The sequence below is a fragment of the Oreochromis aureus genome, linkage group 2 (genome assembly GCF_013358895.1).
Source record: "Oreochromis aureus strain Israel breed Guangdong linkage group 2, ZZ_aureus, whole genome shotgun sequence".
NCBI lineage: Eukaryota > Metazoa > Chordata > Actinopteri > Cichliformes > Cichlidae > Oreochromis > Oreochromis aureus.
The window spans coordinates 9,165,883-9,227,486 of NC_052943.1; the positions used below are offsets into that span (position 1 = coordinate 9,165,883).

Genomic DNA, 61,604 nt, shown 5'->3' on the forward strand with positions numbered 1-61,604 from the left:
AGCTTTCTACTGAAAGAACTCCCTTTGTTTTACAGCAAATCTGCCAAAATGTATAACAATGTGTTGCGTAATTATTTTGTTTTTTTGATCCCCATGATTGCACTCAATGAACCTGAGCTATGAAAACATGCCAATCCCTTTAAAATGTTGCTTTATAGCTCTATAATTTATTATTTTTTTAAGATAAAAACAGTTCTCCTAATGACAAAGCTGGCTTATGGCTGTCTATACAGCATAAGCACATACTGACAAAACAACTAGCATCTCATTTAATAACCACAGGTGTACCTGATCCATTGCATTAGACATTCCATCTTATAATTTGCTCGCTCCCTTATCTGCTACGGGTGACTAAAGAACAAAAACAATGCTAATACCAGCTGACAATTTTGGAGACATACATCACAGGATCTGTTTATGGTCTCAGACTGCATCTCCAGCTCCAATTAAGCATGCCAGAATGAGTTGCAGTGTGGACCACAGCAGCCCAGCTCAGAGTTATGGATGAGCAGTCACTCTAGCAATGCCTGACCCTGAGTGCTAATTAGATATGACATTAAAATAACATGAGCCAAAGCCAGACTTGTGCAGAAATTAAAACGACTTTCGTCTAAGAATCCTCCAATATAACAACCAGGGAAAGACTAATTGGAATTATTAAGGTTGTTTTTACACTTACACGTTTTGTGGCACGAACAAACTGAATGGAATTGATAATATTTATCCACATTACTGTTATTTTAGTAGTATCAGAGAGAAAGGTGGAATATTTACTTAGCAGAGATGCTACGTTGCCTTTACTCTTGACATCTTCATGTAGTGTCTGCAATATTAGTTTTATTTTCCACAATACTCCACATCACAACCTTTACTAATTGTGTTTTGAATGGAGTGAAGCTGTTTGCAGATATGCTGGTAGAGTGAAGATTTGTAAATGTACTCCAGCGTGATAGTAGTTCCTGGTTAAAGCAATGGATGGGTATTATATTCAAATCAGCTTTAAATAAGCTACTAGAGTGAAGCTAAGCTAGTAGAAGCTAGGAGAGAAGCTATTAGAGATTTGTAAATTTACTTTAATGTGATGTAGTTCCTTTTGAAAGCAATGGGTAGGTGGTAAAAAACAAAAAACAAAACAAAAGACAGCCCAACTCTCAAAAAAATACTGTTTTAAGTTATACATTGAAATTTTATTTAAATTAAATTAAAAGCTAGTAGAGTGAAGATAATCTACAGATGCTATTAGAAGCTAACAGAGAAGCCAGCAGAGTCAAAATTACTACTACTTTATTACTATAATGTAATGTAGTTCCTGGTTAAAGCGATGGGTGGGTGGTAAAAAACACAACCCAACTGTCTTTAGAAAGCAGCATTCAAAATCTTACTTTCAATTAAAATAAGATTTAAATAAACTACTGGAGTGAAGAGTAGCTAGTGAAGCTAGTAAAACCTAGCAAATAAGCTAGAGAAGCTAACAGAGAATTGTAAATTTACTCCAATGTAATGTAGCTCCTTTTTAAAAGCAATAAGTGGGTGTTAAAAAACACAACCCAACTCTCTTCAGAAAGCAGCATTCAAAATCTTATTTTAATTTGTATATTTACTCCATAAACATTATTACAAAACTCAGCAAGTTACCAATATTACATTATCACCATACAGGCTTGATCACAAATATTTAAAACCTTTGCAACAGTTACAACAAAACAAAAAAAACAAAATAATACTCAAATAATTTACATGAAAATCTATAAAACAGCAAATTGTTCACAAATTATATTTTTTTCCAAGTTTTCATTTTTTTCTTTGCTTATTTGTGTTTTGCACAGTAACACAACACTCTCACAACAAGATCATGGTCTTATTACAAAACTCCCAACAAAATGTAAATATTTCTAGTTTTCTGTTGATACTTTCATATTTTGGTTTTTAAAACCAGAAACTTGTCATTGTATATCCTTTCCACTGCCCATAGAGGCGCATAAAAGGTTACTCACACACACAAATACTTCACAGCACTTTCTAAGAAAAATATACACTTACAAAATATGTTACAAATTGGCACACAAAAAATATACAAGATTTTGTAGTGTCAAGAGTTCATTAAGATTCCTTCTGGTAACAACTCTAGACAGTATATATAAAGCTCGGTAATCTTTTAATGAAAAGAGCAAAAGTAATTCCAATCAGTGTCAAAGAATCATGAAGTGAATACATCAAACATAACATTATAATATACATTCATAAAGAGGGTTAGGAACCTAATCTATTTTGCATTTCTTTTTTTTTTTTCGTTAACACTGGTGAAATGAAACATACCGAAAAATGAAAATAAAAAAATCGAAACTGAACGGTAAAGAAAAGAAAACAATTGTCAGCTTTCTTAGCACCATTAACATGAGGCAGCTCAACAGTGGCACATTTTAAAAACAAACCGAAAAAAAAGAAAGAAAGAAAATTATGAACTCAGAGAAGTACATTCAATTTGACAATAGGCAGAAATGAGAGAAGGCAGACTAAATGGGCTTGCAGCCCATGTGGAGCTTCCCATCAGCAGCTTGTCTTGGTCCTAACCCTGATACACTATAGAAAAGAAACAAAGGATCATGGCAGAGAGGAGAGAGAGAGAAAAAAAGAGACACAGAAAGATTGATTACGATTCTTGCCGTATGCAAGCGATCAATTAATATAACCTGTGTGTCAGAACTGCCATATCCACTGTGACAAGGCCTGCTTTAAAATCAATCAATCAGTCAATCAGTTTGTCCGCACATCTCCATGCAGTCTCATGTAATTACTGCTAAAAATGATAACGTTGTTTAAAAGACAGTGAAAATAATTTCACATATTTCTACACAATATACTAAGTGTTTGATTGGATCTGCATTTCTCCTGAAATTCGTTTAGTGTATAAAATCAAAGTGATTTTATTACTGATTAAGCGTGATTGTAATGTTCATTTTTAAGTGGCTTTCTAGATATTTATTTCAGAGCTGTGAGGTAGTGAATGAGCCCAAATTAAAAGAAATGGCCTGTGAATACGCTGGATCAGACAGACGCAATATATATATATATATATATATATATATAAAGAATATATTTCTTTTCAATTTGTGCCTGTATTTAGCCTTAAATTTCTGGTCACAATATTTTCTGCCAGAAGTCTGACCCATTAAACAGGACAATCAAAGATGTAAAATGAAGTAGAATGAAAAGAAAGAAACATTATGGACATTATGTGAAATATGAGCTAAATAATCAGACTGAAAAACGGCAGCGCCATGAAATAAATTACATGAGAATGTCAAGAAAAGTTACTGTTTAAATTACCATTTTTTTCAGGTAAGATAGAAGTAAAAATTCCACATGGAGTGAATGCAAAGACATGCTTTCCTTCATTTACAAGATTACTGTTTCTATTTGTACTGAAAACTGCTTTCACGTTCACGCTGACTGCAATAATGTCCATTCGTGACTGATGTGCGCATCAGAATCTCTACTGCCTTAAATTTCCAGTACAAACAGCTTTTCGGTGAGGCACAGCCCCAAATGACAAATCATCTTCTTGCTTACCCTCAGACATCTGCGCTACACTCTTCTTGGTCCAGAGAAAGCTCATTTGAACATCTCTCTCTTTTTTTTTCATCTCCTTCCTCTACAGTAGCCTTCAGAGCAGATCTCCCCTTTGCCTCTCTTTTGTTGCTTCTCAGTGCCAGGCGATGTTGAGGTAAATTGAATTTGGCAAACAAAGTGGGGGAAACGAGGAGAATTCAGAGTCTTTCTGATTTGGTTTAGTGAGTGGTGGTGTACCACTGCCAGCTGTTGGTGCCTTTCATCAGAGAAGAGAGAGAAAAGTCTCAAATAAAGAATTCCTGTAGTTGCAAGTCTCTGTAAGGAGTCTCCAACCCGAGCAGCCAATATTCCAATGGATAGAAAAGAGGAACAGCCAATATTCACACATATATAAGAGGTCATTTACACAGCATTGTTACTTTTGGCACAATGATTTTAAGATTATAATTATCTTTTTTTCTTTTTTTTCTTTTTTTTTTTTGCAAATATTGCATGTCCCTGTACAACAACATTGACAAAAATACTCTGAGGGTGGAGCTTTTATGAATTTGCAAGGCGTAAAAATGTTAATTTAGATAACCAGTTCCTCTAAACTCCAGAAGAAGAAAACAAAAACTTGACAAAAGGAAAGGGGGAGCCATTCCAACTTTGAGGGGGGGGGGGGGAAAGACAATGTCTGATATGTCATCAATACAAAATGGTCCCATCTCGTGTTTAAGATGTCTCGGGCTTAAATTGGGCTCATTTATTGAAGGTTTCCCTCTTGAAATGAGCCAGGCAGTGTATGACGGACAGCAACAACAGGACATCCATATTCTGCATACAAAAACAGATGAGGAGGAGGGGTGCGTAGATGTCACTCAATGCATTTATGTATATAGCTACATCTTTAGGGAAAAGGGAAATAAATATGTAATTCAGGGAAGCTAGTTCTGCTGAGAAAATACAAAAACAAAGTTCCTCAAAAAGGCGACAGAACTTTTTTCAAGGCTTATTTCTCTTTTTCAGACAAAAATCAAACAAAAAAGGAAAGAAAAAAAACGACTATAAGAAGAACAAACAAAGCAGAAACAACAAAAGCAAGAAAAATGCAGCCATGGTCGTTTCAAATCTCAATCAAGCTTGACACAATCACTCAATAGGTAGTTTGCAAAGTACAAGAAGTTTCTCATGCAGATATTAATTTCCTCTTCAGGGGGTTAAAAGGAAGTGGGAGTAGTCAGGGGGAAACGTAGAACTCATGCAGCTCTGGCATAGCGTCAGTGTAGGTATGTTTGGGAGGGAGGGCTGAGCAGGTAGTGGGGGAAAGTGAGAAGGGGAGGGGAGGGGGTACAACAGCAGCTGATAACAAAATATTACCTCAGTTTCTCAAAAGAGGTCATCAGTGCTATGTCCTTATTTGGGTCTCTCTCAGCTCGCTTCCCCTTCAGTGTCTCAATCCGAGGGAACTTTGCACTCGTCTTGTGGCGGTACAGCTTTTTGTGAGCAGGCCCGGGGTTAATAAAGTTGGGTTTATCAAACATGTTACAGCCTAGAGCAAGTTGAGGGAATAAAGGATGAGAGGGGTTGAATTTGGCCTGGTTTTTGCCTCCTTTCCCCCCTGCCTTTCTGCCTCTCCCAGCCCCTGTGAGCACAGCTCCTTTTTTCTTCAGGTCAGCCTCAGTTCCTGCCAAGATTTTGAGGGTCTTTAGGTTGAGACTGTTGGCCTCAGAGGGCATGCAGGCCTCCGACATGGGGTTCCACAGTGGCTCAATGGAGGCCATCATGAACCTTTGGACCTCGGCCATGCCAGAGACAATGTTGGACAGAATATTGGAGGGCTCCTCAAATTCTCTCTGGTCATCCCCCACCAGGCTGTTACTCTCCGACCATCCGGTGCCAGGCCAGTCCCCAGTGCTGCTACTGTCAGTCAGGCCTGTGCCACCTGCCTGGTTCTTTGCTGCCTTACCCTCTAACATGGCCTTTATCTTTTTGGTGGAACGAGAGTTCTGTTTGGGAGTCTTGACCTTCTCTGACTTGGGGGCTCTCGGCGCCCGGACCTTCTTCGGGCTCTGTCCTCCTGCTGTTTGTTTGCAGCTGCCTTTCCTTTTTGACTTTATGCTTTTCGCACCATTCTGTTCATCAAATTCTGTAGCTGCCATCTCCTTTTTATCTAAACCTAAGACATCTTGATTGTTGAAGTTGTGCAGCGGAAACTGGTTGTCCTCCACCGGGTATGCGCTTGCCGTGCGCTCCTGTTGCTGTATGATGTCACAGTTCCACTTTACCTCCCTATTGCAGTCCATGCTTATATCATTCACATCCTGGTATTCTCCAACATTCCCTGCCATCTTCATCTCACGCCCAACAACCTGAGGGGACAGATTTGGGGTCTCAGGAGGGGAAAGCTCTGACAGTGATGAGTGCCTAAACTTGTCAGGGGTGAAGTTAGAGATATCCAGCAGGTCTGAGGACTCCCTGAGTGGGGTAAGGGCATCCACACTCTGCTGAATCACCACTTTAGGACTGCAATGAGCTAAGAAGCTGTCTCGGCCCTCCTCCTCACCCTCTCGCTCACAAGACTTGAGGCTGAGTGAGCTGTAATTGCTGGAGGAGGCTGACAGAGAGCCCACTGAGTCATAGCTGATGAGCCTGCCATTGTCTGTGCACAGGGACCCTCGCTGGTATTGCACCTGGCCCTCCACGCAGGCAGACTGACACACTTGCAGATCTGCCCCGGGCTGCAGCCCAGACTCACTCAGGTAGCTCTTCTCATAAAGCAGCCTGTCAGCCTCAGGGCTCAGCTGGCTGTAGTTAGACACTGGCAGGCTGTCATTCAGGGGAACAGCAGCTGGGAAGTTGTTGGGTAAGATGGGAGTCTCGGGGGTCTCAGGCCCAAAGCTCTGGCTGTGACTTGCACAGAGCTGTGGGTGCCACATCTGGGGGAAGCTGGGGCAGTTCTGAGGAGACTGCTGGAGCTCGGACTCAGAGGGAGGCGAGAGGACGCAGCTCTGAGCGAGCTGCAGAGAAGAAAACTGTTTCTCCTCCAGGGACAGCCCCAGAGAATACTGCTGCCTAGAGGACTGCTGGGGGAAATAAGAGATAGCCGCTCCACCTGAGGAGTCTGTGGCATCTAACAGGGTCTGCAGGTAGCCCCCCGGGATGACAGGGACACCCGTCTCCACCTCCTCTGAGGAGGAGGCAGCTTTGTCAGGAGAGCAGGTGGATGAAACAAAGGGGAATTTCTCCTCAGCGGCTTGAGCGGTGGCGGTATTGTCAGAGAAATGCGGTTTGACTGTAGTTGAGCTAATGCCTGCCTCTTCTAACCCAGCAGTGGGGTCCTCAATCTGTGCCGCAGTGGCACAGGCATCCGTTTCATTTGTCACGCTCCTCCCCTCCTCTCCTTCTGCCTCTTTTATTTTCTTGCTCCTCAGCCTGGCTTCACTTTTGAATTTCCTTATCCTGACTGTTTTATTTCCTCCCAATCTCCTCCCCTCCCTCTCCTCCCTCTCCTGGGAGCGGCTCTTGGCTGTGACTGTGTGTGTGATGGAGTTTGTGTCTAATGTGACTGGGAGGCCTGGGGCTGCTATTATTCCTCCTACCGTGGGGGTGGCCTCTTCTTTAGTGACACCTCCCTGGCCCCGATCAGAGAGAGGGGAGGACTGTGCTGTTGCTGATTGCTCCACAGTGTGAATCCTCTGAACCTTAAGCCGGTTTGCAATCTTGTATTTCCTTTTGGGATGACTAGAATTAAAAGGGCGATGGTGGCGTCCGTTTAGATGAAAACCGCGTTGTTGTTTATCTCTGGCAGCCAGCTTAAGCTGTTCCTGTCTCTCTCTTTGCTTCTCCTGCCAGAAATGCTTCAGAGGAGCCAGTGTCTCATATTTGCTTACTGTGTCGGCATTTAAGCTCACAGTCGCATCCACAGGGTCCAGCTTGCCCAGTTTCACTGACATGAGTCTCTCTCCTTTAAACCTGTTGATGATGATGTACTTGATGACCACGGGTGGCTCTTTGCGGCAGGATTTCCGGCGTTTTTTGGGGCACCAGTCTACATCCTCCTCTTCTTTCTGACCAGCGGGGGCTTTCTCCTTTTTCTCCGCATTTTTCTCACTCTCAAGCGAGTCAACATCATATAAGTAATCATCGCTGTATCGAACCTTTCTTTTGGAACGCAAGCCATAGTTGAGAGGGTTCGAGGGACTGAGGAATCTCTTTGAGTGGCTCTTTTTAAACTTTCCCTCCTGCAGGGTGTCTGAGGACGAGCCAGTGCAGGAGCTGTCATCACTGAACTCCCCTGACTCCTCTGTGGAATTGAAGTCCATTAGGTAGCTGACTTTGGGAGTGGACATAGGCGAGCCGTGGGAACCATCAAGTGGACTCCTAGCACTGCAGTCCCCGGCCTTTCCTTCCTGTGCTCCCTCCAGGATGAGTTCATCAGTTTTGGGCTGAAGATCCTCTGCGGTTCTCCTCAAGACTGCTGCTCCTTCCTCTTTCTTGGCACAGTTGGCCAGGACGCTGGGGAAGAAGTTGAACTGCGTCTCCTCCTGCAGAACATTTGTTTTTTCCCTCATGTTGTCCTGGAAAGACTCATAGCGAATCTTGAGCGAACAGACATCACTGCTTAATGTCGAATCGTCGTCTTCGTCGTCAAACAGATTGTCGACGTCTTCCTCTGAGAAGAGGTTGACCGACAGTTCATTCTTAGAACAAAGGTCCAGCAGTTCCATCTTACTCTCACTGATAAAAGACTCAAAGTAGCCCCAGTCCTGGCTGGCATTAGCCAGCAGAACTTCTTCTCCACTAACCTTGTCTAGTAACAGTCCTTCATACAAATTCTTAGCTGTTGCATCATCTTCGGGGTCATCGCAGTCCCCTGTTGTTTTGTTTGCATCCCCTCTCTTGCCCTCACCTGGGGCTTTTGGCAGAGGAAAGCTAAGTAGCTGGTCAGAGAGGAGCTGTTCTCCATAGTGACTCACTGCCTCCCCCGCGTGGCTCAGGCACTGAATGCTGATGTTGTTGATGTCAGAGAAGTCCTCTCGGCTCACATCCCCTATCCTTACACTTAGACCAGTCTCCGTGTCAGGGTTGGCGGTGGGGTCGTGGGGTGTGTTCTGGATGGCGTTAGGGTCAGTGGCATCACGTGTTTCAATGAAGCAGCCGAGGCAGGTTCGGTTAGGCTGAAGAAGACACTCTTCCGTCAGGCCAGACACGGTGCCAGGCTCCATCATTGTCGCTGATAGAGGGAGGGCAACAGGTAATGGAAGTGACGTTTTCTGGTTGTCTCCTGTCGGCGCCCAGGAGCTTACAGCTGGGCTAGAGAGTGATGAGGGAGCGGGCGTGTGGTGAAGATGGGGGACCACAGTTGGAGGGTCATTGGAGGAAGGGGATACTGTTAGGCCCAGAGAGGGCTCAGTCCCAAGGGGCAAGGGGAGGGCTGGCGATGTAGGAGTGGTCCTCTGATGCGCTGGGCAGGCCTGTTGTGAAGTCTCTGCGTCAGGAGGAGGCGAGGACGGAGGGAGAGCAGCATCGACGAGCCCGCACAGACTCAGATCGCTACTCTGCTCACATAGCCCTGCAGGGGGAAAAAAGAGAAAAGATTTCAGCTCTTTGAAATGTAAGTGTGGAGTTAAATTACATTGTTTTTGTTCTTTTAGTTACCCCGACATTCTTCTAAGCTGCTCAGACGCAATTAGTGTCAATTAACCCCCTAGAGCTCAAAATGTCATTTCATGATGCCAGCCTTAAACATTAATAATTCAGTTTTGGTTCCAGATTCAATAAGAGGTATTAGCAATGTCAAGTTGGACAATTCCTTACTCATTACTTGCTTGATGTTCAAATGTGAAAGCCGAGACTCGGCGAGAAGCAACACAGCCGTAAAGAAATCCCACCAAACTCTGAGAGCACTTAAAACACAAAGAAGATCAAAGATAAAATGGAGTCACCTTTATGTAATGTTAGCATGCTGGCAAAAGTGGAAGTGATACAGAGCTGCAAGAATTTTAATTGGCTTATTTGACAGAACAAAACGAGCAATTGTATCACATGCTTGCAGGTGACAATGCAAAGAGCCTGTTGTCGTTCCTGCCCGAGCAGTATATACGAGATCAAATTAATGCAGCCACCTTGCTTCATGTCCCCCACCCTGCAGTGTTTCTGTGCAGACACAGAACCACTAGCTTTTAAGTAACAAGATACCATTAAATTACACAGACCGACCGAAACAATGACTCAAATGAAAGTAGATTTCGGTGATTTTCCACAGGTCACTTGTGACAATGTCTTAATCAGTTGAAGACATCCATCTGATGAGTAACAATCAAAACTCGCAGAAGTGGCTTGCAGCAGCAGGCAGATCGCTGTGTTTGCTCTGCATAATTAGATGACAGCAGCGGAGGCAGGTATGTACACATGGGACACGACAGGCCCATATGTTGGAGACTGTATAACCAATACCATCCACACCTGCCTCCCTCTACAATCCCAAGCTGCTGCCTTCCAGATATTCTTTAAAACGATGCCAGGGAGAGAAAAAAATAAATAAAATTGAAAACCCTAGCACAGCAATTAATGTGTTCACAGAGGTTAACTAGCAACAACCCCCATTTTAGAATGGATGCGCCTAATCATTATTGAGGTAGTGATAAATGCTTGAGGGGAAGACTGCTTAGCAAACCGTATTCAGCGTTGCTGTATTGGCGGTGAGTAAATCTTTGAATATGGATATGATTTGAGAGTGATTTAATGAGGTAATGAAATTTCTGAGAGCTGGTCTCTACGGGTCTGCGGCCTGCAGACACACCGGAGCAGCCACAGTGCTTACTAAAAGCATGCGACTGCGGTACTGTCACTCTTAATGAAGAAAACCTCTAGAGAAATATCCATCCTCTCTTTCCCTCTCGTCGTCAGAGAACTGTTATAGCAGCAACTCGTCAGAGGCTGCAGAAGCATCACAGCGAGGCGTTCGCCATCAGGTCCTCTCAATCTGTGAGCCAAAATGACCTCAGAGCTAAAGCATGGGACTGACACATGTTCTCTGCGGAGAGTCATGACAGATACCCTTTTTCTACATTTAAGATTGAATACTAGCAAATTTACATGGTTCCTTACTGTAAAGAGGAGGACTACAAAAGGAAACGCTTTCCATTCGTGAGCACACTTCATCTTGAATTACATGTAAACAGAGCAGATTTCCAGCAAGCGGAGACAAGACAAATATAAAGCAGAGATTAGTTATCGCTCGCCCTACAAAGGTGCGAAGCCACCGAAATGAGGAAGTTACACGAAAAGGGAAAGAGGTTATTAACTTCCTTCATCCCTCTGTGCTCACGTGTAACTTAAGCTGCCACCAAATATCGCCGAAAGATTGGTCAAAATTGCCGTGAAACATTAAACTCATATTGAGAAATGTGTTTCCTCTGGGTTTATAATGGATTAACAATCTATCCTGTCCAATGTGTGTGTGTATTGTATGTGCTGAGCGGGGCAGAAAGTGTGTGTGTGTGTATGAGAGGGAGAGTGATAGAGTGTGAGTATTGGCTTGGGGGTATAGTGTTATCGAGAGGCCATCTGTCTCCAGCTGGACCATTAGCTCTTCAGCTGTTCAGAATGTGCCACAGATCAGTCAGTCAGACAGGTATACAAACACACACACACACACACACACACACACACACACACACACACACTGGGTCTTACAGTGATGACTGTAGCTGACAAATCGAGTTTGACATTTGAGGTCAAAGGGGGGATCGGCAGCTTCCTGTTCACTGATATGGTGCAGCATAATGTTACTACAATATCTGAGCTGGCAAATGTAAACAAGATACACATCCAAAATAGTCGCTGCTGCCAGAATTCAATATTTAGCTTACAGAAAGAGTAGCAAAAAAAGAAAAAAAACCAAGCTTTATACACTCTGAGATCCTCCAAGCACGGCTGTACTTTTCTAATGGTGTTATCGGGAGAGGAGCTCTTCGGATAGAAACTGAGGCTGGATGTGACATGGCTCATGCAATCTGGCGTGGACATTCACCACTGAGCATATGGAAGGACCCCGGCTGCTGGCAGGTGGTGGTGATCTTCTGATTCCCAACACTGCCAAGCCCAGCCATGCTAGACAGCCCGATCACTGCCAAACTAGACCAGACCAGACCAGACCAGTTAGCACTCGGAGCTCTCCGAGACACATCTCTTTTTCTAGCCATAACATTCGGGGCTTCGTCCACCTGAGGTAGGCCCAGGCTGCTTTGTGCCAGGCAGCTCTGCACGGTAACAAGCCCATGCCGAGGGACACGGTCACGGACATGAGGGGAGAGACTAGTTGGCGCCTGTGGGCCTGTCTATTAGTGTGTCAGATGCCACACGTGCGCATACACATGTATGCTTTTTTTCTCTTTAATTACATTCCAATTAGAGCTACATTATAAAGCAAAGAAAAACAGAAAAGCCTAAGAATAACAGGAACATCTGTCACTGATATTAAATTAAATTCATGCATCTTCTCCAAAGGAATGGCCAAAGGAACACATTTTTCAGCTATCACAATACGACACACAATGCAAATGAAAACAGCTGACATGGCCTTTTCCCCTTTTGCGATGGCTTTTAGAAAGCATTCCTTTTCCCATCCCCCTTTTCATCCCTTCTTCCACCCTTTTTCCTTCCAACTTCCTGCTTCTTATCCCCATTACATGGAGGCTTTTACAATCGTAAAATGCAGAGCTAGCCATTCTGCAGCTCAGCCACCCGGGGCGTTCAGTCATCCAGCTGGTAGGCCAGCCACAGAAGCCGTTTGCTCCATCTTCACTATATGACATTTTGTGAATGGTGGTGGCGGTTGTGGTAGTGGTGGGGGGGGAATCAATCCGGCCAGTACAGGATGTTCATAATAAGTGGTGAGTAACTGCGGCATGATTCATGGCCATCCTCCTCAAAGAACTGCCCTATTCCTGCTCAATGGAGCTGCTTTCACTCTCTCCTGTATTTTTTTAATGCTCTCATTCCACCTCTCCTCGTCTCTCTTGCTCTCTTTTCCTCTTGCTGCCTCTCAAGGAGTAGGCAAGTGCTGGGGATAATCTGTCTCAGTTCCAACTGAGGCTGACCAGAGCTGAAACACCGAGATAAACCTCATCGAAGGATCAGTGGTGCTTGGTAGATAGAAACTATGGGGAGAAGTAGGTGGTGGGTGAATGACTGAAAATGCACAGCATCAGTAGGGCTTATTGTCCAGTAAAAAGGAAGAGATTACACTGCTAGCTGATTTCTTTTGAGTTAGATTTGGTTTTAAAAACCATTTATACAGCTAACAGAAACGTGGCCCCATATTGTAATGGTTTACACATTCGCCTAGCACTGAAAGCTCTCCAGTTTGATCCAGGAAAGAGACGCAGATCCCTTTGGGTTCTGTCAAAAAAGGCATCTGGTGTAAAACAAAAATAAAAATTCTGCCAAATCAAACATGTGGAGCTAGCAACTGTGGAGACCCCTTGTGAATAAAGCAGCAGCCAAAAGTAGCTCATATACCTTTTAGAAGAAAACATTTGTAAACCCTTTGGAGATACCAGGATTTCTAAATTGATATGTGGTTGCAAAAAGTAAAAAAACAAAATCCAACTGGACTAATTCATAAATAATTGTGTGTGTTTTTCATAGTGGACAGGGAACAAGTGAATTTAGCAAATTGTATAACTTTCCGAAGGTGTTTTGCTGTCTCTCTTCTGGTGCTCTTGGTATGATCTTTGCAAGGAAAGCTACAAAAGTCCTGAAATTCCTCGACTTGGACACAGTTATGTCCATCTTCATAACACTCCTCCTAAAGTCCTCTTAAAGTCCTGTGAAAGTTGGTTCTTTCTTCATGAGGGTAGAATTTGGCACTAACCAGATGTTTGTCTTTATTTGGGGACAGGCTCGATTCCATCTCGCACTCCAACGTCAAATTGCAGACGGTCTTTGGAGTCAGGTGTTCCTTAATCACAACATCTGACTCTGCTGGAGCCTATCCCCCATAAGGGCGAGAAGTGCACTTTGCACAGTTTGTACTTTTTGAAATTCCCTTACTTTCATTAATAAAAAATGCATGAAAAATGCATGTTTTTGTGTGTTACTGATTAACCGTTTTCTACATTAGACAACGTCTAATGTTGACTTTTGACACTTCAGTTTATATCAATAAAGATGTGTTTTTTTTCATGGGTAGCTGCATAGGCAGGGACCACCTTCACTAACTTCTTAGGAACCAACAAGTCATTGCGTTATATAAGCAGGCCTGAAATATGACAGAAACCACTCAGGTCAGACAGGAACTTCAAGAGTTACTCCTCATAGGCTTTCAAGGGGTAAAGAGTTAAGTGAAACTGTGTAGAGTAAATGAAGCTCAGACAACAATGTGCAATGTAGAAATCTTAGCAGTTTCAAAGCATTTGCAACCTTTTTCCTGCAAATATATAATTACTAATCAAGGTTTCGGTTTCTGAGATTTTGCAGAGAAAAAAAAAACAGGAGCCCAAAACTGAACTATAACAAGAAAATAAAATAACAATACAGTTATTATTAAAACAATGATGCAGACCTTTTTTCACTATGCTAATAAATGTGTATGAGAGAATTAATGGCTCCACCCACTTTTATATTTGCAGCTTTTTATGAGAAAAGATAGATTTATATTTCTGAGTTGTGGAAGCATAAGCAGAGAGGATTAACAACAGCTTAAAAAGCTTCAATTAATAATTCTTTTCCACTTTTCATTTAAAAAAAAACACACAGGATGTGTTTCACGCTCCCCATATCTTGTAAAAGAGCTTAAAACTGAGGGTGAAAAGCTAATTCAAGAAAAGCTAATTCTGTGCTATGTGCTAATACTAATTGTCTTTTCAAAGTTTTAAATGTGTTGTGAGAGAAACTGTTGTTAATAAGCTTTCATTTATTTTAATGAGTGCTTAAATATTCTTGGGCAAATTAAAAAAAACTCCTCTCTTCTGCAACCAAGTTTCTCTAAATGTTTAAAGCTGAGAAATAAAGAGCAAAATTAGCGTTCATGTGAGCTACTTAAAAAAACACAAAAAAACACGGTGTTAACGAGCTATACCTGAATAGTTACCTGTGCTCTCCACTGCATTTGGATTCTCGGGTTCTGAAGTCTTCACAATCAATGTGAGACTGCTGTCTGTTAACACATCCATCAATACGGCTCAACGCTGCACCACCCACGCATCATTTTGACTGTCCCACCTGTTGAAAGACAAAGAGAAATAGAAAGAGACGTGAGTAAGAAGGCAATCGGTAAAAAAGGGCGACCGCCATGCGTATGAGGCAGAAAGGCATTAACGGCAGTGCATTAGATTTCATTACAACAAAAGACCGACGCTAAGCACAGACAAACAAAGTTGCGGCGGTTCAAGAAAAAGCTCCAAACGTGATCGAGGCATCAAACAGGCCCTTGGGGCATCAAACAATCACTCATTTCTTCTCCGTATCACAGATTCGTGTCTAAGATTAATTTAAACTTTGCCAACCACGAAAGTACACAAAGAATCGCAGCTTGGATCGCTATGGCAACTGTATGCCATACGATCCTATTTTAAGCTTCATTTAACATTTATAGCAGAGTTGTTAACCTATGCCAACCTTACATAGGCGGCTCTGAGCATATTTGTTTATTGTAATTAGCTGACTCCCTCCCTCCCGTGCGCCTCAGCAGCAAGAAATCTGAAGGAGCTCAAAGAGGAGAGATTAAAGAGATGTGACTGAGGCGGTGACAGCAAACTGTGAACACTGACAATACTTTTTATTGTAGCAAGTGATGGTGAAAAGTGGGGGTGGGGGATGATTGAGAGTACACGCGTGCGAGGGCCGGGTACGGCGTAATACAAAATAACATGTTAAAGGGTAGAGGAGAGAAGAGAGGTTGAAGTTTGTCGGCCTTTTAAAAATAGACACAGTAAGAGGGGCAACAAAAAGAAAGCATATTAATCTGCTGTGATTGTGAAAGAATAATGGCGATAAGAGAGACTCTGGGCTGGTAAATGATGAACATTTGATGTTGTGGCCTCCTGCCTGCTTATATTGTTTTCTTTTTTCCTCTCCTGCAGTCCTCCTCTAGAGGAGTGGTGCTGCAGGATGACAAATGAGCCCAGGGAGGGGATCTAATAACACGATCTCCTTGTGGTGTGAAAAGGGTGGCTCGGAGATTAAGACAGACGGCAGACAATAAGACAAAGGTAGTGTGTGGCTGACTACAACCAACTGCCACCTCTTTCATCCTATTTCTTCTAAATGTCATTAGCTGTTCACTGACCTGAGCGAGAGCGCTACCTGAAGGGAACCCCTGCTTCAGCTTACAGTTGCATACACACCAGCTCAGTGGGTAATTACCTCATGAGCCATCACATCTACTCATGTGTGCAGCAGGTACAGGGACCCTGTAGGTAGACTCAGTTAGATCCTGTTCTTCTCTTCAAAGAGAAGCACTGTTACACCCAAAGCCTGGGCTTAAGTGTACATTTACAGAGCTATGAAATGGTTTTGAGGCCATCTCCTATCAATTCGCCTCACCGAGGAGCTGAAATTCGACATCTGGCAATAAACGTGTCACCTGCAACAATGCGCGAGTTGGAACTGGATATCGCCACCAAACTGGATGACCCGGTTGAGCTGGGCTCAGCTTTTTGGGCATCACCAATGCAACGATCCCGAGGTGAATAGCGAAGCCACAACGGCAACCTATTAAATATAGGCTGTGGCCACCGAGCAATGTGTCTCCAGCATGGCTGTGACACAACACACAGCTGGGATGCTGGTCAAGCCACAGAGGTGCTGCTAGAGTTCAGCACTGAGAGTTGCTTGTGGGTGTGTGTCTGTGTTTATGCTCAGTTGCATGTGTGTTAGATAAAGCCCCAAGGCTGAGGATCCACAGCATCAACATCCACTGGCAGAGGCTGCACATACAATCACATGGAGAGAGGGAGAGAGGAGCAGAGAGAAAATGAAAGCCAGGCATTTAACAACACTCCCAACACCCCTTCTGCCAGCCAGCGCCAGTGCTTCAAATGTGTTTATTTTCCACATTATTCATGATTCTTCTGTATGTCCCCCCCTCACCACACGCGCACTCCACCCTTTACCATCTCCACCACTCTGTCAAGACCTGACGAGAGGCCATTTCAATAATGAAGATGGACTAACTGCAATAGAGAGTGCACATAAATTGGAGCTACAGCCAACAAGCATGTCCAATTTGCCAAGCGGTTAAGCCTGATGTCTGGGTGCAGCTTTAAGAGAGCGCCACGGCTGCCGTCAACAGGTTTGTGCCGACCTGATTCATCCATCCACATCATTAATACTTCACAGAGGGCACCACCATTTAACTCTGCTGCGGGAAACCACTCTTTAAACACCACACATTAGGGCACATAATCACTGTGCACTCATTTCTGTAGCATTCAGCAGGTGTAGGAAAATAGCTAGCACTTCTGACCCCCCTCCATTGTTCTTGCATGTGGGCTGGGGTCCTTTGCACGATGAGAAACTGAAATAGAGACAAAGAGCAGCGAGCGGAAAAAGCCAAACAGAATGATTAGAATTTGATTTATCCTTTTAAACCCTCCTCCACACGCGCCATGTGTTAATATGTAAGCTGGATAACAAGATAAGAACATGTTTACTTGCTCTATATGGAACTTATCAGCGCCACAATCTAATTCCTGCAAGCCTCTTCCCGGGTCTCCGTTTCACCGCATTTCTCCTCGATCCAATTGCATTTCTCGTCAATGAAGCGGCAACGAGAGGGATAGATGGAGTGGGATTGTGTATAATTGCCAAAAACTACAAGGCAAGGTCCCACAGCAGTAGTATATGTAGGTACAAAGGGGCCATTGTGCCAACAGAGGGATAGAGTCAGGGGCTAAGGAATAGATCCCCAACAGAGGAGCTCTCAAAGAGGGCATAGCGCCACAGGGAACACTGATCCAAACAGACAGCGCTGAAATGGCGAGTCCTGTTTTCAGCGCAGGTATACGGTTTCAGAGCAGGTTCACTGGTTGCAGACAGCCTGAGTAACCTGCCTCACACGCAACTCACGGTAATACTCCCGAGCTTGTGAGCTTGCAGCACTACGTGGTAGGACTACAGAGAAGCAGAAATCCAACACACACACACGCAATTGTACACACATCATGAATTTTAAAAATATCACATACTGTATTCACAGACCCACACAGTAAAAGCAGTTTGGACTCGTCTTTCAGGTTTTCTAAATTTGGGAAGAAAACCTTAGTGCTTAGAGCCACACCGTGAACGACACTGAGAATTTAGGTAGCTTTTTTAAAACACACGTGGAAACTCTTCTGCACGCTAGGGTACGACCTGCCCTGCTCCCCTCCAACCCTTCCTTCCGTTTCTCTGTCACAAACGCGAGCTTTGTTCTGTCAAATGGTCAACGGGCCTCCTCGCAGCTCATATGTCAGAGCTCTCCTCTTTCGAGGGCCAAGTGAACCTCAGAAAACCCTTTTTCATTGAACCATTTGCATCAACTCGTGTTGCCACGTCTTCTGATAAATGCTCCAAATGAACACATTGCAAAGACTGCTGCAGATGACCGCCTGCTGAATGCCAACATGTTAAACGAGTGAGCCATCGGTGTTTGCAATTATAGCTGGTCGATATGGCGGCACAGTATTAATCTTTCTTTTAATGCCGTGCTGTAACAAAGGCCATTATGCAAAACCTCATACAATTAGACCAGGAAATACAAGACTGACGTCGAATACGGCGAACACATTAGCAGTGTTGCTAATTTGCACCTGCAGTAACAGTGTTCAGCAGCATTTATGTTTTTGACAGCAACAACTGCTGCATCGCTAGCACCATATGCTTCCCGTGTTGTGCCGCTGTTTTTGTTTCAGCTGCCTCTTCAACACAAAGCTCACACCGGCTAACTCGTGTCATGAGCGTGCTCTGCAGGTTTGGCCTGTGCTGCTGTTGCTGCTGCTGCTGCTGAGGAGAAATCTCAATGATTTTGTCTCTGACACATGGAGAGGGAGGGAAAAAAAAGATTCCTTATCTGCAAATCTTAATTCAATGGTGTTTCCTACACGCGCCTCTGCTACTGTGCACCTTCCTTGTCAGCTGTTTGCTGCTGTATTTGATCCAACATCCTCACCTAAAACCCCCCTGACACGGCCACGGTGATGGCAGAGATACGGCCTGCGCTTGAGATAATCACTGTCAATCATGGGCTGCTGGAGAGCCCAGGAAGCATCTGATAGGTAAAGATTCACTATGAATCAGGATTATAGAGTTGGATCTTTATCAGCGCAGCACAACCTGCAGAGACAGATCTGGACAATTGTAGCTACTGTTACCCCCTCAGGCCTTTGCATGCTCCAAAATAAAGGTGCAGGCCCAGGAGTGTATGGCAGGAGAATGCTCAAGCCATTAATGCTATCTTCCTATTAAAATGACTGCAAGCCTGCTGAAATATAGTATGAGTGACACTGATGACGGGATTTAATCCAAGCTTGCGTGGCCTTAGCGTGCACCGTCACCGTTTTAAATATCTTTGATTACAGTTAATGTTTACTTATTTAGATATTAAGGTAATAAGGGCTTAGACTTCCAAACCTGTGCTTTTAATCTTTCTTTAGCTAAACCTGGATAAAACGCTTTCCGTGTCTTCAGGAATAACTAAGTAAGATCTCTGGTCTCTTGTTGGAAAAGCCGCCGAAATATAATTCAATGCAGCATAATACCGCTTTAATTTCTGTTAAAGTCGCAGCTCGATAAATTGTTTAAGTAAGCGTTCATTCACTTCTAGCCGCTGTGGACACAATACAGAAGCATTAAGGCCTTATTGTTTTACTGTTGTTACTATTGCATTTCATTTCAAGTTGTTTGCTGCCCTGTTTTCACAAATGCAGTAATAATCACACGCAGTAACTACTCCATTAAATGACTTGAGCGAATTGTGCGTGTTATTGCAACATTAATCCCCCATGTCAGGTTTCAGGGTGGGTTTTTTTAATATTAAACAGATAGAAACATAATTTCTTTTATATCATCGCGTGTTCTCGAGGATTTATTTAAAATAATTGCAGGTTATTTTAATACAAGCTCCTGACAATGGGATCATTTAAATGTGCGGAAATGATCGATACACAGGAAATTGCTGCAGATTAAAGGAGGTGTTCTACCCTGGACGCAGCAAAGTGATTCTTCCTATTTAAAATGATTATGGAAACGTATACACTTTGTAACAGGCGGAGATTGCAGATAAGTGGACTATTAAATGACTTAGATACGCAGCATTTAACAATAAAAAAAAACACATTTAGTTTGTTTTCCTATAAAGTGCAGAAACAGGAATGGACTGAGGCTACTTTTCAAATGCAAAATATTACAGACTGCATAGAGCTGCTACACTGTAAAAAATACAACTTGTAATCTTGCAGTTTTGAAGACTTTGACAGAGTTATGCAACTGTTAACAAACTGCAAATGTTTAAACAGAGCAGCAAAGCTGAAAAAGTTCTCTGCAAGCTGTCGATGATTCCCAGGTTTAAGCATTTTGATGCTGAAAGCATTTCACCTCTATTAGCACGCTTTACTCTGCAGTACCCACAGAGCAGGGATGTCAAGCTCAGTTTACATCATGCCCCACATGGAGCCCACTTTCATCTTAAGTGGGCCAGACCAGTGAAACCCATCCTTTCTCTCAGTGTAAAGGAGTTTAACTGTTTACACATTCAACATTTAATCCGTAAAATATCTCAATATGAGAAAAAGTCCAATTTCAACATTACATCTCAGTTTTCCTACATGATATAGAATCTCTGCTGTATTAAAGAAAGAAATCTGTCAGCATGAGTCTTTGACTGTAAAAGTCTGTAAAATTATATTAAATTTTCAGGTAGCACATTGACCAGATTGTCCTGTAATTATAATGCAGGACATTTTTTGTTCATTCACAGAAAATACTCTTTCTTTAAATTTTGCACCCATTGTAAAAAAAAACAAAACAAAACAAGACTTTTAATGTCATTTCATTGTTGATCTATTACTTAATTACTTTGGTGTAATATGAAATACCATGGGTGAGGCTTTTATCAGGAGGAAAGCTGCAAAACTTGTGAAAATACAGTTTAAAGTCCATCCTTTATAACCTTATCTGCATTTTCCAAAGCCTTCCAGTGGACCGGATTGGAGTCTGTGTCAGGCCCATTCTGGTCCCTGGGGCTTATGTTTGACACCCTGCCATTTCCTGATTCCTGAAAGAAAATACTGTTGACTTTTCAGCACTGAAAGGTGTTCTCGTCTGATGACATGACCGCCTGCCGTGTGGTCGACTGGTTACAGGCATGGCAGGCTGCTTGCTTTCAAAAACAAAACTCAAACTCTAAGAGCATGCTGCCAGATAAATGGAGCGTGTCTAGACGTAAAGCCATCTCCTTATAAGCTATCCTGCCCCTTGATGGCGTCGACCCGCTTTGTTCACAAGCATTAACAAAAAATGCACAGTGAAAAATATGTATATACGCATGTATAATCATCATTTTCACTCATAGCTGTAATTTCATTTTTCTGAGTAACTGTAACAGATTGTAATTACCTCTCCTTTGTAGTTTAATTACGCGACACAGTTAACTACCTACCACATGGTACATTAATTTTGCATGGTTTGATATTTACTTATACTGTTTCTCTTTTATCTTCTATACATCCCGAGCTCTCCAACAGTGGGGTGAAGAAGACAGTAAGAGATAAGGAAAGGAGAAAAATAAGTAGAGGGAAGGTCAAGAGTGAGGAGGGAGACAGCCTATTACAATAAATCCCTCCGTGCCTCCAGAGACTGCAGCAGCATGTGTTTACAATACTGCTTCATTCATACATGGACCGCTGATCAGTCAAAACAAGGTTACTGCTTACCAAAAAAAAGAAGAAGAAGAAATATGGGATGGGGCAGCGCCCGGTGAATGGCAGAGAGAAGAATGGCAATAAGGCAGGCAGTAGGCGAGGTGTTAAAAGTTGATTAGGTTGTTAAAGGTCATATAGTCAGGCCTCATCAGCTGTCCCAATGGAGCACAAGAAGCAGCTCAGGGCCTCAGCACTGCTGCTAATGAGACAGAAGCGATGGCATCCTCACTAACATATGGATATATCCTGCTTCCATGTACAGCAGTCTCCTTATGGTATATAAGCGCATAGCAGTACCCAGTTAATGTGATGACATTAACAAAAAAAAAATGTCGACCAGCCTGAGGCTGTTATAACAAGCCCAGTACAGAGCGCAGAGGAAGGCTGTGTGAGGCGTGTAATGCTAAATTATTTGATCACTGAAACTAGAAATGTATGGTATGTTTGAACATGCTTATACACACAAAGCGTGCACATACACACACACACACACACACACACACACACACACACACACACACACACACACACACACGGTAAACCATAAACTTCCACATTACAGATTCATTTGCTCATTTGAGCAAATCTGCGTTTGGTCCACCCACCGCTCTTGAAGGGTCAGTCTTATGAAACAATTGCGTATTTAATGAGGCTCTGCATACAAGCAACTCTGTGCACGAGCTCAAACACACACATACACATTCCCATACACACTCATTATGTACGCAGTGCTCCCACTCAGTACAGTTAAAAAGATGCTGATGTATGAGTAACTGCTGATAAATACAGAAGATGCTTCCACCCCCCAGAAACACGGAGCCAAAACTAACAATCATGACCATCGCTTCGATCTCCTGACTGACACACACAAACCCGAGCGCTCTCACGCTTGCACAGAGAGCATGCATCAAATAATCTTTGCTGCAACAGCAACGGAGATGCAATTATCTTATTTCCAACAGGTGCATTTATTAGAGCTACGCTTCATTTGCTTTGCTGAATCTAAATCAGGCTCTGCAGACTGGGGGCTGTTACTTCAGCGCTGACGCAATGACATAATGTCCTGCAGGTTTACATTCCTGCAAAGGCCCTCTGTCAATGCCTGTTTCTGCCACAACGATTCCTGTCAGGCACGCTGTGGGCTGAGTGATCGATATTTTTTATTACCACCACTTTATTCAACCTTTCTCACATGCGCGCTGGAATAATGGACATTTATGCAGTTTTCATGGTCACTACCTACTCTTTCTTTGCATTCGAGCAAATGTGTGCCATGCTTACAGATCTGTGCGTGTGTCTGTGTGTGCTCCTTGCTATGAACAAACACGCACTAGTCTTTGTCTATGGCTATGTATTGCCTACAGGTGTGTATGTGTGTGTGTGTGTGTGTGTGTACTAACATTTATACTGTGCGCACAAGTGTGCATGCTACGCACGTCTCCTCATGTAAGAACTTAGAGTCCCTCATAATGAGAAGCCCTTAAAGGTGAGGCTGGATCACAAGGAAAGGGCATCAGAGGAAGTGATGATGGTCGCTATGGTGCTGGCCTCCGTGTCAGGCAATCACAGCTTAGGGGGGGGGGGGAAAGCACATGTAGCAACACAGAAATATACTGTACCATTTTAATTCAGGCTCTGCAAGAACAGACCTGCCTACAGCAGAGACGGTGGAAAAAAGCAAAAATCACACTCAATATCAGTGTTGGCTACAACTGCCGAGAATGGCTAATCAATAGAGCAGTGCACCTATGGGAGACATGTTCCATTAAGTCTGTGGGTCAATGTGTTTGCCAGCAGATAGCACTGGTTTATTTTCCCTGATGCTTGTCCCCATCCCCATACCCCACATGCTTGATTAGCTGCCCTACTTGGCTCCATTGATGTGTATCAGTGATCACCTCCGGAGTCCTATCAGTCAGTGACTCTCGAGAAGGCAGAGGGTGAACACATGCGACCTGTGACCTCTGCCCTCTGCCCCCCTGACCCCGAATGACCCTCAGTTAATTAGTTGCGTGTTTACCCAACACCTGCTTCACTTCCAAAACCACTCTTTTATCTAAAATACAAAATCACGGACACAAATACTGTTGATGATTTATGATGCAGGGGAGGATTGAATATTGAGCAAGCTAGCTAAGAGACAAAAGACTGCAGCCAAATTTCAGCTATCCAACACACGTTATTGGGCGCTTTGAAGAAAATGTGGGTTTATTTTTGCATAACTGACCATCGCTCTTTTTCTTTTTTATCTTCATCGTTAAAAGCAAGGTGTTTTGTCAACACGTGCATGACAATCACTGCGCAGGCTGAGAATATGCACCCATCACAGGAGCTAATAATTAATGAAATGACCTCTGAAGGCTGCACCCAAAGCAAGCCCCTCTCATCCCTGCCACACAAACACACACACAAATACACGTGCACGCTACTAGAATGGAAAGGCTGCTGGAACCTGCCAATTATTCTCTACTTTACTGGACCCTCGCTACATCAGAGGTGTGATTGGAATAACAACCATCCACCGAACCACGCAATTCTCCATTCCCTGTAGGGCAGCACTGAACCAGCAGGGGAAGAAGGAAGGGAGCGTGAAGGGATTGTCGCGATGATGAGGAAGAGGGTGCATACAAGACAGAGGAAGAGGAGTTGTTGGGGGGGTAAAAGCAAACGCTAAGGATTACATGAGGAAAGGGGGAGAGGGGAAGAAGTCAAAGCTGGGGCTCCCTGGCAACATGCAGAGGCAGAGGCTGGTAAGAGTGAGTGCTGTCTTGAGTGACACTCACTCTCATATCCCCCCCTCTGGGGAAATAACCCCCTTAATCCAACATGCTCTTTCAGATAGACAAGATCCCCCTTCTTCTCCCAGCAAGGATATGAAACGCTCCCCCTTGTGATTCAAATACCAGGGATGAGGGCTGGAAATCGAATCGACAACAGTGTGACGTGGCACAGCTAGAGAGAGACATCAATGTCCCTGTCTCCTCCTCTCCAGCAGCTGACTCACTGCCACAGAGTCATTGGTTACTCTCTGAGGAAGTGGCCTGCCATTGGCTAGCTGTTGGGAGGTGGCATAACATTGGTAGTAAGAGGCACTATATTAGATAATAGGCTAATTTTTACTACAAATACCTGCTGAAAGAATGTCAGATGCAAACATTTAAGCTTTTATTGTGCTACCATGTGCATTTTTTTGTCTAAAATAACTGGCCTTAATAAGCAGCTTGTCTGCGATGATTATGAAAAATCACCTTCTATAGCCTTTTCAACTGTTTAATGCCCGGGCCCTCTTTGTAATATCCTTTCTCATAAGCACACACAATGTTACAAACATTCAGAAACACAGTTAATTAACAGTACGCAGCGCTAGATGGACCACGGAATCAATAAAGTCAAGGCAGGCCCAGTCGCAGCAGGCCGAGCGGCAGGACCCGCCAACCACACAGCCTTTTCAGTGTGAACCGAGGGAGGTCTTTTTCTCTCCATACTGGTAAATCACTCCACAGCCAGGCTGCTTGGTACACAGAGCGAACTGCAGAGCTAGGCCGACACAGTGTGATATTATATTAGCATTACAAAGGCTTTCCCACCATCTGTGACACACTGTGGAAGAAAAAAAAATCACTTTTCTGTTTCCAAGCCCCGACTGCTGATGTTTCCATAGGTTCTGCAGGGAGGGTTGATGGGACTGTGGCTGGGAGTGACAAAGGAAACATGCGTTTATTACAGCCTCTCTGACACGCGTGATTCACTTTCAGCACACACGGCACATGCAACAATTTCAAAGCCTTGCAGTTTGTTTCCTGAGCCTTTAAATTTCAGATCAGGGTTAACAAATGTGGTTATTCACAGCCGTTACAAACCTACTAATACCACCACACTCCACCGGTATGTCTAGTCTGATTCAAAGAGATGGCTGGGTTTATGATAATTTCCAGCATAGCGTCTGATAAAAATTTTTTTTTTAAAATCCATAAAGTGCTATGTTCTCCTCAGTGAGAGCAGATAGAGTTCTGCGCTTCACTCAGCGGCCTAGGGGAATGAATAGACTTGGCGCATCCACACAGCTCTCCTTGCTTTCCACTGTAGCCTGTTGTCACTAGCCCCTGGTCGTATGCCAGTCGCCTACTTGGCAGGGAGAGGTGCTGTACAAAGCAACTGGCAGGTCTGGTAAATAATGCTGATGGAGTGTGATAGAGAGAAAAGCATCTCCTTTATTCCACACAGCTACTCTATCTGTTTCAGCAGAGCAAGAGAGAGAGAGAGGTGGGGGGACAAATGCTGTCTTTTTTTTCCTGCAATCTATTCGACTGGAGAATCAGGAAAAAAAAACTACCTAGCTCATCGTTGTGTTATCTTTCATTATGTTTGCCAGCTTAAGAAAAAACCAATACCCCTCAGCCAATGGCTTCCCAGAATACGTAGCACTACAGAGCAGACAATCTGCCAACAGCTGGGATTTACAGTTGAAACTTCACGCATACAATTACACAGATGAAGGAGGGGCAAGTGGACAATAGCAGCGCGGCATTGAGGGGAAACACTCATCCAGGCAATCATGCAAAGTCCTCTACTTAGTCAGTGAAACAGGAAAATGGAGAGCGAGGGAGATACGTGATTATCACCCACTGCATGGCTGACTTAGTTCAAGCTTCAGTATCACATAAACATGATCCTGTGTGACTGCTGCGTTTCCCTCAAGAAAGCCGAATTAGGCAAGCACGAGTACAAAATAAAAGTTCAGTCACCGTGTCAAAGTGCAGTGCATCTGCGTGTCTGTACAGATATGTATATACGGCTGCATATACCAGACTTATCCGATCGCTCATTATCCCCACTGACTACATTTGCAACCTTCTGTGCCTCTTTAAAAGCATGAAGAGGATGAGCAGCTTACCAGGGAACTTTACTGAATAGGGGTACTCCCTGCTTAGCTTACCTGCACACATTTCATTGCTTTAGGAAAAAGAAGCATGCACACTTATCAGTGGACTGATAAGAGAGCAAATCCTGCAAATGACAGCTCAAGATCCTGTCTACAAGCTCCGCATCCACCGTAACCCACGTATATGAGCGGATGCGCTGCTCATGTGGATCCTTGTCATCTGATGTGGATATTAACTGGGAGCATTACTGCACATAAAGAGAATATACGGCCCAGTGGCAATAAATAAAGACACTGTCATCCCATGGGAGTGCAAAGGGTCAATGAGGGTTCCAGCCCGGTGTAATATTCCTGTCACTGAGCCTCATTCTGCAAACACCTGTAGATGCATCCAGCATCCTCCTTTTCACTAAGTGTAATTCGCATTAGCATATGGCCCAGTATACCCAGTGTGGCGAGGCAGTCAGGAAGACAGCCCGGTGAGAGCGAAGGTAGCAAGGTTAGCTCTCTTGTCAAAACCAATATCCACCTCTTGAAGACTAGACTGGGGAGCAGCAGCCAAAATCATCTGCATAAAGGAGAGGCACTAAAATCACCTCTCATAAAATACGACAGGGGAGCCAGCTCACACTGGTTAAAGCATGATGAAAGGAATGGAATCCAGCACAGCTCCCTGTCTGTGGATAATCAAACAACCCTGGCACTAAAAGCATGGCATTCAAATTCAATTGTGAAAGCTGCTACTGTCTGAGGAAAGAAAAAGACGTGAGGGAAAAATACACTCTTGTTGTTTTGAACTCTGTGGGAGCTTAAAAGATGTGTTTTATAATGCCTCCCATTAGGAAAAAAAATAATTTAAAAACAAAAAAAAAAATAGTTAAGGGTAGACTTAGTGTATGCTGGAGTAAAGACGTGTAATTGCGTCAGATGGTGGCTGATTGTTAATGCAATGAAAGCAATAAAGATTTATTAAAGTGCCGCCAGGACCACGATATGATGTCTTCAAGCCCGAGCATGACAGCCACATCTAATCCCCAAGGAAACAGCGGTACATATTAACCAGCAGACGATGACAATATATCACATGGATTCTCAATGCGCAAGATAGCCTTGTTTCAACAAGCTGATCACCTTGTGCAGCATTGCATTGTCACAGAAAAGGACTGAAGCGATGAGAAAAGAGCCGTTCTTGCGTACCTACAGTGTACGTTTACACGTATTGCAATGCAGTGGTGCGCCAAAAACAGCCAAGGCAACGGAGAGAGAGCGTACCCATGCCTTATTACAGTTTGTGAAGTGGAGCCGGGAGCAGGGAGGGAGTGAGGAATGTCTCAGTGACAGAGGCAAAGGCTGATGAAAGCCCCGCACAGAGCAGTTGAAAGCGCAGACACATGACACAGCTCATAACTGCTCACCATCCAGGACAGGATCGTATTCATGTAGCCCTCTCCTTCATGTATATTTAAACACTCGCAGCTCCAGCTCAATTTCAGCTAAAAAAACTTTTTTTTTCTAGCACATACTTTACATTTAAATAATATATTTATCAGCCTTACATATAAGCTGCTGACGGCTCTTAAAACACACCAAAAGTCTTTATGTCATTTTTAAAATCAGTAGAAAAATCGAGCAGGCTGTAGTGGCCCAGACACATTAAGACTGTGATCTCACACGTGGCGTATCTTCAAGGCCCTTGGTGTTTTTTGTGTGTATGGGTGTCAGTGTGAGAAAGCGTGTGGGTGTGTTTGCTTGACTATATCTTTGTGTAAGAGAAAAAGGGAATGACGCGATGATGTGAGCGACTGAGTAAGAAGGAGACGTGGAGAGAGAGAATATGGACAGAAGGAATGAGTGTGAATGAGACGGAATAAAGGAAAAAAAATGGCGGTAGTGGTGGTGGTGGGGGTCTGCGCGAGCCCAGGGGGTAGGTAAGATTACAGATGTACACACAATGTTCTAGAGCGCAGGCCAAGGGCTGAATAACAGAGTGTTGCTGTTTCTCCAGAGCTGCTTGCTGCAGCTCGCTCTGTGCCTTGTTCTGCTCAATGCCCAGGGCAGCCATTCAGAGACGCTCCCCGAGTAGCAGCGTGGATAGACTTTCATATCCCAAATAACGACAGAACGGCACTGTTGTTGATGAGCCTTTTGAAAAACACCCAAAGCACAGAAATTCAAGAAAGCACACACACACACACCCCAGTACCTAGCCCTTCAAAGAGCATCTCTAGCTTCTATTATTTATGCAAATTTTTTGCTTTTATAATTTGTAATGACCCCAATGTTAAAATGCAGGGCACTAGGTAAGCCTCCTTCCATTATCATTACATCCAGATTAAGGTGTTACTACAATTATCTAGACTGCCACGTAAACATCCAGGCTCATGTTAGTCAAATTAAGGTGGAAATAATCTGATTACCCTGGCTTACCTGTCAATTACTGTGACATGTATAGAGCTTAGCCTAACTTCTGTCTATGCTCTGATTCTCCACACGATAATGAAAAAAAAGCATCTTTCTACACATAATTCACCAAAAACAATAAACAACAACTCATTCTGACTCCTTCAGCTAGCCTTTCTACTAATAATTCTGATTATTAAAAAAAAATTAAAGTCACATCAGCCATATTTACTGAGCAACACCGGTGTAAATGCAGTCTGTCTTTCATTGTAGGCATTTTGAATATAGCAAGCAGTGAAGAAAAAAAAACACACAAAAAAAACAAAGGTAGAACCGTTGTTGTCAAATGTTGTGTTTGTCAATTTGAGGAAAATGCACTATGTGGTAATAAAAGGTAAGACATGTGAACACTGTTTTTCTCCATAGCAGCGATATCAAAATATGTCCTGTGAATTTTGCACTTGTACAAACAAATGTTATACTTGTCTTTGGTAATTTGCCTCTTTTGTACCTTTTATTCTCGCTTCACTTTGTATGACAAAAACGTCACATCACAAATTCACATCTACTCTAGTGAGGTGCAGGCTCAAAGCCAAACAGCACATAAGAGGAACTAATTACCCTGTTGTAATTATTTACTTATTAAAAAAAAAAAAAATCAACACTTCAGAAAACTGTTACCTGCCATTTATACTGAGTGGGACATGTGTTATTGTTTCAGGACTTTTGCTAGATCGACTTATATATATGTATGTATATACGAACTGTGCATTAATCTGCATGTGTTTCTGCCTCTTCTGTCTTACTAAAGTTAGCACAAGGCTATCAAAGCTATTTGGCATTCACTGGTATAACTTGTGCACATGCCAACCTATCCTACTCGCATATACGCTTAAGTCTGTTAAGCTTTTGCTCTTTAACCTCTTGCATGCTTAATTTTAATTAGTCGAAGGCAGACTCTGGGGAGGTTTGCGGTTACTGCATTATTCAGGTGGGAGCAGAATTAGCAAAAACACAAATCTATGCATTTTATTTCTGCAGACCAGAGCAATAAGTCATTCCTCAAATTCACCCAGCAAAAAATCTCAGGGCATTTTTTTTTTTCTTCAAACCAATGATGCTTCTCTCTTTTATTTTTGAATACCAAAATAATATTTTTCTAAAAGGAGAATGAGATTGTTATAGGGGGTAGCAGAAATGCAATCATGTAAATTGCTATAGTAAAACAGGCGATTGCTTTCACACAGGATGTGGATGTTGAGAGCTGTGTTGTCATTATGTAATTGTGCCCAAGTGCTGCTGCTTTGTATTGTCACAATGTATATTTTTACATGCAGCCCAGGAAGAATAGTTGTTGTCATCCAAAACCTAATGGGAGTCTAAACACACGGTATTTTGATTGAACAAAACTGAACACTGACTGCCAAACACTCTTTTCAACTACACACAGAAACCTGCGCAGGAATCCCTCTCTTTGAAAAACTGCTTAGTGTACATGCTCGCAAACAAAGAGGAATGATTGTTGAGTGTATATTTAGATTCGGGGTATCCCTCAACAACCCCAACACGGACGGTCGTGACAGGAGCTGATCTGATGTTGCACCCCACCCTCTTAAGATGGAGCGCAGCTGATCTAATGGTCACTCTATCTTTTATTTCCACTGCTCCCATGGCTACCTGAGGCTTGCACTTGTTTCTAAGGAATTTCATGAAAACAGTTGTTGGGTGGGAAAGCCGGTGTAGTATTTGAAAGCCACATTTCTGCACGTGTCATAATCATTGGGATGTATGAATAATAATGAAGGAATATTTTCCTCTTCCTCTTTCTAAGTCCAAGTGATCTGACAAAGGAACCTCGCAACCTACAGCGACCTGTGGGTCCGCCCCCAGTCATGAATATTTAAGACAACCCTAATAATATCACACAGACCCTTAACTTTTTCTCAGTTCAGTTTTTAAGAGTCAGAAATTTTGACTCTAACTATCTTGGGTCAAACAATTAATGCTAATGTAGGATCTGAATTCATCTCCAACCACATAAAGCAGCAGTAAAGGCATTTAATACTATGCTTCTTATTATGGTGGTAAGTTGCTGTCTGTTGTTTTCTATTCTACTGTGTCGTTGAAGTAACTTTTAAAAAATCAGCTTTACATACTTTGTGCAACAGTCACTCATTTCTTTTAGTGTTTTCTTCCCCTGGTCAAGAGGATCCACTGATTTGGGATAAAACCTCTCTGCCAAAAGTCCAAATGGCTCCACATCCACAACATTGTTCCCAAATCAGGATTAACAGTGTTGTGAAAGGATGAACACGGGCTTCAAGCACATAATTATAATAATACAAGCTTATCATATGATTAAAGAACTGTGTAATTCTAGATGTAAAGCCCCCTCAACCGAACGTTTGCTCTTCTTCTTCCACAAGATCTTAAATCACAGGTAGCGAACAAGCAAAAATGCAGGAGCGCTGTCACTGCTGCATACAGTACTGTGCAAAAGTCTTGAGCCATCTCTTATTTCTTTATTTTTTGCTAGGATCAGATTTATTTAAGTGCGCAAACATGCGTAGTATATAAGGAAAAAATCATTTGTACAATTTTAACAGGCTTGAAAGTCAGTATTTGGTATCACCACCTTTATTCTTGATCACAATCTTCCTTTCTGTGTTTTCTGTCCAGGTATGCTTTTAAAGCGTGTTTCATGGTGAAAAATGAAGCTGTTACCAATCAGATGCTTTTTAGGTGTTATTACAAAATCTGGTCGTACTTATTCATAATTTCATCAGTTTAACAAGATCTCCAGCACTACGGGCATGTTGTGTCAAACCATGACAGATCATTCACTATGTTTTCAACACTCACTGTCGTACCTCTCCCCTGACCTCCTCTCTACATATCTATAGAACCAAACATTTCAAATTTGGATTCATCCCACCATAAAAGCGGTTGACGCTGATGTTCAGTCCAGTTCTTGTGTGATCTCTCACGTCCTGTTTCTGGTCTTTGCTGGCGTGATTCCTATTTCATTTACCTTTGATAGTTCTGACTTTCATCTGCTTTAAATAGGTTTTAGGCCTGGCACTGTAGTTTCCTCAAATTTTTTAAGGACACACTGCACACCATGCTGAGATAAGCAGTTTGTTTTGCAAATAGCTCTTTGGGGATCATTTTGTTGGTGCAAAAATACTGTTATCTTTGACATTTTTCATGAATTTGAGAAAAAAATGGGAAATATTATGCGTTCTAGCAACAAGTCGTTAGTAACAAAGTGCCTAAAGACAGAAATTAAAAATGGTTCCTCGCTACATTTTCTGTAATATGTAAATAAAACCCTCCTTTTTACCAGTTAGATGCTTTTTTTAATGCTGAAATTTTTTATTCAAACAAACAAAAGGAATTTGTCTAAAAATGGTCTGGTACAAGGAGTGAACTGAAAAAAGACAGTGAAAAAGTAGCCACTGCCCAAAGACAAACTTTGAAAGTTTGTCAGAAAGCCTGGGGAACTACTGCTCAAAAACTTACCAAAAAAAGTCTTGATTTGGCTGACGTGTAAAGGAAACATGGATGGCTCAAGACTTTTGCATAGTACTGTATGTAGCTTCCTACAATAACTTTTAATCAACTATTCAGTTTTAATGACATGCAGTTTGATAATTACTGAATGGACACTGTGATCATCAAGTATAATTTTTGCATTGAATATATATGCAAATTATGACCAATGCGGACGCTTTTATATCTGAGGGGATACTGTCATACATTCACTTTACCCAAACACTAGAAGTCATAGCTTACATTAACAGCACTGGCAGTTTACTTCATAAAGCCCAAGGTCAATGAAGCTGACTGCCTCCATGTGCATTTCAAATTTTCATTTTCTCAAAAAAAATATTGAATAAAAAAATTAACACCTTTTGTGTCGTTTTTTTTCTCTCTCTCTCTTTCTTCTTTTACAGGAGCTAACAAATGAGGGTCACATTGTGAAAAACCAATTACAAAATCTACTGCAGTCAAAGTCAAAACGAGTTTCTCTTACGGCTGCACCACCCTGAACACGCCCAGTTCCAGAAGCTAAGCAGGTTGGGTCCTGGTTAATTCTTGGATGGGAGACTGCCTGAGAATGCAGATACTGTAAGCTTTGTTTAACAGTCCATATCTTATAAAGCGCCTCGAGGTGACTGTTGTTGTGATTTGGTGCTATATAAATAGAATAGAAACTGAGCTGCTGCTTAGCATTCTTCTATTGTACGTATTCACGTATTTTATGGTCAACCAAAGGTCCCAAACATATTCAGATTACTGTTATTAACAAAAACACTCAAACGTGAGCAACTGACATAAAAGAACATGCGGTGTTATTTTTTTCAAGTAAAATCTTTGCATTAACTTAAAGTACATATAAATGCAGAGCATTGATCATCTTTTAAATATCAAAATAATCATGGCAAGTGTTCAGTTTTGTTCTTTAAAAAATACCCTACCTTGTTTTAATTGCTGCATATGCAAAACTGTGCAACATGTTACCTTACAGACGACACACATCCAAAATGTTATCAAGCAAATTAAGTAGCTGATTAGAGACGTGAAGATCAGCATTTCCTTAAAAGTGCATTTTGTGTTTCAAAATCAAGGCCACGGTACTGTTATGTCACTGAAACAATGCACCAACTTCACCACAGTGCCTCTCTGACCTTGTTAGATGCTGTTTTTTCCCTTTACAATAACAGCCTAGCATTGGGCTTTTGTCCTATTCCACGCCGTGGTGGCCTTGCCTCTATCCAGCTTCTCCTGTGTGAATGACAGCTGATAAAAGCCCTGAGCTTTTGCTGGCGTCACCGCCACTATGTAATTCCACTGCAGGGGAGTGTGCTTTTAGCTATGAAGCCCACTGTCACAAGAGCACTAAAGACACAGGCACAAACCCTTGCCAAATTGCCCTCAAGCTCCAGAGATATTTCATCTGACATTTTATTGACAGAGACAATTGTCACTAACCATGTGATATTTATTGTATTGCATCAGTAGCCCTGCATCTACCACCGCCACCACCAGCACACAGATAAGGCTGGCAGCTGCATCAAATACAGCCACCCTAATTACGAGGGTCCGCATTAAAATTTCATAACAAAAAACAAGATGACAATAAAGCCTCTCAAGTCAATAATGCGCCAAGGCAGCACAATACAAAATTATTTTCAACAACCACCAAACCTCAAGTAAAATACTGGACCGAGCTTAGTTATGCTTGCAAATATGCGTGTGCCTGTGCGTGTGTGTTTGTGCACATGAATGTCAGTGGATGTGTGCGTGTGTTAGCGAGAGAGAGAGAGAGACCTTGAGTGCAATGGGAGGAGTAGATGCTGCAGCATTCAGGGAGGGAAAGCAAAGCTAACTGTGAGTCAGACTCTCTCTTTCTCTCTCTCTCTTCGGCCCTTACCTCCCTCCTTCCACTTCCACTCTCCCCTTCTCCTCCCTTTCTCAGCACTTAAGCAGCTGCCTCCACTTATGCAGGGCACATTTCAGATGACAGGAGGGAGGGAGGGGAGAACAAGGGGTGGCAGGGAATGATGGTCGGGGGGGGGTAGCAGGAGCAGCACTGGGGGGAGGGAAACAAAAGGTTGCATGATGATTGCACAACGATTCAAAAGCTGCTGAAGGGGGACATTCCAAGCTTAGGTGAGGATGCTTTCCCCTCCTCCTCCTCCTCCTCCTCCTCTCCTGCTCTAAAACACCCATGCTGCTATACATCAAAGAGGAGAAGGTTAACCGCTAGACATAGTAACCTCTGTAATAGAACTGTTTTCTAATGACCATCAAAGACTGTTTACTACCTCTGCGCCTGTGATTAATGGCTGTATGCTCGGACAACGTCCCATTTCACATGCTCGCTCCCTGCGCTTGAAGATGGTAAAGGTGATGTGGAGAAAATGACAGACAGAATGATGATGGAGGATCCTTCTGAATGCTCCTCGAGGAGCCCGATCGCCCAATCCCTTCTAAAAACATGAGCGCCTAACATCAAACCACAAGAAGAAAAGCTTCAACGACCCTGTTGTGATAACACCATTACTGTGTTTTTACAGCTTAATGAATGATGATGAAGATGATGATGATGCAGCAGTGAGAGCCAAACACCTACGGGCTGTTTTACATTGTTTTATATTGATGATTCATTTCTACGGTAGTATTTTTTGTTTGTTAGATTTCAAAGTTACCATTCTGTTGGGTTTTCATGATTACCATTTAACCCCTTAAAGCCTAGTGCATCATATTTGATACATAGAGCTCTTTGTGAGTTTTTGAGATTTCTGCATCATCAGTCTGATTTTACTCTAAATAAATCACACAATATATTTTTAAGCAATTTTTTTTAATGCCAGATGTAGCAAATACGATACAAATTAAAAGTCACATATGAAAATTAAAACGTCATTAATTTTTTAAAACAAATTTGTCACATGGTTCAGTAAATTGGTTCAGTAAAATAGACATTTCTGGCAATTATTTCATGGTTCAGGCTTTAAAGGGTTAACAGAATATCGACCTGATGTGACAACGACACTAGGAATGCCACTGTCACCTTTCATGACTTAAGAGGATAAACACCTTTTTCTTCTGGCTTTTAAATTATGGCTCTCGCATCTTATTTTAAAGATCATATAGTACCGTATCACCCCAATAGAGCGCTTCAATCTCAGACTGTGAGGTCACTTGTGGTGCCTAGAGTATTTAAAAGTAGAATGGGAGGCAGAGCCTTCAGCTTTTAGACCCCTCTACTGTGGTACCAGCTCCCAGTTTGGATTCAGGAGACAGACACTCTCTCTACTTAAATCCTCTGTTAGTTCCACTGCAGTAGGTGTAGTCTGCTGGGAGACTTCCCATGATGCACTGAGTGTTTCTTGTTCATTCACCTTTTTTACTCTTTATGTGCTTACACAGCACTCTGCAGTCAACCATTAGTTATTATTAATCTCAGGCTCTTTTCCACAGTGTGTTTTTCACCCTGTATTCCTCGCCTCAAATCCCCCCAACCATTCATGGTGGCAGGTGCCCCCCCTCCCTGAACCTGGTTCTGCTGGAGGTTTCTTCCTGTTAAAAGAGAGTTTTTCCTTTCCAGTGTCGCCAAGTGCTTGCTCAAAGGGGGACACTTAATAGCTGGGCTTTTCACTGTATTATTGTAGAATCTTTTCCTTACAATAAAAACCACCTTGGGGCAACTGCTGTTGTGACTTGTGATTTCTATATAAATAAAACTGAACTGAATAAAATTGAACATTTTGAATTGCACAATACGAAACAAATGACAAAGTTTGTTGTTTTTTCATGCCCGAAAAACAAATACATCTAACACCTGTATGACAGTCAGAAAGGACCACATCAGTCTGAATCTTGAAAACCACTGAAAAGGAAGTTCTAAAACCAGTTTCTGATTACTGTTTGGATTAAGAACAGAAAAAATGAAATAGTAAGCTTTAGCCGAGTATTACGACTACTTTTTGTACTAAAGTTCAAAGTTTTTTGTTGATCCATCTTTTAAAACCAAGTCCTTTGTACACTCACTACAGCCACTGGAGGGTGTCGGCACTTCCACTGAACAGCAAGCAGCAACCTGATAAAAATGAAGCCAAGGCCGACCTGCCACTTGAGGCTGGCTCTGAAAGTGAGTCACTCCATCTTAAAATACCAGTCATTACACCTTGGTACAAAAACTTTAAGACAGTTTAGCCCCTTCATGACCCTTCACGAGGATTTTTACTCCGTCATTTAACGTGCCAAACTTATACATTATTTAGACTGTGGCTGCTTTGGTTGACAAGTGGGTGCCGACTAGGCCGCTAAACAAATCATCCAGCTTGACCTCTTGACCGTGTTTGTGCTAATGGCATCTTTTAGAACATTTTTAATGCTGTTACTTAATTAATTACATGGCTTGCTGTGTGGTTAATTGTAACAGCCAGTCAAATGATTTTCTCTGCTACTTAGCATTACTACCAGGTACCTGTAAAGTCGGTGGATGGGCCTTGCTATCGAAACTTAGCAGTACTAGAGAATAATGTAGCTCTCCACACACTTTCCCAAATATCTTCAGTTCTGGCCTCAAAAACTCAAGCTGGCAGTTACGCTAAAATCAAGGCTTCAAAACAGGTCTTCACAAACAGAGGCTATATCGATTTTTTAAAGCTGCTGTTTGCACATATGTTACATAAACAACTGCAATTTAGCCTTTTTATTTCAGCTCGTACATCTGACCATAACATCTCGTTCGCCTACTGCAAAATAATTAAGTCTCCACATGAACAGCTGATATGTATATGGAGTGAGCTGTGTGTGAAAAGAAAACAAAGACATTTAAAATAAGAAAAAGAATCAGTGCTGAATGTCTTTACCGCTGCAGTGTAGTGAGCCGGTATCTGCATAAAGAGCAACATATTAATCTACTGACTTTTTTGGTTTAAAAGCACTCATATTTTTGTCTACAGTGGAGATTTAAGCCACATCAAGTGTGCCCTGCAGCTTTCTTGATAACAGTTTTAATATATTTTAGCTGTTTATAAGTGTAATTTTAATAATCTAATCTTTAACAGCGCTAAAGACAATGAATATGACTGCATTTCAAACCTGGACTATGTTTTTATTGTTACCAGTGCGCTAACAGCACATCACTAGACAGTCATGTCTAATTATTGGTGACAAAGGGATGGTAAAGTTGTGTCACTGTAAGGTCTGTTCCCCTGCAGACTGTGCTGATGGCTGAGAATTAAAGATGACTAATCCTGTGACTCTAACAGCTACCAGAAAGGAAGCTAAGTCACTCCCCTCAGTGTTGAGGGGGCAGGAGGCTGCAGGAGTGATGCAGGACTCTGTGCTACAAAAACAACACATCTCCCTCTTCTCTGTGGCCTGACGTGAAATGCACCAATCATGCCAATTCTTTTTTTTTTTTCTGATTAGTATTCATACTAGGATTTACTGTTTCACAACATTAAAAAAACACACCTTATCTGTGGGGGTCATATTGGTTTGGCTAAAACCATTAATCGTTTCAGCGCTTTCACTCACTGTCTAGACTGCAAATTCAGTTTTTGAATATTTCATTGTCATATTTTGCTCATTTAGTATTTTCATCTCATTTAGAGATGAAAAAAGTATTATTTTTTAGGTATTTCTGCAATATCAGGAAAACTGTAAACTGCATTGCTAGCATCTTACTAATCATATATATTTAATTGCGTTATTATCTTAACATGTTTTTTGCTGAAAAAGTAATTCCTGAAACATCACAGGAAGACTTTAAACAAGCAGTTTATTTATGTTAGAGTGTTTTAAATAGAGCTGAACAAACAGGTATTAGTTAGCTATCAGCTTGGCTTAGCTTAGCATAAAGGCTAAAAGCTAAAGAAAACAGCTAACCTGGCTCTGTCAAAAGTATCACTGACATGTGTTCAAAGAGACATGATGGCAATTCACATCACTCTCTAAGTTATAATTGTAGGTTAGCAGTCAGTTTCTTCAAACCTGCATTATTAATTACTATTAATCTAAACTGTGTAACATAAGGGGTCCCTGACAACGCTTTAATCACAAGAATTATCACCACACCTTCTAAGCCTTTATGTTTTAGCACTCCCCCCTTATGCTTTTGCCACAGCTGCTGTCATTAAACCTTGTAGGCATAGTTTTTGAAGATAAAAAGCTCCATTAAAACCACATATGTCTCAGTACCTGCCCAGCACCAAACAGCAGACAAAGTTAGCACCTATCAAAAGAACAAAGTCAAGCATCTAGAATGTTAAGGACCCAGATGGTGGAGACGAAACCAGACAAAGCTGAAATAAGAGTGAATATTCAACCACCAACATATCTTGCCAGAAACTCAGCTCCAAAAGAACAATCACGCTGCTCCTTGTTTGCAGGATGTGAGAGAAGGTTATTTTTTTTAACAATAGCAACTTCTTAAGCTAATAGCTTTCGGTTATGTGACCGGCGAGGAGAGCTGGAGGGCAGCGTGCCAGCCAAACACTGGATAGAACTGTAGCACATGCCTGTCAACGTTTCTTCTTCCTTTTTTTAAAAAGCCATAAATATTTAGATCTCCTTTTAAGTGAACAATAAATAAAGATATGTGAAGAAACTGCCAGTTTTGAGCACTTGAGATTCCAATACTGCATCCGAGCACAGTATTCCAATCACTATGCCCTGCCAGACCCCCATCTTTCCCAAACTTTGATGTAGCTTGTGGAGAATCCCTTTCTTTATGATGCTACCAGGATGAAAATGTACAAAACTGCAGAGAGATTAAGATTTTGGTGAGAAGTGCAGGGCGAAAAAGAAGTAACGGTAGCGCTAATTAGCTAGCTTTTATTTTATCAATTCAAATGACCCAAAACTGACCTAAGTAGGTCTGGAGAAGGAAACATTCATAGGATGTTGACTCTCTTCTTTTATGGCAGGATTACAAGGATGTTTACATGCTGTAGTAATTTACTTATAAATGTGAACAAACTGAGTGGCTGTCTCCTAATGGTACTCTCAGTTTCCTTTTCTTAGCTGACTGGCTGGTGTGGCCTTCTGCTGCTGTAGCTCATCTACTTCAAGATATGTGTTGTGCATTCAGAGATGCTCTTCTGCATACCTTGGCTGTAACAAGTGGTTATTGAAGTTACTGTTACCTTCCTATCAGCTTAATGAATTCAACACGTTCTCCTCTGACCTCTGGCAGCAAAAAGGCATTGTTGCCCAGAGAACTGCTGCTCACTGGATAATTCCTCCCCATTCGATTTGAACTTGCGATACCTATATTATCAAGCAATTGAACAATATGGCGAGTTGAGGTAAGTGTATACGGATATGTATACTAAGATATATATTAAGTTTCAGTAAGAAAAAAAGGTTTAGCCACGGTCCAGCCTACAAACAATGCAAACATTACTACTATAAAATCCAGTGTACTATAATAGTACGCTGTCTGATAGCCCTAACTGATAGAGTTGTTCGAGTGTGTCATACACAGAGATTCAGGGGAAAGAGCAGACCGACAATTATAATGACAAAATCTGTGGTCTTCTACCAGCATTAATCTGCTTTGAATGCCCAGCTACACATCTTTATGCCTTCAATGAAAAGTCCAGGAGATTTTTAGCACCTACCAGAGAGCCAGAAAGCAATAAGCTGAGGAGGGTCATTAAATCGTAGGGCTCTACTTAAACCCACTACTTCACTTTCTTTGGAAATTATTTCAAATCTTGTTTATGTATATATATATATTTTAATTTAATGATTAAATAGTGGATTTTCAGGTTACTGCGAGAATCTTGAATACAAAAGGGTCACTAATTCCCTCACTGAAGTAATGCCAGCATATTTTTAAAAAGCTACGAAATTTCTATTCCGTCCTTTACATGCTGGTGTTAGGTTAGCTTATTGTTTATTCACTTCCAGGAAAGAGTACTGCAGAAAACAACAACACATCCACTATACTAGAAAGATATAGGTTTGCTTGTGAAAGCATACAATCAGTTACTGGGTTAAAAAGCCTGAATAATGAAGAGGAAATACACATTGAGGAGCCTGAAGTAAGCCTTCAGCAGACATCCACTGCATCTCTGGCCTCGTAACTCCTTATTTTCAACACAATAAATGTCCTGCTTATATGTCCACAGTCTCCTGAGCCAAGACAAAAGCAGCTCATTGATAACAGCTCAATAAGTGGGTATGGGGCTCTCCTAAGGGCTTTGAGGAATTTGCAGTCAATATATGATGATAATGGGTTGCACATGGCCTTTTTAAAACTGTGGTGATATTGCAGTAGCTTGAATTTAGATGCAAACTTTTACAACTCTGTTGAAACCACCAAAAATGCAACTGTAGTGCAAATATATATATTTATTTATGTTTTTGTGGGGGGTTTTAAAATATACCAACCATAATCCTGATATAAAAGAAAAATCTGTTTTGTCTGTATAACAGAGTTATTATTGTTCTCAGTAAATTAATCTTTTACGAGTATTTTGTTTTTTAAAATGAGAGCCTAAAATGAAGACGGTTCCATCCACATCACAAAAATCCGTTCCATTACTCTCACAGTAAAGACTTCCCTTTGTTCTCGGAGCCACAAATTATTTCCCCGTTGCTTCAGAAAGCGACTCCTTTACTTGGCTTCAAAACCAAAGGACAGGGGCAGGAGGGGTGGGAGGAGGGGGGTAGCAGAGGACAGAAGGAGAAGAAAGGAGATACACAGAGAAAAAGCGAGCGAATGAGGCAATGGGAAAGGGAGGGCAGCGGGAAAAGAGCCAGGGAGACAAGGCAGGAAAATGCAGAGAAGGGTGTCAGTCATGTGTTTGTATGTGTTTGGGGCTAATAATGAGGAGGGCACGGGACAGAACAACAACACCGCTCCGTCTACAAACTCAAATCTCGATATTCACCATCTCTGGCTGCTAATACGCCTCCTTTCTTTGATATTTGTTTTCCCTTTTAAAGTCATTGATGTTATTAGTTTTTGAAACCCGGCTTAGAGGCTTATTGATAGGCCGCGCAGATGGAAATATTAATGGCCTCGGAATCGCTGATGAGAAAGAACAATAATTCTTGTCTGCTGCCCGTAAAGCTGCGGCACGTCTACAGCGCAAACCGCGCCAAGAGGGAGTTTCTGTGTTTTTCCTGCATCGAGACGCTCTCTGCGCTGCAGTTTTGGCCACTGTGTGTTTTCAGTGTTCGTCCTCAATAATAAATGAAAACCCAGCTTTCTTGCGAAACACTTAATCGGGCAGTATGGAATCAGCGAGAGCAGTAAAAGGAGCATACTGTCACGGCTTTAATGTGTGTCTCTCTGTGTTCGGTGAGGGGGGTGGGGGGGTAGCCTCTCTGATGTGCCACAGCTGAAATTGGCAGGCTATCAGTCACAACCCTGTAACACAATGTACAGCATTTCTAAACAGTATAAAGAGAAATGACAGCCAAGAAGGCAGAGAGACAGACTGAGAGAGGAGGAGAGGGATGGAGACAGTGCAAAACAGAGAGTGAGAGTGAGAGAAAAGCCATTTTTAGAAACCTGATGTGTAAGTCTAAATGTTTTCTTTACAACTGGGTCAGAACAGCGCATTATTCTAGACTCACTGAACAAGCATTTGTCGTTTGACGGGCTCAGATCCAGCTCTAGGTGCCGCAGGTTAAATCTCTCGTCAGAATAGCAGAAACGCCGTGGCTGTGGGCTTCAAATGTTACCAGACTGCGCCTGAATTAAAGCAAAAGTTGGCAAAATGTTTGGTGGGAAGGGAGGTGGGGGGGCAAATGAGAACCGGTGTTAATCAGGCCTATTGATTAGAGCCTGTGTGAGTCTGGGAGGAGCTGGGAGCCGGTGGCTGTGTGCATATGCACAGGGGTATTACCAGCACTTATTCTTTGGGCCTGTGGGACAAAGCAGCCTCTGAGCGAGGTGATTAAAAGGCCCAAGCTATTGAGCTCCTCCAATCAATACCCTCCTATGCTATTGGACAGAGCGGGAGGCCGCTTCCTAAGCAACACAGAAACACACGCACACACATGCTAACACGCTTTCACCTTCACAACCCCGTATTTTTCTTCTGTTTGCCCCAAATCTTAAACCAGCTTCATTAAGTGTTGGGGCAAAGGAGGACAAATCCCCATTGGCCTCCTGTAAGGCTTTCTTGACCATACCACATTGGAAAGGGACTTGCCATTTTCATCATGTGCAATGGCCAATTAAACAAATCTAATACAGAGGAGAAGACGGGGTGTGGGATAAAAGTGGGAGCTTTTCATTTAAATGGATAAGGTTAATGAGTTATTTGTATGGTTGACGTATCCTGATGGTTTAAAAGGTTAGGCGCATCTACACAGCTGCCCTTTGGAGTGATCTCCTCCGTTTCACGCTCCCTCAAGCAGTGGTAATGAGAGGTCACTGTGCACCACGAGGGCCCTGGGAGCTAGCAGCCCAGCCAGACAACACACAGCCACCGACATATTACTATTTCCTCCAAAATAAACAGGCCTCGAAGAGAGGAACAGGTCATTTCAGCCCTTTCTCTTAACCTGCCTCTCCCTCTCTCTCTCTCGCTCTCTCTTTCTCTTTCAATATCCTGACAAGTGGTCTGCTCTCAGCTCGCCGTGACCAGAGAACACTCCTCTCTCTTGTTTTTTCGGAACATCCACTTTCATATTTTCAATAACTGCAGAATCCTATTTTTGTTTCCTAATGGAGCCCCTCTCCTTTTTTCCCCCATCTCTAAATTCCATTTCACAGAACTGGCCCGCCTTCTTTACGTTCGCTGCCATAACAAGATCAGCTAGGCTTTTGTTTTTTTTTCGAGTCTCATCAACACCTCGGGTAATCCGGTCAAAAATATCTGCACTGCTGACACATAATCAGTTATGCTAAACATAACTCAATCACAGCGTGATTATTAAAGAGCACACAGCAAACACTTACAGCATCACTCCCACCGGCCTTAATGGCCTCGCTGCAGCCCTGGTCGCGGCGGCTGCTGAGAATCACGAGAAAAGGCCTGGCTTTGCTTAATTCAGAGCTATTGATTTGGTAATTATTTCATAAGCCGCTATGTCCAAATACTCACAGGCACCGAAAAGCCCATATCACAGGCGACCAGGCAGCCCGGGGTGTGTTGCTGTCAGGTTTGCCAGTGTGAGCGGACAGAGGCGGTGGGTTCTGCTTAAGACAGAGTATTGGACAAACACAAACAAACGAGGCAGCGGCCACTGTGACTCAGTGCTCTAATGAACCAGCGTATTGACTTGCTGGCTTTCTCTTTCTCTCTGCCTGCATGTCTTTCTCTTCCTCGCACACACTCTGCCTCGCTCGCACTCTCTCCCTCTGTCTGCTATGTTTGTATGGATCCCAGCTGCCACTCGGAATACCAATTACTGTAGGTCCAAGATGGGGGGGAAGAGTGAATGAGAGAGAGAAAGAGGGACTGTATGAAAAGGAGAGAGAGAGAGGGAGAGAAAAATGAAGTAAGGAAAGAAAGAGGAGAAGCCATGCAGAGGGAAAATAGCGTGCACCCTGGCAGGTGATGCAGGACGCTCGTCCCCCCCCACTTGGTCACCAGGAGAAACACCGTGGTGTTGTAGCTGATGGCGAGGAGAAAAAAAAGGGAGGGGGTCCTCATTCCTGATGCGGTGGCACCTCACGAGGAGGGAAAATCAAAAAGCATCTTCATGTGAGACACTTACATCCCTGATGCTCCCTGACACTCCTGCAGCTAACACACAAGGAAGGGAAATCAAAGGGGGCCTTTTTGTGGTCTACCACAAATAGGTGCAGCTCCTGCACACGGAGGAAGGGAGGGGTGTCACATTCCCCCCGCGAATTCCTGGGACAAAGCTAGGGTGCTGCATCTCCCATTACCAGATATTTGTATTAGATAAAGGGATTTAGACCAAGGGGAGCTGTTGGGTCCAGTGACACTCCTTCGCGCGCTCCCTTTTCTCGTCTCTTTTCCAACTGCCGCAACAATTCTCATGACAACCATAATGAGCATGCTCACATTCAGCACGATACCACTAATTTGAGAAATTTCCAGCACAAAGACATAATTAGACAAACTAATTAGACGAAGACTTCGCTGCACAGAGATCCTCCACAGTTCAACTCATCCGCCTACCTGCCGATGACTAAAATAGGAAGCAGCCGTCAAGCCCATCCATGCTTATTCCCCTCAGTTAGTGCAGTGAGATGTTTGTGAGATGGCGCACAAGGGAAAATAACATGATCTCTCCCAAGGGCTGCAGACGCTCCTCAGCAGCAGCAGCAGCACAGCAATGCCTTTGTTGTGGCTTTAGTGTCAAATAGGACTAACAGGTCTTACCCAGTCACAGATTGTCTTCCTATTTATATCTGAGGCAGCAACACTGTCTATATGCTGTGAAAGAAGCTGCGCAGTCCTACACCTATATGCCACTGTGCAAGACATATTAATAAATCACAGTGAGCCACTCACATGTGCCTTAAAAATACACAGAGCTCCGCTTGAGGTGTTCATAGTGAGCTATAGGTGAAGTGGTGGGTTTTCTAATGAAGAATATGACAAGAGTACTTAGAGAGAGTTGGAGAGGCGAGGGAGGTAGAAAGGTAATTGATTTTAAAAGTGATGGGAAAACCCACAGGTCTCAGGAGGGAGCAGAAAACCATCTCAACGGATCCAGAAGCCCCAGCTGCCTCCAAGAATAATGGAATTAATTCTTAGTCTCACTTAAATACATTTTATAATGGGAACTTAAATTAACATTTGGTAAGGCCCCCAGAGATGGAGTCAAAGTGTAAATTGTTACCATTTTTTTTTTTTTTTTTTGCTTTTCTCTCAACAATGGAGCCCTTGTCCTCTGAATACGCTTTCCTTGTAGGCACTCGGTAAATAACTGCGCTCGCCCGTTATTGTTTTGTGCAGCGCGCGATGAAAAAAAACATAACTAATTTTATTACTACATGAAGGCTGACCGATTCATGCATATACAACAGAAAAACAAACAAACTTCCGTGCCCACATAGAAGTCAGGGGCCAAGACTAAGCATGTGCACATGTACACATTCATATTTTGAATGCTTGGCACACTGTCACTGCATTCACCGTGGAGTCTGAATAGTGGTGGGCTGATTTGTAAGAGCACAAGAGAGAAACACAGACGGTGTGTTACACTGTTTGTTACTCCTAATCTTCAGTCGGGTCAGTAAGTCCAGGTAGACTCACAGTACACTGGCATTAAGAGTCAGCACAGAGGACTTCTGAAAGAACGGGCAGCGCCTAAAAAGCAATATTTATATATACACACACACACACACACACACACACACACACACACATATACAGCACTGTTCCTCCATAACTACAGAGGACATTATATTGACTTCAGTTTAGTTTCTGGAGACTTAATTTAACATTAATCACAACTACAAACCCCCTATCCTTAAAACAGCTCTTCACCTTAAAGTGCTGGACCTGCCTTGTCCCCATAAGGAAGACAAGTCCCCATTATATGATGGTGTAAACAGATCTAGGTCCCCACAACATGAGTAATACCCACCCACTCACACACTCACACACACTCACACTGAGCACGTAGCACATACAGTACACCATGCACAATGCACACGAAGACACCGCATCTCCAGAGGCCTCATCACTCGAGCCAAAACACCGCAGCAGCATACATCTTTGATAGCGGCTTTTAAACCTATTAGATCATATGGCTATAAAGTATGCATACAGACTGTACACTGGCTCTCCCACGACAAAGAGTTTCTCTCAGTGGAATTACCTGCATAAATAAACCATAAGCAAATCCCAAATATTGCACACAAAAGGCAAAAGGGAAAAAAAGTGCACTCATGCAAGTGCATATACACACTCACGCCTCAGAGGGAGATCTCAAAGGAGCAGGTAATACACAAAGTTATTTGAATATAAAAGGGCGATACCTGGTCTTGTGATGTTCCCGAAGTATTTAGCCGAAAGTGACAGAAACAGAACGACGACAGGAGCAACAAAAACGTGTTTTCACTGGAAGTAATAACAGCGATGAGGGCCAAGCATGTCCTTGACACCACTGGTAGCATCTTATTAAATGTAATTTTTCCACTTCGCTTCCCCACTAGTGACTACATTTACATCTGTAGCCCCCCCCTTAAAAAACTGTATTCTTGTATCACACAATAATGACTGTTCCGTCCACTGACTTGTAAAAAACAAAGCAATCCTCTTACATTTTGAGTTTAATTTTGTCTTAAACAAGCCGCAACCACCGATTTTTTTTGTCGTTATTTGCTGACTCCCCCCTTTTGTGCCACTAACGCGCCAATTTACCCTTAAATTATTAAAAGAAAAGCAGCAGATCCGCTCAATTAAGACGACTATCTCGAGGCAGGATTTTTCTTTCTTTTTTAAAATAATTTCTGTTCAAAAATGTCTTAAACAGATATCAAATTAGTTGCAGATTATTTTCCTAACAATCAAGAAAATGATTGACTCACTAATTACTTGAGCCCTAGTCCAAAGCCACCAAACAGCAACTTTAATTAAATTACACGCTCTACAATGAGCTAAAGAACAATTCTAATCAGTGTATATGATATAAAAAGAAAAGACAGAGTAAACAGCACAGGCATTCGGTGCCCGCCTTCTGGCTGGTTCTGGTGCTCGTTGCGATGGACAAATTTCAGTGATTATTCATACAAAAGCACAACCAATCATAATGAAAATACCAAATGCAAAGAGATGCATAAACGGAACAAATAAATGCGGCACTTTATTCAAAATCGCAGCTAAATACCTACATCGGAAAACCTGGATATTATTCATTAAATGCAGCAATGCTGAATTTGAACCAATATTACAAAGAATCTCTGAGGCTTTGTGTGACTAAATGATGAATTAGCCCTTTTATCAGCAGCGGCTACACTGAGGTGCATATTTGACTCCTCGTGGAGAGCATTTTACTGGCTCAACTGTGATATATGCGGGTCGTATTCTGTCAGTGTTGCTGAGTGATGACTTGGGGAAATGGGTTAGAAGAGCACCGAGAGATAGTGAGTTGAAAAATGTCTATTTGCGCATGACAGAGCTTCGGTACGTCACCCAGTGCTGCTGTCAGGGGTGAGCCCAGAATAAATGTGAAGCTGACATCCTGGCCCTTCAAGTATCTTTATGCTACAATTAGCTGCTTGTTTATGACAGCAGAGACTGGGTCACTGTCATGATGGAAAATATACAGTAAGTGTGAGTGTGCAAGAGACAAAAGGAGTCCCGAAGCTGAAGAAAACCCAGAACCAGGAGATGGAGAAATCTTACTGAGCCTTGCTAGAGCTAAAGCACACACACACTGAGAAACAGGCGAGTATACACACAGCTGTTCATCCTAGAAGTCAAAGTACACACTTCATACACTCTCCTGCGATGCATCTGAAATGAGAAGTCCTAATTATTATTTCCATTGTGTCCCACTCCTGTGACAAGGACCACTAGCTGTGAATGATTATAATTATTACCCGTAGTAGAATAGCAGTCATGCTGTTGTATCATCAGCAACATCATCCAACAGATCAGGGTCAGATCCAACTTGAAATTCATGTATGCAACGCAATTCACATCCTCTGTGTTAAGATATTCAAAAACATTTCTCATTTGACTTCTGCTCAGAAGCAGTATGCATGGATTATGTTTTGCCTCTGGCGCGCTATGGTAAATGAAAAGTAAAGCGCCATCCGTCAGCTGACTGCATCTGACAGAAAGACCGTTGCATCTGCTCCACAGACCTTTTTTTTTTTTCTCACTTCTTCCCATCACGCTCGCCTGCATCAACCACAACTTATGATTAAAAATAGCCATTTGATTCAATTACCTCTAATGTTTGATTAGGGCACAAATGCCGCAGTCTCCACAAACAGCAGCACAATTAAACTGAAGTGAATTACAGCAGATCTTTGAGCGAACGCCGGCCACGCCATAAATTTTAAATACTCGACTTGGGGAGTGAAAAAAAGAGAAAGAAAAAAAAGAAGAAGATTTACAGCAAAATATGGCCTGTCTCTTATTTGTACATAAATTCACAACATCGTTTAGAGTAGCAAACAAGTCTGTCTTGAATGGCTGGTAATTATGTACAGCAGCAAATAAAGCGTGGTTTTCTTTTCTGAGGCACTGGTGGCTTGTTAAGTGGTGAACAGACAAAACAGCATTTAGAAAATGAAAGGTGGAGGGAAACATCCAGGGCACAGCGAGCTTCTCTCCCATTAGAAACAACACTGTCTGTCTCGCGACCGTTTGTTTGTTCCAACTGGCTGTACTGGAAAGACGTGCCCCGAACCCCCACCACCAACACTAACTACGTCTTTCTTGTTGTTTCTGTCCCCTCTCCCTCCGTCTGTCCGTCCAGTCCTTCCTCTAATCTTCCCACCATGTCCGTCCCCCATCTCCTATGCAGCTCCTCTGTTTTGTTTTGGGTTGTTTTTTTTGTTTTTTCTGCATCCTACCTAATGTTTTGGTCCCTTTTTTCACTTTATCAGTCCTTTTTTTTCAACCCACCCACATCCACTCCTTTTTCAACCACCAAATCAAAAATAAGGCTAACAAATGTGGCCTATTATCCAGTATTCGGGACACTGACAGTACGTGTCCATGAATGTAGAGCTCCAAATGGCTCAAACATGAGGAATCTAGAAAAAAAAAAAATGTTCGAATTAGACCAGGGGCACTGCAGACAAGGGGAATCTATTACTGTTATTATATAACAAAAAAACAGAGCTGTTATTGCCACTGTGTGCACCATTACAAAGGAAACAATGCATAGGAGCACACTGTGTGAAACCAATTAAAATCCAGCCCTGTCATATACCTTCCTCTCTTTCCAGTCACGTTGTGAATATGCCATTTTTACACCATTCATAACGGCGCACCTGTGTCCACTGCGTTACATCTCCACCTCTTTCAGCATCCTTCTCAAATTTTCTAGCATCGCATCTCACTATCTGTTTCAAGAATCCCACGAGCTGAAAATACAAGGGGGCCCGGGAGAGTGTGTGAGCAGAACAGGGGAAATTTCACATTATCTATCTATCTGCAATATAAGAGTGTGATGTGGAAGCAGGAAATGAGCTATGAACGTCAAGCCTGCATGCTCATGGTCCCAGTGGCCACCAGCCTACATATTGAGATCAAGTAGGCAATGTGGAAAGTGGTTTAATAGACCCCAGTTTAATTGGACTTTTATTTGTTAATGGCTGAAATCCTGATGCATTACTTTAATTATCTTGGCAGAACTAATTCATGAACACGTAGGAAAAGAAAAAAATGTGGCCGGACTTGGCATTTAAATAGCATCCAAACGCTCCCTCCCTCCCTCGCTCTCTCTCTTTCTTTTTAAAGCTCCTATCCTCAAAGTACTCTGCTTTTGCTTTCCATGGGATTCTCTCTGATACGACTTGTAAGGCATGTGATGGTTTAAACCCTCAGTGTGCTTTAACCAGCCAGCTGTCATGAATGAGTCCACAGAAAGAGGAGAGGAGAGCACTGAGGCCATTTTTCTCATCTTTTTTAAAAGCGCTGGGGCCCACCCAGATCCTATACGTGAGCATGGCCGTGTTTGCTCTGCCCTCCGAGTGCAGAGTAGGTTTGGCTGCTGCCATGGAAGTGAAAGAGGAGGGGAGGGGCGGGCTCACTTCTACACTTACTAAGCCCACTCACACATGAACTGCTCCGTCAATGCTGAAGAGCAGCCAATGAAAAGGTGAGTTCCTTAATGTCTTTCTGATTGCGTCGTTTCTAATTCATCACATGACTGCACTGTAACAGTTTTCGCCTCACACTGACACTTGTGTTCTTTAAAACGGGGCGTTCTTTAAAGCAGTTTAGCACAGTTTGACTTTCAGCTACAGGGGAAAATGTTTTCCTCCCTCAGCCAGTGCATGTGTACAGTATTTTTGCATTTCATGGTGTGTTTGTGTGCGTGCTGCAGATTGCACTGGAGCATGTTTACGTCTGTGCACACGCAAGTAGTATGCGAAAACAAATGTGTGTGTCTTCCCTGGAACGGCTCCTGTCTGGGTGGGGGGGAGCGGAGCAGGCGGTGAAAGAGCTCAGCAGCGCCTCAGTCCCTCAGGACGGACTGCAGCTCTCTCCTCGCGGCCATGAAAAGCAATCAGAGCTCAGCCTTCTCCCCTGGACTTACCTCTGCCTTTAATTACAGAACTCAGCAGCAGCAGCAGCACAGAGAAAGACTGCCTCCGCTGGGCCACAGCCAGCCCGTCACAACCCCAGCACAGGGCTGAGGTCGACACAGCAGGCCTCGGCATACAGTGGCCTGACATAAGCACAGTGTGCTTAAACATGCAGTCGGCCCCGGTGAGCTCAGCGTGCTTCTGCACAGACCGAGACTCGGCTAAGGTGCTTCTATACTGAAAACCACAGCGCTCCAGGCATAAAACACAGCAGGGCTCCATATGAGCTAGGAATGGCCTTTCTGTATGCCTAATGAGATGTTCTCACCTGTGCTCTAGCAGGATAATGCAACATAAGCGACTGGGGAATTACGGAAAAATAATCAATAACACAAATAAATGTTTGCTGCTCGGTACACACATGCACACACTGCCGACCAGAAGCATGACCCTGAGATATGAAGAATGTGAACACTTGTAGGGAAAAGGATTACTGATGAGGAGCTATTCATTGTGTATAATTGAGACTCTTTCCCATTCAAGAGACATGAGAGTAGAGGCCCAACATGTGCCTTTAGGCTGAGCAGAGGAGAAGCCACGGTGCACACATGGACAGGGGAAGATAAGAGACTATGTACACAAGCTGCTGGTTTTATTGCTGCAACATAACGCTCGGATAGCATTTTAAACACATTTTCAGAAAACCTGCCAGCGCCGTCCTCGCTGCCGTGGAACCGTGCCACGCTGCTGAAATGTGTCATTGGGCTCAATTTCTCACCTAATTTCAACCGAACGGAAAATGGCACTTTGGTGACAGCAATGAGGCTGACCAGGAGGAGATGTGAGTGGCAAATGCCGTAAAAGACAAATCTCCACGGCGCGCTCGGTGGCACGTCGCCGAACGAAGGCACGGCTGATATGATAGCTATCATCATTTCCGTATCTATGATCCTCAAACAAGGCTCTCTCCCCCTCCACACGTCACATAGCCTCGGGTCCAATGGCGCACTGTGCCGTCACACGTGATAATGACACCCACATCAACGTGTCAACTCAATTTGGCCCTCTTATAGGCTCTCTTTGACTCAATCAATGCATGGCCTTCCATCTGGGTTCCACTCCTGTCCTCACATTAGAGGAGTGGGGACGGACAGACATTTTACTAACGGCTCACTATACCTGCCCCCACTCTCCACCCTTGGACATCTGCAGTATAACATCACATATTACATATTTTCTTTAAGCTAATAATCCAACAACTTTCTCAGACCGTGCAGCAAAGTCAAAAGCACCCTGTCAAGTAGGCTACAAAGGCTTCAAACACAAATCAAAAACCAAGTCATGCCGGGTCAATAACTGTGAGCTGAACAGATCATTAACTGTGGCGATAAATTTGCCAAGTTTTTCTTCTTCTTCTTCTTTTTTTTTAATTTGAAAATCCCATCTTACAAGGCATTCCAATAAATATCAGGCAGGCACATTTCTAGCTCGTTAAAATTTAATCCAATTAAATCCCTATTTAAAACAAAGTTACACCTCCACAACAACCAAGCACAGAGGCTGTTATCTTGGGCTGCAGCTCATTATTTCTCAGAGAGGCTCGTCTGGCTGACAGTGTGGTAGACTGGGACATCCAGTAAACATCTGTCATGAAGCATCCTTACAGGGGAGCACAGACACAGTAAGCTACTGATCCAGTGACCCGACAGTGCAGGCATTCACACATGCCTTGGTGCACCTGCGTGTGAGCCTCTGCTATCGTCATGTTTAGGCCAATTTTAAGGATTTGTGCTTATAAACCGTTTATGAATCATTTATTCGCCATCACAGTGGAGGGGCCTAGAGAGATGATGTGTTATCCCATTAGGTTTCAATAGCTCATTCATGAATCATTCATCAGTTTGGACTATAGATTATTCCCCCTTTATTCATTTCTTATTCATTTTGGGCCAGTATACTGCTCGGGATGCATTACGTTGCTTCAAAATGACGTCCACAGGCCAGTGTTTGCCTTCAAAACATGCAAACAGTGCAAGGTAACTGGCATCAACGCGAACAACCACACGTGGCATCTGTATTTGGATTGAATTTGTGAGCCTTAAGCGAATAGATCGGAGCTTGTGCTTTAAGTAAGTGGGGGTATTTTTTTTTTTTTTCGCAGGGAGAAGGTAATCGATGGAGCAGAGACGAATGAATGTAGGCTACGACAGCTGTCCCAAGGAGGTAGGGCTGCTACTACACCGCATGCATGGTGTGAGTTCTCCCTTTGAATAAAATGTCCGATCAGACCAAATCAAGGAAGGCAGGGATATAAATCAGTGTGTGCGTGTGTGTATGTGTGTGTGTGTGTGTATAAATCAGGCTGTCCTGTGCATACCAAATAGAGCTCGCTCTCTATTCAAATACACACGGCACGCTGAATAGCAGCATAATAGCGTTTTCTCTGCCTACCTCCAGAGCGTGTGCGCCCAAACTGCGTTTTTTCCCCCGTCGCAATGGGATCCTTCTCAGCTGCCCTGGACAGTATCAGAGATGCGTCTTTCCCCCGAAATGCAAACACTTCCCCTGCATGTCCCCCAACCCTCCCTCCCCTGCCGCCACCACCAGCACCACCACCACCAGCAGCAGCAGCCCGGGCCTCCAGTAATAGCAGGTGGACGCGCCTCTCAATGATGGAGACAGCGCGACTCTCCTCTCCCCCGCCGCTCCATTTTCAATTACGGAAGAATTCGTATTCCAGGAAACGCGCTATAGGGCAGCCAGCATGTCCTAATATCGCCGCTTTTCTCGGGACCAACAGGGGCCGTCGCCTCTCAAACTCCCGATTCGTGGCGCCCCCTCGCCTGTTATCTACCTTTTACGAGATGCTTGATGTTGCCATTGTCACGGTGTATTTTTTTTTCGCCTTCCTTTTTTTTCTTTTTTTTTCTTTTTTTTTTCAGCTGAACCTCTACCCCTCCTTGCGACGCGCAGTCTCGTAGGCGCGCACTTTACTTGCTCCCCCTCCGATTCTTCTTGGTCCGACCTATGAGCGCGCACAGCCAGCCGACGCAGGGCCACGCACTGCTTTGACGGACGCGCTGAGCAAATCAGGTATAGCCCACTCCAAATAGGACTGTATCATAACAGGGCAACTGCAATGACATGAATAATGAATAGGCTACTCATGTTTGCTGTGCTGTGTGATAGGCCCACTCACAATGCGTACCGGACTGGAAGCGATATTTGGGGAGACTTGAGCGTCTCTCGCTCTCTCTCTCTCTCTCTGTCGCGCTCTCTCAGTATGAATTTGATTAGCAAACTCAATAAACCATTACTTTAAAAAAAAACGTGTTTTGCATGTACATGATTATTTCTGTGTTATTAAGAGGGGACAATGTTTTTTGTGTATTTTTATGGATTTAAGATCATATGTTAGAGTATATAACGATGTCTATCTATCTATCTATCTATCTACCCATCTATATGTGTGTGTATATATATATCTATATCTATATATATAGATATATAGATATATAGATATATATATAATGTATATTGCCCTCTTCACTGTCCAATTTTCAGCTTCACAAATACATGTTTTTAATTATTTCCCTGATTACTGATCGATTGTCACACTGAAAACATAAAATGTTATTTTAAAAAGTGGCAACAGCCTGATTTCATTTTTCAGAGGCCAAAGTGTCAAATTCAGACTGCATCCTTCACATGTGACAGGGTAGACCAGCATCATTAACTCACCACATTTGTAAGTGGCACTGGTTTGGGAGTGGTTTTCTGCGTGTCTTACACAGTTGCTGTGAGCCAGTGGACCACTGTATTTGATTGCGTTTCTACTGTCGTCTACTTATGCTCCACACTGTCACTTTTTTTTTTTCTTTTGGGAGGGGACCTATTTAGTGCATGTGTGTTACACCGTCCAGGCTTAGATTATTAGTAGAAATCAACACTTCCATAATAGATATTTCTTTTGAGGGTCTGTGAGCTGTACAGTTAAGATCCACCTGAACACATGGTCACATTTTCTCATTCCTCTGTGTTTCTTTGTGCAGGCCAAGGCGTACAACATGCTTCAGGCTGAAGGCGGGTGATTGCACAGGGTGGAAGGTGTAGGAGGATGACTGCCGAACCCTATGCAAGTTGTCAGCGTGCTAAATAGGTTAGGCGACCCACAGTACTGCTGACTCTAGCCTTGGACTGTGGGCTCTGCCAGTTTTACAGGTGGGACAAAGGACTCACCCTTCCCTGCTTTAACTTTATATACAGTTGTATACTGCAGACAGATCTCTTGGATCTTTGATTGTAGTGTTTGCCTAATAAACCAGAATAAAATTCTCCCTGGAGGTGGTCTTTTTGCTCATAGCAGTGACTGTCGGTCATATCTAGAATCTGTGTATTACACATCCGGCTCTCTAAAATTAGAGTTTGCTGTTGCTAATGACAAAGACTTCCATCAGATGTACACAACAAGGAAAGGCAGCAAAAAGCAAATGTTCAACATTTTTGCACAATGGACTGAAACATGAAGTGTCAGCTGTCAGTTTGTAAAACAGTTAGTCATTAAATTAATTGGTTGGTATAATGACAATTATGGTTTCATACTGTTTAATGAATAACAAATACTAAACACTTCTTCTTTCAGCCCCTGAAATATGATGATTTGATGATAGTCTGAAAAATAAAGGGTCTGATTTCGAGAACTTCTGGTGGATATTTTTATTTGTTTTCTAATATTTTACAAACAAAACTTCTCTCCTGATTGATTCATTTTTCACTTGCTTAAAAATGTCTGTCCCATCGTATTTAACATCGTTAAACTTGAATAATCAGGTTATAACTAAAAGGTATTCTCTCAGCCAAATAAAGCGATTACTGTTTATCTAAACTGGGTCACAGTTTACATACAATGGATTATTATGGACATTTGTTTTTGGTCTATATCTTTTGACTTATTTTAACTACTCTACTAAGTCCTGATGTACTAAACAGAGGACATCCTGGCCTTTCCAAAGATATCTCATGTGCTTGGGTGTCTTTTAGCTCCAAAGAGGCAGGAAATTACAAAACAGTTAAACTGAAAAATGTTTTTTCTTCAGTTCTCAGGTTGTTGTATTCAGTCTATAGCTATTTGTGGCCTATATATAGTCATCATGGGCATGAATGTTATGGTCATTTTGGACTTTTAATGATTTCTTTGAACTGTTCTTTTTACAGAGTTGAATAATTGTAGAGCATATATCATTAATAACTTTAACAAAAATGAATTGGGCCCACAAGATTTTTAATATAGTTGAAATTTTCTCTCATCCATCTAATCCATAGTCCATACGTTCACCCCCCACTAATGTTTGATTAAATGTCCCTTAGCGAGTTGTACCTGAACCACACACCTTTAGAATCCATCAACAAGCTTCCGGAGTAATTCTGGCAGGATATTTGACGACTCTCCTTGGTAGAATTTGTAGAGTTCATTTAAATCGGTTACTTTCCTGTCACACACCCAGCTTTTAAGCAAGTCCACAAATTCTAAATAGGGCTGAGGTCAAGGTTTTGGGACGGTCATTCCAGAAGCTAGTTGTTAGCCTGCTTTATCCACTCCAAAACCAGCTTTGACTCATTTTGGATCATTTTCCTGTTGGAACAGACTGTGTCCAAATTATCATCTTGCTAGCTGTTTGTTTGAAAAAATTGAGTAATCTTGAGGTAGCCCTCTGTTGGGTGTCCACTTGCAGGCCCCGCTGGTTCAGAGACTTATCACCCGTGAACAAAGCAAGACAAACAGCTTAACCGGTTTTTAACTTGCAGCGCAAGGGAAGCCGATCAGATCAGGATCTTGGAGCTGAACGCTCCTCCACCTGTTCCCAGCCAACTTCGACCCCCAGCCTTCCCTGCAGCCTTTTATTCTGTGAATACACAAGCATAGGTGAGGCCATAAATGGCAAGAAGTAAACATCCTTACTAAATAAGGGCACAGAACCTTTAGATGGAATGTGCCTGCAGTTAAACACTATAACTAATTGCTTCCCCCACATCCTACATATGTAGGGGAGGAACAGAAGAATATCTGAACATGCAGTTTAAGACAAGGTTTATAAATTTAAGTACAATAATGACAACTATTACCAAAATCAACTTAACACCCTCCTTTTATTATTTTATCCACTGAAAAACAGCCCCAGAGCATGATGCTACCACCACCGTGTCTGACATTTAGTGCAGTCTTCTTAGATTTAAAAGCCACGTCAATCTTTCATATACAGGCCATAAACACTCTTTTTTTTTTTCAAATACACATAACAATACATAGTATTCAACTTACAATCTCCAAAGAAATTTCAGTTCCAGCTGTATGTCTCAGTTTTTCCATATTAGTCTATCTGCTGTCATTACAAAGAAACGCTACTGTCATAACTCTACAGATCATGCTAGCATGGCACTGAACAAGCTAACTTGGTTGTGGTATGGCAGGCTTTGGATAATCATCTTTACATTTGGAGCAGATGAAGTCTGTATCCATATTTTAACAACATGCAACACAAATCGCAGCTGTTTAGGTTGTTATTAAAAATGACACCCTGATAGTTTAGATTTAAATGCTGATTCTTGTCCTATGGCACGATGTCTGTCTGCAAACAGCTGTAAACTAAACAGTTTATTTCCTCTTGTGTGATCGATTTGTAATGGTCTCCAATATAATTCGTCCAGTCACGTTATTACTGAAGTCACATACAAGGACAGATTGCTATTCTTTGATATTTGATATTGCTCTTAGATCCGTCCTCATAACCATGTCTATCTATAACTCTTTGAAATGCGTTCAAAGAGAGCGCACACAAACACACACGCTGCAAATTACCTTTGAAATAGATAGCATTTATTTGATTACCTATGTTTTCACTGTAGAAGTAAAGTACAAGCGCTGATGATCTCCATAGTGATTCCATAGTAACAGAAATTATATCCATACTTCTTAAAATACCTTTTCAACTGCATACATCAGTACAGATGTGTTTTAAGAAAGAGACAAATTAACTTACAGCTTCTCTCAGTGCAGCAAGTTATTAACTAAACTCAAAGCTGCCAGGAGAGAAACGTTTTCATTCCTCTATAATTAGAGTTTCTTTGTGTCTTTACAGTAAACAGAGGTAATAAATACTGTCGTAGTGGAATTAATGTGAAAAATGTGCTCAGCTTTAAAGACTCACAGTGAAACTTACATTTTGCTTGTACAGCTAACAAATACACCTGAAAACCACTGTATTAGGTACACCTGGTCAACTGCTCATTAACATAGATTTCTAATCAGCCAATCACTTTGAAGCAACTCAGTGCATTTACACATGTAGACATCAACAAGATGACCTGCTGAAGTTTAAATGTAGCATCAGAATTGGGAGGAAAGGAGATTTAAGTGACTTTGAACATGGCATTGTTGTTGATATCAGACGGGCTGGTTCGAGTATTTCAGAGCCTGATGATCTACTGTGATTTTCCCACATAACCATCTCTAGGATTTGCAGAGAAAAGAGAAAACATCCAGTCCTGTGGGTGAAGAGGCTGCCAGAGGTCAGAGGAGAATGGCCTGTAAGCTTCAAGCTTGCAGAAGGCAACAGTTACTTAAATAGCCACTTGTTACAACCAATGTATTCAGAAGAGCGCACAGCATGTTAAAGATGGGCTTCAGCAGCAGAAGACCACACCAGTTGCCACTACTGTCAGCTAAGGACAAATCATCAGATTGCACCATAGAAGATCTTTATTTGTGCTGCAACATTCAGATGATAGAGTCGGAATTTGGATTAAGCAACATGAAGGCACGGCTCCACCCCGCCTTGTATCAGTGGTTCAGGTTGCTGCTGGTGGTATAATGGTGTGAGGGATATTTTCTTGGCACATTTTAGCCCCTTTGCTACCCACTGAGCAACATTTAAATACCACAGCCCACCTGAGTATCTTTGCTGCCTATGTGCGTCCCTTCATGACCACAGTGTACCATCCTCTGACAGGAAAACACACTATGTGGTAAAACTCAGAGCAGTTCAAACTGCTTTCTTCAACATGACAATGAGTTCACTGTCCTCAAATGAACTCCACAGTCAGCAGATCTAAATCCAATAGAGCACCTTTGGGATGTGATGGAACTGGAGATTCACATTATGGATGTGCAGCTGATAAATTTGCAACAACTCTGTGATACTTTTATGTGAGTATGAACTAAAATCTCTGAGGAATCTGTCCAGCACCTTGTTGAATCTATGCCGTGCTGAATTAGGCCGTTCTAAAAGGAAACGTGTGTCTAAGATAGTTTTTGCAAGGCGTACCTAAAAAAGTGTCAGGAGAACATGTAATTATATAATGTATAAATTAAACATTTAAATTAGGATGTGAAAATGTTGGCTTATCAGCGATGATGGCAGAAATAAATATTGATCACCAAAGATCCGTCCATACAGTGTCAAAGAGGAGCTGGAGCCTACCCCTGGTGTCAGGAGGAGAGGTGGGGTACATCCTGGATTGGTCATCAGTCTGTTGCAGGGCATCCCCATAGATGATATGGGATTATTATAATATAATCCCATATCATAGAGCACAAAGAAACATTTCACATATCTATTTCATGAGACAGGTGAGACAGGCCAAAGGCTGCACACTGGTCAATGTGCAAATGTGCATGTAGTGTTTGAGTGCGTGGGAATGATTTGACATGAAGCTCAAGAAGAGCGAACTGGAATCTGCACACAGATTTAAAAACTTGTATTTCCTCCTTTTGAAACCAGCCTCTTTACAAACATTTAACATGCATACACGCATAACTGACAGCAGCTTTAAAGAATATATATTTTTTAAAAAGCACACAGTGGTGTAAATCACAGAAAAATAGGTAGGGACCAGAAGAAGAATGACATATTATTTGCATTTCTGTATTTCAGAGAAACAGCTTCACTGACAAGCTCTCTAAATGGAACGCCCAAACAGCTGCCCATCACAGCTGGAAGCTTTACATGTCCAAACTCTTGTTACACAGGTGTGGAGTGGAAGCATCATGCTATTTCTGTGTTTTCTTACAGAGAGTGGCATTGTTCTTTCTACAGGATTATCTCCCTTTATTACTAGATTGTAAATCAAGGGCTCTCATTTAATTGCTTTCACAAAGAAGCATATATTCCAACAAAAAGCACATTAGCGGCCTCATGGATTGACCAGATAGCCCCCATTTATACAGCTGTTATTATTTTGTGTGGTTCATTATTTTTTTATTCAATTTAAAGTGATTTAATGAAGGATGGAGTTAATAACAAGGTGATCACATGTAGTGTAAACTACAAGTGGCCAGCACACCCTGACAGATTTATTTATTTTTTGTAACTTTATAATGTTTTATCACATTAAGCAGCTGAAAGGCCGTCCTGAATTAAATATGAAAAATGGGCAGTTTCTACCTAACACAGTTTAAAGTTTAAATAAATCCACAGGGGGTGATTCTGACATTGGAGCCAATGTAAAATTAAAGGCTGTTATTCACTGAGAGGGGAAAGTAAATGCTGAAATTTCAGGCTTTGATGCTCACCAGGTTTGACAGTCGGTGTGAAATCTCCAATAAGATTATGACAGTTGTAACCTGCGTGAATCCATCTCTGCATTAGCATCAGCGTGCCTGACCAAGCAGTCTAAGAAGGGTGGGGGGGATGGGGGGGGCTACCTGGACCTTGATTTGCCGCCTCTGTATGTGATGCATTGACTGCAAATCAAATAGCAGAACTGAACATGTGCGTGCAGGCTGCAGGTGAATCATGTGAATCAGTTTCAAGTCTTTATCACAATAACAGGCCACAATCAGAAGAAGCGCATGCAGCTCTCATGCATCTGATTTCAAAGCTGTGTTATATGGAGCTTTGATTTTGTATTTTTATTTTACATTAAAATTTTTATTTCTTTTTTTAAACACAACTAGATTTCAGAAAGTTTTATTACCGTGTCATTTCAAAAGTTTGAAATAAACGACCAATTATGTTCGCAGGAAGCAAAATTTTAATGCCAGAAGTAATTCTAGACATGACCTTTCTTATGGAGATTGAAACTCTGAAAAGATAATCTCTCCTAAAGTAGACGCTAATTCTGCGCTACTTTTCAGAACAGTGCTGTAGCTTTGACCGAGGTTTTGTTTTTTTGCTGAACCACGCTACTGATGATGATGATGATGTCATTTAGACACAGCCCCCCCTGAAGCCACTCTGCACACTGTGAATAATGGAACAACTCCACTGGGATTCCTTGACAGCAGCCGTAGTCATTTTACTGGGTCTCCATCTATTATGTGCCAGCCTTTAGCATCTTACACAAAGTAACAACATTTTTGCAAACCCATGGAGACCAAACTTTTAAAAAAAGAGAGAAAGAGAGAAAAAAAGGAGTACAACTGCCTTCAAAAAGGGAGCTATTTAACTTTGCATGATCAGATTTGGAAAATATTCAGCTGTTTATATGATGCTAAAAAAGGGAGAATTATTCTTGTCTGTGAGGACCAAACATATTGAAATTCAAAATACATTCATAAATTTGGTATCTGCAGCAAACACTGCGCACACACACAAAATGTGTGTCCTGGATCATCTGCTCAGGGGTTGCGTCATGTGCAGCACACTGTATCTGTGCAGAGATGGTTATGCCGTCGTATGTGTGTTTATTGACTTTAAAAGAACCAGCTGTATGCGTGCAAGTGCGCGCATGTGTGAATATTCATTCTCATTTTGACCAGGAGCATTGATATAGTACACAGGGATTACGCACATAAATTTACACTCCCACACAAAACGGTGGAAATAACTACATCTTCTCTGAGGCATCGATGCATATTTATTAAGGCGTAAACGCCCTTGGCCACATGCTGGTTCCATTGTAGTAGGATGGGAGCGAGCTAACTGTCTGCTGCAGAGGGATCGCCCTGAGTCTCAGCCTGGTCTGCCTGTCATCCCGATGAAAATAAGCACGGTGGAGTTCAGCAACAGGCCGAGGGGAGGGTCAGCAGGGATTTGACGTGTGTGGCTGAATGCGTCTTATCACCTGTGCGCTCTGGGTGGCTGTCGTGGGACCCGAGACGTAGCTCTCTGGGCATGTTTAAGGGATCTACATATTAAATTCTACACTGAATCACCGTGAAGGATAATATGTTCTAACCATG

The 61,604-nt window shown here is 42.5% G+C and overlaps 1 protein-coding gene across 1 annotated transcript; it reads right to left on the bottom strand.

The window, feature by feature from the left end:
- Positions 1 to 1,571: 1,571 nt before the first annotated feature.
- On the bottom strand, positions 1,572 to 52,984 carry nexmifb (neurite extension and migration factor b). Its single transcript, XM_039616927.1, has 4 exons — positions 52,877 to 52,984; positions 14,651 to 14,781; positions 4,930 to 9,124; positions 1,572 to 3,826 (listed from the first exon to the last, which is right to left on the bottom strand). Exons 2-4 carry the CDS (start codon positions 14,730 to 14,732, stop codon positions 3,640 to 3,642), a joined length of 4,464 nt encoding a protein of 1,487 aa, XP_039472861.1. The 5' UTR covers positions 14,733 to 14,781; positions 52,877 to 52,984; the 3' UTR covers positions 1,572 to 3,639.
- Positions 52,985 to 61,604: the final 8,620 nt, after the last annotated feature.

Bases quoted from the DNA above. Each gene is read 5' to 3' on its own strand.
- nexmifb (XM_039616927.1), bottom strand. From the start codon at position 14,732: ATGGATGTGTTAACAGACAGCAGTCTCACATTGATTGTGAAGACTTCA. The intron at 9,125-14,650 runs GTAACTATTCAG...TTCCCCCTGCAG, and splicing joins AAATGCAGTGGAGAGCACAG to GGCTATGTGAGCAGAGTAGC. The intron at 3,827-4,929 runs GTAATATTTTGT...CTCTGATGAAAG, and splicing joins ACCTCTTTTGAGAAACTGAG to GCACCAACAGCTGGCAGTGG.